The sequence below is a fragment of the Trichosurus vulpecula genome, chromosome 1 (assembly GCF_011100635.1).
Source record: "Trichosurus vulpecula isolate mTriVul1 chromosome 1, mTriVul1.pri, whole genome shotgun sequence".
Classification (NCBI taxonomy): Eukaryota; Metazoa; Chordata; class Mammalia; order Diprotodontia; family Phalangeridae; genus Trichosurus; species Trichosurus vulpecula.
This window is the reverse complement of record NC_050573.1, coordinates 556475512-556547600: the sequence shown is the minus strand read 5'-3', so window position 1 is coordinate 556547600 and position 72089 is coordinate 556475512. Positions and strand designations below refer to the sequence as shown.

Below are 72089 nucleotides of genomic sequence, written 5' to 3'. Positions count from 1 at the left end.
AAATAATATCTTAAGTATACAAAGATTTTCTTTTACATTTAACACAAGAAAGATGGCTCAAGGAAGTGAGCGACTTTCTCAGAGTCCCTCAGAGAGGAGGGAGGAGCCTCAACCACACCCAAAGAAAAATCGAAAAACAGGGATATGGGTGGTGAGGAAGAGGAGGGGGAGGGGAAGGAAGAGGAAAGAGAGAGTGGATAGTGTGGGGGAAGGCAGTTCTACCCAAGAACAGAAGAGGCTTGGGGACTGCTCACAGGGACTGAGGCTGGCTAGCAAAGGGTCATGCTGCTGGATATATATACTACCTCCCCCTTGCAGGGAGACAGGCAGCCAGGCATTAGTCCCTGAACAGAGGTAGGTTTCACAGTAAGTTAATATCATTCAGTATTGCAAGAATCTTTGGGTATGTTGGTTCTGGTTCTCAGAACCTGCTCTGCAATGGAATGCTTTGGTATAAAGGGCAGCTTGGGTGATAATGGCCCTGACCACACTCGAATTTTTCCACGTGGCCTGGGAGTCTAGACCTGTGGGGCCTTGGGGCATCCCAGTTCTGAGAGGGAGCCTGGAGCTGCTACCATAGGTTCGCATCCCGTTCAGGATCCGGTCCCAGTTTAGGACCGGTCTGGATCTGGGGCTCAAAGGCTGGAGGCTGAGGATCGGAGACAGCATCCTTGGGCCCCAGGTCCTGGAGGTCCCAGGTATAGGTGACTAGCTGGGGAAGGGACTTGGGAGGAAAGGATGGGTCGGGAAAGGAGAGGACATAAACCCTAGTGCTTGAGGTAATATTTAGGAGTCTTCCAGAAAAGAGGCCTGAGGCAGAGACCAGGACAATGGCAGTGGCTCCTGGAATTCAGCTTCATGGTCCTGGCCTTGGCCCCAGTCGACAGGCTATGACTCTCTTGGGGGTGTTGAGCAGGCTGTCACAGGGGGCTTCCTCAGACCTGGACTCCGGCCACAAGGCTGCCCGGGTGCTGGTGACAAAATGCACACTGTCATCCCAAGAGTCTTGTTCCATGGTGGCATCTGCGCTCTCCCTGTGTCCCAAAAGTCTCCAAGCTGGCAAGGATGGCCAGGGGCAAGAGGAAGGTGTTGGCAGGACACAGTGCCAGGGAAGCTGCGGGGTTAGAGGTGGTGGGGAGGGCGGAGTGGAGAGCAAAGGACTGGATTCCAGTTCTTAAAGTTTAGGACAAAGCCTGAATAGTTTCTTTTTATGGAACAATTTTAATTTGTTCAATACAAACAATTAATTTGTATACCATAATTTGTTCAACCATTCCATATTTGATGGGCATCCCTCTTAAGTTTCCAGTTCTTTGCTACAACAGAAAGTTCTCTGTGAATATTTTTGTGTATCTGGGTCCTATCTCTCTTTAATATCATCTTGGGAGTATACGTCTATTAGTGGTTTTGCTGGGTTTAAAAAATATGCATAACTTAGAAACTTTGGGATATAGTTTCAAATTGTTTTTCAGAATGGCTGGACCAATTCACTAACAGCATTGGTGTACCTGTCCTCCCACATTCCCTCCAACTGTTGTCATTTGGGGGGGGGGTCATCCTTGCCAATCTGAAGATTAGAACCTATAGATTCCTAGATATAGCTGCTTTTTTTTTTCCTTTTGTGAACTGCCTGTTCATATCATTTGACCATTTCTCTGTTGCAGAATGGCTCTTATTCTTATATAGTTGAATCAATTCTCTACAGATGTTTACATAAGACTTTTATAACAGAAACTCGCTGCACAGCACCCTCCTTCACTGTTTCCTTCTAATTTTAACAGCATTGATTTTGTCAAAAAAAAAATCTTTTCATTTTTATTTAATCAAAAATTTTCATTTTATCCACTACGATCCTGGCCTGAATGACTAAACAACAAAGATCCATAGTTACACCAAAAAAAGTTACACCTATTTATATCTATGTCCTGTATTCATTTGAAATTTATTGTGGCATATGGTGTGAGGTTTTGGTCTAAAAAATTTCTTTCAGCTTATTTCCAGAACTCCCAGGAGTTTTGTTTAATAGTGAATCCTTTCCCCAGTAAGAGGAGTTCTTAGGTTTATTGAACATTAGGGTACTATGTTCATTTGTTTCTACATGATTTCAACCTCAACTTCTTGACTTCAATTTCCAGATTAACGTTCACTGTGGGTTTAAAAGGATAAAAATGTGTAAGACCATCATAGTTAGGAAAGAAAGGGCTTGATCCAAACATTGTGAAAGTAACACTGGAACATTACATACATAATATGCATTCCTCTTTTACACACATCTATAAACACATCTGCCGCCAGTGGCTGTGGCGCTGAATGGCGGAGATGGCCGAATGCCGCAGAGAGTGAAAAGAATACACGGGCCAGGTGGAAGAGTAAAGGACAGCTCCATTTATTAAACTAAGGGACAGGGCTTATATACTTTTTTAAGCAAGCAGATCAACAAGTTCACATGCGAAAACATTTGCATTGCATGACTTCCTCCTCCTTTGTTCCCCTTTTGCCATAAACAATATTGTGTTAATAGCCCACAGGTGGTGTTTAGCACACGGTGCCATGGGAGCTTTGGAGAGAGCACGTGTGTACCAAGGAGGCTTGGAGAGCCTTCATTCTGAGCAGCACGTGTGTGCCAGGTGGGGTTTGGAGAGCCCATGTGCCAAGTTATCAGCCCAAGGGCAAGGACAGGCCTCAGGGAAAACCTGGCCTGTATCTTATCCCAGAATGGACTTTCTCAGAGCTGGCCCTCTACATACATCCATACATATACACTTCTCCTTAATCCTTTCCACCTTTGCTGCCTTCTACATGGTGCTCAAAGGCTCCTGATATGTCTCCCTGGAAGATTCTGTGAACTTTGATCACCAGGTGACAACAGCACTATGGGTCTGCAAGAACATTATCTCAAAAATGAAGCAACGTTTATGAGGTGAACAGATGCTATCTTGGTTTTTAGAAGAGTTCATCAACAAAACAGAGTGTGGTGCCAGATGAACTTCATTGCTTTTTTGGACTGGTAGATTAGGGAATGCTATAGATATACAATATGCTGTGGCTGGATTTTAGGAAGGTATTTCACACAGTTTTCCATGATAGTTTTGGGGACAAGATGATAATTAAATAGATTCAGAACTGGGGGAATGACTAGACCCAGAGAGTTGCAATTGATGAACTGACGTCAGTCTGGACAGATTCGTCCACTGTAATGACCCAGGAATCTCCCTAACACTTTTACTGTACCCAAATGAGATCCAACAACATTATCAATAACAGCACGCCCCCTGCATTAGTGTAAAGGGGATGATAACAATAGCGCCTAACACAGGGTTGTCGTGAGGGTCAGATGAGATAATACAAATAGTGTTACATAAATAGAATAATAAAGTGCTTGGACATTTTTATCAGTGACGTGGATGTGAGCGAGCTCATATCAGTGAGCATGGATGGCACACTTATCAAATTTGTAGATGCCAATAAAGAGGAATGACTGATATGGATGACAGAATGGGAACTCAAAGAGCTTGACAGACTAGACTTTAATATGAAATATAAGAGGGAGAAAAGTAGGATCAAATACACAAGCTTTGCTTTGGGGACATGTGGCAACACAAACATTCATGGGAAAAAGTCCTGGGAATTTTTGTGTACTAGTTTAACATGAATCAACACGGCAGCCAAAATGGCAATATGATCCTCCTGAGCTGCATCCATAGAAGCGCAGTGTCCAGATTAGGGAAGTGTAGTCTGTTCTTACCATACCACAGGTGGTACATCATATTCAGTTCTGGGTATCTATATTTTTAAAAGGACATTGATGAGCTGAAATAAAGCCAGAAGTAAACCAAGGATGGTAAGAAAACTGAAATTTGTGCCACAGAAAGATTATTTGAAAGAAATTGGTATGTTTAGTCTAGAGAAAAGGAGATGGGGGCGGGGCAGGGAGGAGATATGAAAAGTGAGAGAATTCAGAATCATGCTTTGATAAACAATGTAAAACAGGAAGTGAAATTAACCATACCATAAAGTGTTTAATCAGTAAGATCACTCAGTTACTATGGAATAAAATCAATGACCTTGCTGTGAGCAGCTTATAGAGTTGTGGCTTGACTAGTGGGAAATAATTATATACTTTTTTACAGAGAGGTTTGGTCCTTAAAGGATCTCTCAGTGCCCAAAAAATATTTTGCTAAGGAGATATATTCTCCTAAATTTCTTTCCAAAGGCTACAAGATGTTTTTTAGTTTTTTCTTACCTAAGAATTGATAAGACTCAGAATTTTAAAATTTCCCATTCTGGGGGGCAGGTCTTTCAATTACTCTTTACTATGGATTTCTATAACCTACCTTCATTATTATGTCGATCCTTTACCTCAGTAAGAACCTATAGTCCTACTAGAACCTGTATTAAATATTCCTTTCCTATTGAACATTCTCATATTAAAACTTCTTACCTAGTTCAGTTTAGTAAAACATTGGCCCATCACTGAACTGATGGTACGCTGAAGACTAGGGAAAGGTTTGGTTTCTAGTTGATTGAGAACTCGTGTCTAACACAGCCTAAACACGGCTGAACCCATGGGATATTTGCTTTATTTTGGTCTGCATCCCATGGTAATGTATATAATTATGCATACATATATGACATGGAGTATGCCAAAATAGGCTGGGGTTCTCTGGCAAGCCACAGATGTTGGACAACCCCTTCTACCCAGTGGTATAAGGAGAGCAACCTCTCCCGCCTTCTCCATCACATTCTTCATCTAATACTATCAAGTATGCTCTGTCAAACAAGAGGCAAATTAGCCCCTTTACTAAAGGTTCCCCAAGATTCTGATGGTTTCTTTTTCTGAAACTGACTCAGCTCAAGAAGGGAGTAATCCTGAATTAAATCTTAGTGCACCACAGTTCTCCTGACCATCTGTCTTTCAGAAAACTGACGGTTTAGGTTTGTTTAAATGCACTGACCCATATCTTCCCCAACTAGCCTAGATTTGAATCTCAGTCTCCCTTTTTATATCTCCCAATTGGAAGACAGTTATTCTTCCATTCACCTTCCATCAGCTAACCCATCCTGGGTATAGTTATCTCCCCACTCTTCATTCATCTCTTAACAGCCATGATTTTGAAGGTGTTAAAATTGGTCTTTGGCCCAGACCTAGTTCTACCTACAGTATTAGTGCCTCCTTCATTTGGGCTATTACCAGATAGATTTGCTTTCTGCACGACTGCTCTGGAAACTCAAATTTCTAATTTAGCTTTTTCTAGTTCACTGAAAGTCCCTTCTAGTAACAGCCATCAGACAATGTCTCAAGTCCATCTGTTTCTCTCTCCCTCACACTGCCCTAACAGGAACAGTGGGGCACCCCACTTTATCCTACTTGTAGAATTTTCCTTTACTGTCTGCTGTGCCAGTAGGTATTGTGGGTACCATTGGGCCTCCCCTGAAGGTGGGGAAGGGAGAGAGAAAATCCTTGCTCCTCCCTTTCTTCAACCAAGAAACCATTCCCACCATCTAGCTGACTATTCCAATCATTTTATGAAGCCGAGGAAGCTATCCTAAACTTAGGTATCAGAATGGCATAAATGGCTAACCCAGCACAAGCACGGGACATAAAGGGTAGATTTGCTTAACTTCTAAGGAGACAGCTGTTGAACACACAAAGCAAAGATATATGTCATCATCCTAGTGCTCATTCTGGTTTGTGCTCACCTCCCCTGTCTTCCCTATTCCCATGGAGTAGGGTAGCCCAGTCTGGGAAAACTGATAGGTCTGAGTACTCCTATGTCCCCTACACTGGCTGTTTTCCTGTTTGTAAGACTGCTGGCATCATGTCACTGGGACAAAACCCTGTCATACCTGAAACAATGAAGCCTGAAACCACAGCCCAGAACTCATTTTGAGGACTCTCCCTCAGAATTCCATTTGCTCCACAAGGCCTGCCTCCTTCCTTGTAATGTATACATAGGCTTACCATAGGTATACAAACCTGCACCCAAGACAGCTTACAACGTTTTTTTTGATAACATCATCATTTTTAATCACTTTGGTGATATAAAGCCCTCTTAACAATTTGGTTCAACTTATCTGTGAACTGTTTTTTGTTTTGGAGACTGGGTCTGGCTCTCTCTCCCAGGTTAAGTGCAGTGGTCATCTGCATAGAAGCGACCCCTCTTTCTTTTCTGAACCCTCTTTAGGCAGCCTAGCCCTTTGCTCCCCAGGGCTCACCATATTGGTTCTGGAATTAGTATGGACACTCAATGGACTTTAGCTCTACTGAAGCTCAGAACTCAGAGCTCAAGTGATCACCAGCCTCAGCCTCCTTCAGTAGCATGGGATGACAGATGTACAGCCGGGACATACAGCTAACTAAGCCATTTCTTATGCTTTCTTTCCTACTGGAAGGTACGAATCATTTTTCTACAGAATTGCAGAACACTGACATCACATTACTATCTTTAGCAATCAAAGTGCATGCAGTGTATTAGGCCATGTAAACTAAAGAAACTGCTTTCAGTCACAGTTTATATTCTCAAACTGGTGTGGCTATTTCACAATTGAGAGAGAACAATCTCAAAGCACTCTCAATTTGCTCACTTTCTATCCACATACAGGTGGTGTTCGTCAGAGAGCCAGGGATAAGTGCACATTAGCTAAAACAAAAACAACTTATTTGACCTGAGGTATTGCTTACAAGGGCCATAGAGTCAAGAAGTCAAACACTTTTCAGCACAGAGCATACAAAAGAATAATTGGCAGTGTTATTTATTTATAATTAGCCTGGAGGAATAGATTTCCAGAGGGCAACATTTTAATTAAGATCATGGAGCTAAGTCATTGTAAAAACCAAAAATTGACATTCCTGAAGCATCCTCTTTCATCAGTCAGACAAGAAAAGGAACAAAGAGGGAAGAGATCCTTGGCTCATCTTTCTTCAGTAACTGTCCTACCTTACTATATTAAAAAAATTCACACGTAAGCGTCATCATTTTGTCACTGTTTTTCCCTTCTTCAACTCAGAATTAGTTCTTTCGAAGTTTTAAGATAGCCTTCTATTACCATCTGGATCATGTTGAGGACAATTAATACAATCCACTTTTATTTCCTGAAAAAATGTCGTACAAATTCCCATGGAGCTCTTAAAAGCCTCCTCAGATGGTATGTTGTACACCAAGATTTGTAAGAAAAGCATACTGCAGCTGGTGGAGACAGATATTTATCTAGCCTTGATATTATAGTTTTCACAACTGAAGTATTTCCCAGTCCTCCCTAAGTGCTGATAAAGGAAAAAAATATTTTTTTTAATTTCTGATGCCTAACAAAATTAAAAAAAAAAAGAAAAATAAAAAAACAAAAAAATAAAAAATAAAAAACAAGAAAATAACAAATAAACAAAAATAACAAAAAAAATGAAAACAAAAAAAGAAAGAAAAAAACTAAACAAAAAATAAAAAAGCAAAAAAAATAATTTCCGATGCTTGCCATCATGTCTTATCAATTGGATTAATGAATTAATTTTAAAAAAATATTAATTGCCTAGTTTACTATGTGCCAGGCATTATGATAAGCACTGGGAACATAAAATTAAGCAAGCAAGATATTCTCTGCCCTCCTGGAGTTTACAATTTAACAGAGGATGACAGCACATTAAGGGGAGCCAGAGTTGGAGGAAAGGGTAATTAGGGTATCCATGCAACACCATGGTTTGTTGGCATCAAGGATTGGTAGAAATGTCTGGTCAGGGACATGGTGGTCTGGTTCTGGATAAGGTAAGGTAAAAATTTACCTAACAGAGTCAGGCTCCTGGGGGAAGGAGTCACAGTTCTGAAAGTAAAAGAAGTATGACCAGAGGGTAGGCAGCAGGGTTTAGAACTAGTTAGAAGTGGAGTGGCAGCCTGGTTCCAAGGAAGGTACAAGGAAAACTTACCAAATTTGATCCCAGGGTCTCAGGGCCAGATGGGCAAGGCTAGCACGCCATGGAAGTCGAGACACATATTCTCCTTGTAACTGGCAAAGATTGTTTCTCACATTCCCTTTAACCAATTCTTTTCAGAAATCACCAGGCACAAATCAATATTAAGTTTTCATTTAAAAATGTAGTGATAGATTATATATTTAAATTTTTAATCTCACATTTTAGCCAGTTGAGTGCTTAACCATTATCTGTCATAAAATATTTTTTTCTTGCATCTTACCCTATATCTATGGATTTTTCAATTTTTTCAAAATTTATCTGCTTCAAATTTCCCCCCTTTTTATAGTGTTACTTTCGATTAGTAGGGAAGGAACATGTTACTAGTTATATGTTAATAACATTACATAATAATATATAATATATAACATGCAATATATAATACATTATACATAACAGAATGAGATTCAAAGAAATACAATTAGCACCTTCCCCCACTTATGTCCTGTTATCAATTGCCTCCCCTTTTTTGCTTATATTTTTAAAATTAACAATCATTTATCTTCTTTCCTTCCCACCTCCAGACTCTAGTACCCCCACCCCCGACTGAAGAAAAACAAAGCCCTTGCAACAAATATACATAGTCAAATGATACAAATTCCTCCATTGGCCATTACCAAAAATTGACCTCATTCTGTATCTTGAGTCTGTTACTTCCATTTCAGGAAGTGGCCACTATGCTTCATCATTGGTGCTCCCAGAGCCAAGATAGGCCAGTCTTTCAAAGATGTCTTTCTAATGTTATTGTTATTGCATAAATTATTTGCCAGGTTTTGCACACTTCACTCTGCACTAGTTCTTAGAAGTCTGTTTTTTCTGAAGCCCTCTCTTTCATCATTTCTTACAGCACAGTAGAATTCCATTATATTTATATAGTCTAATTTGTTCATCCATTCCCCTTCTGATGGATGCCCCCTTAGTTTCCGGTTCTTTGCCACTATAAAAAGAAGTACTAATAGATACAGGCAATGGAGTATAGAAATCTATCTTGCCATACAAGTACGGGTGAAGGAGATAAGAGGGGTCAGGTGGGGTGACAGAAGGGAGGGCAGACTGGGGTAAGGGGTAATCAGAATGCATGCCATCTTGGGGTGAAGGGGAGGGTAGAGATGGGGAGAAAATTCGGAACGCAAAATCTTGAAATGAATGTTGAAAACTAAAAATAAATTAATTTAAAAAGAAAAAAGTGCTAAAAATATGTTGGTACACATGGTTCCTTTTCTTCTTCCCTTGCTTTCTCTGGGGTATAGGCTTAGTAGTTGTAGAACGGGGTCAAAGGATATGCACAATTCAGCAGCTTTGGAACCACAGTTACAAATCGCTTTTCAGACTGGCTGGACAAATTCATAATTCCAATAGTTCATTAATAGGCCTCTTTATGCATAATCCTTCCAACATGTCATTTTCCTTTTTTATAAACTTTGCAAGTCTGATGAGGTAAAACTTCAGAGCTTTAATTTGCATTTCTCTAAAAAGCATTTTTTCATCCTCGTTCTTGGTATGAAGTAATTGGGAAACAGGTGTATATTATAAATTATTGTATATTGTAAATTATATATATTGCATATTGTAAATTATAAATTTGAATTCGCTCCTTATATATATTGAAATAAGACTGTTTATCAGGGAACCTTGTTGGTAAAGATTTTTTCCCCCAATTAACTGCTTCCCTTCTAATTTTAGCTGAATTGGTTTTGTTTACGCAAAAACTTTTAAAATTTTATATAATCAAAATTGTCTATGTAGTTGTATCCACCTAGTTCCTCTGTGTACCTTGCTTGATAAGGCAGACTCTTTTGTCTTTTTGTTACTGTGAGGTTTTGTTGCAAGTAAATAAGATCATTCATGTTGATTTATTTTATATTCTGTAATTGTTGAAGTTGTTTCAATTAACTTTTTAGTTGAGTAAACTTTAGGGTAAAGCAAGCCATCATATCATCAACAGAAAGTGACCATTTCCTTTCTTCTCTGTCTATGCTTATTCTCTCAATGTCTTCTCCTTGTCTCATAGCTACATGTAGCATTTCTAGCACTGTGTCAAACGTTACGTTTGATAATAGAGATCCTTGCTCTTAATATGGAAAGACCTCTGGTCTATCTCCATTCTGTGTCATGCTGGCTCTTGGTTTCAAATAGCAACTGAATATCATATTAAGAAAACATCCATTTATTCCAATTATTTCTAGTGTTAACAGAAATGGATTTTGTCAAAATGCATTGATATAATCATGATTTTTGTTCTATGATTACTATGATCTATGATATTTAATTTTCCTAATATTGAACCACCCTTGTATTTGTCAGTTAATTTTAACGCCCACTTTGTTTCCCCTCCCCTCCTGCTTGAATAGGTTTGAATAGAATTAACTCACGTGAATCTATTAACTTGGATTCAATAGAAGTCTCATGTGTTCATGGTTCACAGGGATAACTTTGCAGGTTTAGGAAGCCTTGACAACAAAAGTCCTCGAAGGTGACCTTCCTCTAGCCTTTGACCTTCTACCATAATTGAAAATATTACATTCAATCTATTTAGCTTAACAGCTAAATGAGCAGTAAATTCATTTTATCTTTCTAGCATTTCTGCCCTTTCTCTTTAATCTTGGAGCAAGGTAGACAAAAAAAGTTATACAAGCTATAAATGACTATAATACTGCTGTTCTGTTTGAAAATTGATTGCCTCTTTCAGTAGTTCCACTATTTATTACATATTTATTTGCTATACTTTTACTAATTACGTAGCATTTAATGAGCTTTTAGCAACTGAGAGGACTACATACTTTCCTTTTTTAAAACTGCTACCTTTAAAGGGCTTAGAGTTATAAATTCAAATAACAGTTGTACATCATTTTAAAAAACACATTTAAATACTAAGATTTTAAAAGAAAAGTAAAATGATTTCTCTATATCAAAATTCATCTTTGGAATGAGATAATCTCATTTAATTCCATTCAATTCAAAAAGCATTTGTTATAGCAGCTACTAAATTTTAGGCACTGGCCTAGGCATACAAAGACAAGAATGAAAATAACCACTGCTTTCAAGTAACTTACATTCTACTGGGGGTTAACACACTCAATGTTATACATATATATTTTATAGCTAGAGATATGCAAAATATTGAATAGAAATTTAGATATATGCATGTCTAGAGATACATACATATATGTGATGTATAGATATGTATATCCATGTCTTCATATATATCAAATAAAAGGTACTTTTGACAGAGGCAGGTGGGTGGTACTAATAACTAATTGTTGTTGTTCGGTCGTTTCATTGTGTCTGACTCTTTGGGACCCCATGGACAATGGCACACCAGGCCCTTCTCTTCAAGTCTGCCCAAGTTCATCTTGAGGAAAGGTAGCACTTAAACTGATCCTGGAGAAGAGCTAGGGCTTCCAAGAGACAGAGGTAAGGAGAAAGGACATTCCAGGCATGGGGGACAGCCTCTGCAAAGGCATTTAAATGAAGAGATGGGATGTATGGAGATCAGGTCATAGAATATATAGAATACGTGAAATTATTACAGAAAGATAGGTTGGAGACAGATTGTGAAGGAGATTAAACATGAGAGAAATTTTTATCTTATTCTAGAGAAAACCTTGAGCTTATCTGTGCTTTAGGGATATTGATTTGTCAGCTGGGTAGACAAGAGAAAAGGCAGATACATGAGGCTACTGCCATAATCCAGGTAAGAGGACACAGTGAGGACTAGGATGGTGGCTGTACAAGAAGTTCTGGCTCTTACACAAAGATTGCTCACATGAATACCTACAGTCAATTATCAATTATATCCTAACAGAGAGGATTCATGGATAAACAATACAAAATATTCCCAAATAGCCCTACTGAAATTGAAGGGAAAAGAATTTAATACCAGCTCAAGCACTTTCCAATTCTGCTATAGCCATAGGGGTGCTTCTCCCACCCATTGTTTGTTTCTTTTTTGCTTACAGTTTCGGATCCACAGCTGGAATTCCTTTTCCCCAGAACCCTTAGCTTACTTCATTCAGGCAGGGGAAACTTGGGGCAAGCAGTAGGCAGTCTAGAGTTTGTTTCTACTTCTACCTAAGAACAAAAGAAGAAAGAGAAGCAGACATTGAGGAAAGATTATGGGGGGGGGGGGGGGCGTGGCAGCTGAAGGGATAGAATATAAAGGAAAAAGCAATAAAATAAAAAGTCCACCCTGATGCAATAACTATAAATATGATGAGTTTTGAGAGAGAGACATATATAGTGATGGAGACAGAGATGCAGTGAATCAATAAGCACTTAATAAGTGCTTACTATGTGCCAGGCACTGTGCTAAGTGCTTAAAGATATAAAGAAGGGCCCTAAAGGAGCTTATATTCTAATGGAGGTGACAACACATAGCCAGGTTATCAGGAGTTAAATGCCCAGGAGTTTATATTTGTTCCTGGAAAAATAAGGGAGCCACTGAAGCTCACTGAGCAGGAGGGTGGTATGGTCACATCTATATTTAACCCAAATCATGGGGAAACTATCTGGAGCCTAACCGATTAGAAATAAATGTGGTGATGCCAACTATACAAATAATTAAAGATAAAAGGAAAGTAAAACTACATTCCAGTTTTAAAGTTTGCCTAATTTATTAGTGTACTAGTAGAACTAATTTTTCTCCTTTAATATAAATTTGTTGATTTACCTGCATTTCCCAGTGACTTGTCTTTCCCCGTCTCAGAGAGCATGAGCTACACATATCTTGAAAGTCTCCTTGATGAAAATGAGAAATAGGCAGGCTTTCACAAATCATTTTCTATAGCAAACCACATATTCCTTCACAGAAATGACTAAAAGTACTATGAATACAAGATTTCACATTCATTCATAATTTTTTATAGGGTATCTGATCTAGCAGACCAAAATGTAGCCTGTGTATTTGTTGAGATCACATAAGATTCTCTGAAAGAAGCAATAACAGATAAACTTTGGGTGATTATCAGTATAAAACAAGTTATAAAAGAAAAAGTGTACTCACCAAATGTGTTTTCACGATCATGAAGGATGTCCAGTGCAGTCAAAATGGAAAAAAAAAAGGATTCCCTTTAGACAAGGTGCTCCAGATGTTCCTTCATTCTTGTGTTGACTGCATCAAGCCCCAAAACATTATGCTCTCTTTAATGATATACATGCACTCAAGAGCTTAGCTAAATGATCCACACAAGGGAAAAAAAAGATGAAGAACAGCTATTGTGTCCACACTATAATATGTACTAGCGTTAGACAGTCAACTTGTCTACCAGTATGTAGAAGTTGGATAGACACTGCAGGTAGATAGCATTCTGGGCTCAGAATTAAAAAGGAAGAAAATGACAAAATTTGATAGTTGGAGGGGCCCTCCCAAGCTGTTAATAGCTATGTAGTCTAGGGGTTATTAACCTGGGGTCCATGGAAAGATTTTAGGGGGTTTGATAACTTGAGACCTTCAATACTTTTGTAATTATTATTTCAATAAAATTGGTTTTCTTTGTAATCCCATTTTAAAAATTTTATTCATTTAAGAACATTGTTTTGAGAAGGGGTCCATAAACTTGACATAAAAAAGTCCCTGATCTAGCCCCACCTATACACAAAAAGTGTGACGTGGATTTTTGTTGGACATCTCAGTTGTTTCCAACTCTTTTTGACCCCAATTGGGATTTTCTTGGCAAAGATACTGAGGTGGTTTCCATTTCCTTCTCTAGTTCATTTTTATTTTAGCTGATGCAAACAGGGTGAAGTGATTTGCCTAAGGTCACACAGCTGCTAAGTGTCTGAGGCCTGATTTGAACTTTAGGAAGATGAGTTTTCCTGATTCCAGGCCCAGGATTCTATCCACTGCACCATTTAGCTGCTCCATGATGTGGATTACATTTAAGAAAATATGCAATATTTTTAAGGATCCCAAGGTATTACAAGAAACAAAGCCCCATCTTTTTAACACCAATATTCTTCTTTACCAGAAGTTATTACAACCATGTTAGTTGTAAATCATACAATTTCTAAAAAATCAAAACTGTAAATGACTCAAAAGATAATGAAGATGACAAATGGTGTATAAGTGGAAACGTTACTAACACTGACCTAGTGGCATAAGTTATCCATGAGATATATGTCCGGGAAAAGGAGGTGGGATGGTTATGTAGCAAATGTGAGGTATCAGCAGGCCAGTTCTATAGTGGTACCTACTCTGGTACTGTAAAAAAAAAAGATCTATAGAAAGGGCTTTAGCACATTAGATGGTCCCCTTATGGAAGGTTCATAGGAAAAGAGAGATCAGTCCCATAGGGTAGCCTCAGTGGGTTGAAATCTGCATTGCTGGAGGTAGTATCCACATCAGTGGATCCACTGAAGTACTGTACATCAATAAGTTAATTTAACTGAAGACAAATATCTGAAGTATTATCACTACACTGATATATTACTGTAAGAAGTACTACTTTTCTCTATCAATAGAACTCCTAACATTTAAAATTAGTATAATTTGCAGCCTCTGCTCAGTGGGTTTGAATCTGACTTTCAAGAGCTGTAATAAAGAAGGATTCAGACTATGTTAAATATTTTACAACCTGGTATCATGTAAAATTTTGAAGACCTAATGAAGTAGAACTTTACGCCTACTACTGAAAGGAAGCAATGTATTATAATAGTGAGTACAAAGAACATGGCGCTGCTGGATCCTGGTTTGCTTGTTAACAAGCTGAGTCTGGGGCACTTGCCACTTACTTATCATCTCTGGGTCTCAGTTTCTTTTTGGATCAGATCATCTCTCAGCTCCCTGCCAGTTCTAACCATCTTTGAACAAAATTATTTTGGGCCTTCTTAATGCCAAATGCATACAAACTCTTAGTAAATACTAAATGTAGTTTTATTAACCTGAAACTGCATGTGTGGTAAGGAAGATCTAGGAGGCACATAAAAAATAGGAAAGTGATGGAAATTTATCAAATACAGTATCTCTGTACTATATGTGTATGTATATAACTACCTTAAACTAAATTTGTAAATTCTTAAAATTCAGGCTTTGAAGCTCAATTCATTATTGTATTCTGATTTCTGATATATAATAGATGATAAATTATAATAATAGCTAATAGTGTTTCAACATTTACAAAAGTCAACTAAGTTTTAAGTACCTACTATGTGCCAGGCACTGCGCTAAACGCTGGGGATACACCATCAAAATAGTCTGAGGAGGTAAGAGCATGACATACCCCCATTTTACAGATGAGGAAACTGGGACATGCAAAGGTCGATGATACATGTCACACAAAATCACACACACAGTAAATGTCTGTGGCCAGACTGAAATCAAGTCTTTCTGACTCCATCAACTATCCATTGAGCCATCTAGCTGCCCTAAAAAGATTTTTATAGACTAACATATGGGATTTCATAGAGTTCATACTAAACTCTATATAAAACAAAAAGAAACAAATACAAACAATAATTAAAAAAGTCTCAGAGATAAGTTTTGATTGTATTCAAAATTTTATTTTTCAACAAAAAAACTAAGGACAATGATTTTAAATAATAAAACATGGTAAAGTCTACTCTACACATTTGTTGGTATCTTTAAAGATAGCTTATTAAATTCAATTTGGACTCCTGCAGTTCTGTTGTGATGCGCCCTATAGCACTTGTATTAATTCTTTCCATTTCATAATCAATCCATACTTCCTAAAGAAACTCTGTTTAAGTGAAGCTTCACTTTTGTGAGCTAGATTCCACTACTGCAAAAAGCACACACAGAGAACAGTAATCTTCCATATCTACAAAACATAAGAAGTCTGTTCAGCCTTTTTTGGTTTTGTTACATTGCCCACACTGAGATCAGCATAAAGCTAAATTTAAGCAAGGCATGGCATCAACCAAACTTCATTAAACACAAACCAAATACAAACACAAGTCAGCAAAATTAAGCTGTGAAATAGTGATGAAAAAAGAAACATTTAGTGGGTCACAACTAGACTGGTTTTCACTGTGCAACTTTCCTCAGGAAACATCACTACCTGATTCACATAAGAAATGGAACACGCATCAAAGCCTTTGTTCATGTAGAAAATGCCCTTCAAACAAATTCAGTGATATCATAAGGCAATAGAATATTAAACAAAGTAAAGCAATTTGGCCCAGAGAAATGCTTATATATAGTTTATACATAAGATACACACACCTATAGTACATTTTAAACTGTGTGTATATTCATCATTAGACAATTAAATGGATTGGCTCAGTGAGGTGAAAAAAGTATCCATTTTCTATAAATACATGTAGTTATTGCTAATATGCTACACATTACACCTTGACAAAGAAATTGTAATAACTTGAAAATTAAAGCTGCCATATTGCCATTGCTAGCCCTGCAATTAGCCAGTAGACATTCACTGTGACATGCCATCTAATTGTGAAGAAAAAGAAGCAAAAATATCACTATAAAAACAAAAGGCTTATGCACCATCCCTTAGATTTTTGCCCATAAAAAAAAAAGTCCAGTTCACCACAAGTTAACAACAGCCTGACAAGAGTCAAAGGCAAGTTTAAGGGTGTGATGGGAAGGGAAGGGGGAAGTACAGCATGCATTTACAACTTACATTAATCTAGTCTATTTAGTTATACAAAATTCAATTTCAATAAGACTAGACTAACTGTAGTAGGCACAAAAGAAAAGCTAACAGTAGACTTAGTTTGATACTGATTAAATTGAACAATAAACTCATCCTGCCCTTCTTAATACTCTACTGCAGTTTTAATTTATTGATGACTAGAATATTTGCTTACTTAAAAAAAGATATCAAATACCTGCATCATGAAATTACATTCTTATTAACAATAAGACATACTGTGTAAGAAAATAGGTCATGTGTGAAATGTTTCTGAAATGCATTTTTTTTCTCACAACTATCAAAACATTCACTCATACTAAAACAAAACCAACCCCCCTGAAAAAAGTTAAGGAAAAGTAGAATAAGGATTAGGGCTGCAGGGAAGGAAGGATTAAGCTACACTAATTACAGCACAGTGATTAACAATGGTTCAAGACAGAACCAACAAGAGTTGGCCAAAAAGATGCCTTCAATACATGGCTACCATTAAAAACCATACTCAGTCCACTTTTGGTTCATTGCAATGAGACGAAAAAAAAAAAAACTCTCATATATACATATAAATACAAGACTCCAGCTCTTTTTTTTTTAAGTTTTTTTTTTCTGGTTTGTTTTTTGCAAGGCCTAGTTACCTAATACAATTTATATTTGCTCTGCAGCAACTACAAGAGGTAGTCATAAAGCACAAAAAAGTTTCTCCACTAGTCCCTCACAGTCAGCACAAGGATATTAGATACTCCATATAGGCATAAAATTCCTATCTGGTCCTTTGCTAGCCGGTGGATCAAAGATGATTCCAGCCCATAAATTTACCAGACAAGCCTACTGCCAAATCTGAAATGTTCTCTACTGAAGGATACTGTCATAATGTTTGCTGCAGAGCAATTATATGTTCCTTTCTTTTTTTTTAAGGGTCCTGGAAGCAATTCTCTTGATTCTCTATTTATACAAAACAAGGTACCAGTTGGCCAAGATGACACATGTATTTTTTTTCCTTTTTCACAGATGCAAGTGCCATGCAAAATAAATTAAAGAACAGATACCAAAACATACAAGTAATAAAACTATTGAAGGTAGATTTTTAAAGCATTTATATAAACATAATTTATAATACTTCTTTCTCTTTTTTTTCTTTTTATTTTCTTAAATACAGTCACAAAGCTGTGGTTATACGTCAAGGATTTCCTCTGCCGTGCCTCCACAGCGTAATCTGTAGCGTCCTGTTCGCCAGCTTATAGTAGGGTCCCACAATGCCGATAGGAAAATGTATATTGTCATGGATTCTCGGATGAACCAAGCTACTGCATAATCAAGTTTTGAAAAACATAGAGCGCCACCCTAGGAATCACAAAAATTAACATTTAGTATTTCCTTTCTTTATTGCATTCCATATTAAGAATTATTTTGGAAACAAATCTGGTTTTTTCATTACAACTGTGCTTTAATGTGTAATTTAATTCTTTGTGTAATTAAAATTTTTAAATACAAATTTCTCATAATATCTAGTAATGGCTTCTCAATTAAAAAAATTAAGTACAAAACAAAATCATGGAATACTGAAGCAAATGTCATTGGTTCTTTCATCTATCAAATAGTATAATGTATTATTATATACTATATATAATGTATTTCCCACAGTCCACATTTCATTTACAAGGAACTGAAATAACTCTACATTCAACACCCCACTAACAGAAAATATTGCTCAAATCTAATGCCAAGACTCAGCAGAAAACTGATGAGTACTTCTGACTAAAGGGTAAAGAATTTGTTCAACTCCTTAAGCTTTAAAAAAACCTGTTTTCTCAACTAACTGCCAAACTTTACATGCTTACCCACATACCTGGACACCCCTGAGTTGAATATAGTCAAATATAAACCAGGCCAGGCAATGACACATGAAAAATACCATGATATCCCATCGAAATACATGGTGAGCTGCCCATCCAATAATTAAACTGGCAACAAAACATTCAGAAATTGGTTCACAAATTATTGTTGCAGGCAGCATATTGATTCGTAGTTTGGTCCACCTAAAAGAAAAAGACTTCTTTAAAAAATAAACAACAGCTCAATTTCAAGACTAATCAGTTTAATTTCTGGTCAGACCATTTTTTGGAAGACTACTCCTTTTAAAATTTCAAGATTTTTCTCTCATATTAGAGTGACAACACAAACTAAAAGCAGAAAGACTAGATTAAATGTAATGGTCCACACTCTGACAAATGATATAAATTGTAAAATCTAAATAAAGCTTTTTAATTGAACACTTTTAGGTGTTACAAAGATTATACAATCTAAATTATAACATTTATTTTTCAAAGGATACATACATACATGCATATGCATATGTATGTGTATGTGTGTGTGTGTGTATATATATATATATATATATGAGTATGTATGTGTGTGTGTATCCATCCCTCTCAATAGGCACTAAATAACATATCTGGCAAATTTTTTTTTAATTCACTAAATCACAGTGTAGAAAAATAAACACAGAAGGAACAAGGTGGTTTTATTTACCTGATCATTCTGGACTGAAACTGAGAAATTGAATAGGACCCAGAATTTTGCATTGCAACTTGAGTGGCCATTGCAAACTTCCAACCTCTGGAAATTAATATAATTATTAAATGAGAAATTACATATAACTCCCTATGTTAAAATATAATTGGTTACACATTTATCCACAATAATTTGATATCAGTTGTAGTTTGGAAATCTTCTGTAAAACTGATATTGAAGAAGACAAGACTAACAAACCAGAAAGAATAACCTAATTGACGCATAGCATATCTATAAGTTGCTTCAGTTAAACAATTTTTCTGTTTTCTATACTTAATTTAGCATGTGACATATCAACTACAGTTATGTAAGTACAGTAAGCTACACACACACACACACACACACACACACACACACACACACGCATGCCCAACAATGATCTGGACTCGTAGGACATAAAGCTAGATGAAACCTCAGAAATCACTTAGTGCTATTCCCTTCAATTTCACAAAGAAATTAAGGCCCCAGGAGGTAATCTGATTTGCCTATATGACATCACCCAGCAAGGACTCAAACCCAAGTGCTCCGATTCCAAATGCAGTGTTCTTTCCACTGTGCTGCTTCACTAGAAACTGACACGAAGTCAACAATGTAGCCTATGAATTGAGGTTTGGGGATTTGTTGTTTCTAATATACTTCTGGCACCAGGTTTGAAGAAATTTAATTAGAAAACACATTACTTTCAGGCATCTAAGTCGACACAGTGCTGTACCTAAGTTCAAATTTGGCCTAAGACAGATACTAGCTATGTTGCCCTGGGAAAGTTGTTTGTTTTCTTCATCTGTAAAATGGACATTAATAGCACGGACCCCACCCCCACCCCAGCCCCAGCATTATGGTGAGAAGAAAATGAGATATTTGTAAAGTATTTTACAAATCTTAAAATGATATATAAATGCTAGCTATTTTCAATAAGCAGTATTTTATAGCATAAAAATTTGAGGTCAGCTACATAAAAATCTTCATGTAACTTCTAAAAAATAAAAGCATCAAATAAACTATGGATCAATTCTGCAATCATACTCCATGCATTTTCATCTAAATTCTAAAAGGTCAAAACATTAATCTATCTAGAATCACAATGAAACATTTGCTCTTTTTCCAAATACAGAAATTCACATCTCTTCCAATGAAAAAAATCATTAACATATCACAACACATGCAACCCCTTTTAACGACTTCAAATCATAATTGTTAAATTTGAAAAATTTTTTGAAGCATCTAGGCATTTATTTCCTTCATTAGGCCACAGGTATGAATCATAAATAACTTTTGCTTTTGCACTGTTTATAATTCTTCTTATATGCTATGTATGATCACCAGTAAAAAAAAAGTTACAGCTAATGTTACAAATATTCTTTCAACTATAATAGTAACTAAACCTATGCTTTTTCTTAAAGAAGATAATGAAGCAAGAAAGAGTAGGGTTTAACTACCATGATGTAATATAAAAAACAGCTGAAGTCATGCATATGTTCTTTTGCAACTTTTAAGTCATGCCATGCATATTCTAGGGCTTGATGAAAAAAAAAAAACCAGAAGCTCAACTTCCACAGCAGACAAATTAATTTAGCATTTTAAATTGTTTCCCATTTTAAAAAAATAAAATGCCATCTCCTGTGGTTCCCTAATCTGAGGCAAAAAAATTTTTTTTAGAAAACCTGTTTATTTCTTCACCTCAACAATTTAAAAGATCCTTGATTTTGTTAGCCATGGACATTCCCCTCCACTAACACATCTATCCAAAGTGAATTGCCACAAATGGGAGTTCAGTCCCTGGTGGCCAACCTTGTACTGATAAGCCTCACTAAATTAAACAATGGACAATAAGCACAAAGTCCCTAACTGGAACTTTTCTCAAAGCCTTTCCAGCTTTGCTAGGCCTTGCCAGAGCTTGTGTCCTACTGGAATAGCCTTTAAGAATACAGGGATAGCATCTGAGTAAGATTCTGATGGGAAGAAATTTGTATACTCATTTATAATTGTTTTTAAATTACTTTTCTACATCATATACACATACTACTTTGTGCTGCTAATAAAAACATTGATTTAAATTAGCCACCTTACCGGTCAGCTATTGCTTTAGCCATAAAGTAATCTTCAGCAATGTATTGGGCAAAAGCTATGAGCCCTCCAGCTTGATCTAAGACATCCTTCCTCATCAAACACGACATTCCTGTCACACATTTGAACCCAGTAACATTAGCTGAGATATAGGACCTTGGATGTGAAGTTCCAAAATAAACCTGCCAAAATAGAAATCCAAATTAATGTTTTATGGTACTGAAATAGGAAGTATAAACAATTTTCCAAACGAATTATCTTTAAACATACATTCTATTATTTTTTGTAGGCAAATATTTAGGCTCAAAATGGAACACATGGGCATTTAAACATTTACTCAGTCTTACCTTCTTGATTTTTATGCAGTATCTGACACAGTTGACCAATTCTCTCCTAAACAACTTTTTTCTCTTTGGGTTTTCATGATACTCCTCCATCTTGATTCTCCTTCTATCTAGTCAAAACTTCACTGTCTCCTTTGCTGGATTATAATCCATGTCCTACCCCCTCAAACAGTGGCTGCATCCTAATGTTCTATCCTAGAAGCTTTTTTTGGGTTTCTCTCAACACCCCCTCCATGACATTACCAGATGCCACGGGTTCAATTATCATCTTTACAACAATGACTCCTAAATCTTTATGGCCTGCCCTAGTCTCTCCCCTGCACTCCAGTTACATGTTCCCAACTAGTTATTATAGCTTATGAATTTGAACATACCTGAAACAGATTTTATAATCTTTTCCCCATAATCTACCCCTCTTATAAACTTCCCTATTTCTGTTGAGGATACCACAATAATTCCAATCAAGCAAGTTCCCAACCTTGAATCACTCTTGGCTACACATTTTCCCTCACCCCACATATCCAATGAGTTTACTTCCATTTGCCACTCACATAGCCATCACCTTCATTCAGGCCTAAATAACTTCTTGCTTGGCTTATTGCAATAACTTCCTGATTAATCGCCCTGCCTCAGTTGCCTCCCTTCTCCAATTCAGCTTATACACAACTGCAAAAGTGATGTTACTAAAGCAGAAGGAAACACCCAACATTCCACGCTCTCTTTCCACAACTGCACAGGCCTATGCTTCATACACAGAATGCAATCCCTCCTGAAACCTCTTAGAACACCTAGTTTCCTTCATAACTCAGCTTAAGTACTACCTCCTACATGAGTCTCCCAAAATGCTAGCTAACGCCTCATATATTTTGTATCTACCTGTTTTGTACAAACTGATGTGTCTTCTCCTACAGTATTTAAGCTCCTTGAGAATATAAACTGGTTTATTTATATCTTTGTATCCCCAGCACCTAACACAATGTCTGAAACATAATGGGCACTTAATAAATGCTCTTGAAAGCTTGGTCCCAAAGAGGAGAAATGAGAAGACTTCTGCTCCTTTGCAGAGGTCAGGGTCCATGATGTGGATAATTGCAAGAACATCAGATTTTTTTCAATATGATGATCAGTTTTGCTAAATTTTATTCTCTTTTTATAAAAAATTATTTATTATAAGGGATTGTTCTCTGGGAGAGGAAGAGGAAAGGATGTGGGGGGGGGGGAATTGAGGCAATGTGAAAATAAAAGCTATCAATAAAATGTATTAATAAAAACTGCTCACTGACTGAGAAATACCTGCTCTAATAGACTGATCACTTATAGTTTTCTTTTACAAGAGGCTTGTAGGAAGGAAATAAAGAATACATCTTGCCCTCTGCTCAACAAGATTTATTTTTAAATTTTACATTAGTATAAATGTAATCTTTCACCAAATACAAATCCCACACATAAAATAAGATCTCTTTGAAAGAAAAAAAACGTAGGTACACACTACATACATAAATTTTCACAGAGATCTGTATGACACAGGTTTTATATAAGCTGGGTCAGGGGTAGGGAGATGATGCTCTGTATTCCGCTTGAGATAGTACTTTAATATTTAATTTAAATAAAAATAAAATAGTTAAATCACATATTTATAGATGGGATACTACCTGGCATTTTCAATGCTTCATGTTTTTCCAAAATTCACATGGTGGAAAAAAAATAAAAGTAATATGTTATGTGCATACCCTGAATGGCAATGCTTGTTTCCTCATTACAGATCCTGTCATAATCAGACACTTCCTATCTCCCATTAATCCCCAAGGAGAACTCTCTCTTACCTAATCTCCTGTCAATCAATTTTATTTTTTAAATTTATCTTTACCTTTCTCATACAAAAAATACAACATGATGCTTAACATAGACACATAGACACAACCCATCTTAGCTGGCTCCTCTCCATCTCCACAAACTGTATTACATAAGTCAGAAAACATATAGGCTGTCCAGTGAGGGTCAAGAGGGGAAATATGCAAGACAACCCCTTTGACATGGTGCATTTATTTACTCAAATGAGTAGACAACAGATTTTCTCCGAAAAGAAAACATCCCTGCATAGTTCGGGAATTTTTATAAAGGGAAATAGGATGAATTCAAACTTCCTTCCTACCCCTTATAAAACAATGAACACCAAGGTGTGGGTCTGACCTGAACTCAACTCCAAATATGTTTGACAATATTTTAAACAACTCAAGCAGCTACAAAGAGTACATTATAACCCAAGTATAATAAAAGACAATTCCCTGCGCCTGCCTAAGTTTTAATAAAGACCCATAAAAGGATCTCTGGCGACTTAGGGATAACATTCACCTCAATGTCCCCTAGAAGCCTTGTAGATCAGATGCAAAGAACCGACAGTCTTTTAAAAACAACAGAAATTTAAAGAGTCTACGTTAGAGCAATGGTAACATACGGTAGGCACATTCATTTTCTAGTTTCCAAAGCTAGGAAAATTTGCATGGTACATAAGGATGTGAAGTATCTAATTTTACAACAGTTCTCCAGGACTATTTTACTAAACAAAAACCACAATACTTTTGCTACCTGTACAATTTCTTGCTGTGGGGGAAAAAATGCTGCCATTCTATATTGTGTCACAGTCCAAATATTCCAAAATCAAAATAAAAACATGGCAGAGTAAATTTCTATCTCCATCTCCAGTCTTGGGATCCAGAAGACCCAGATTAAGTAAGTCCTGCCTCTGCCCCATGACTATGAATCCTGGGCAAGTCACTTAGTCTCTTAGTGCTCCCAGGCACTTTTAAGGCTCTAAATTGCAGAATAATTATGGCTGTGTTGGTAGAGAGATTTTTATCGCTGGAAATTTTCTACACTAATGAAATGAAACCATAAGTCTCAACTATTTTCTTAAATGTATTTTTATCCTCTCCAGTATAGTTATTTGAAGTAATTCTGAGGAATTTAACTGCTACAACATTTAAAAGAATAGCTATAATTTGAAAACTATCAAACCAAATTTACTTTCTATTTAACACTGAAATTAAAGTTTCTTAGATGAAATATTACCTATCAACTCAAAAAGATTTGACAGAGTTTCTACTTAGTAATATATGTCAGGAAAAATCAAGGAAGGCTTCCACCATGTTGGGCAGAGCTGTGGCAAACTCATGGGAAGATATGGATAAGAGTCACACAGAATGGACAGGCATGAAAAGGTTTGTTTGACTGGAAAAACTCAAAGGATGTCAAACACCAATGTTTTTTTAAGACTGTATTTCTAAGAACGTACTGTATCCTATAATCTTCCTTCTAATACCCTATTTATTCACAATACTAGAACCATTAAGCAACAAGCAAAGACAAATAAGATGCATTTATTTGACAAGAAGAATGAGGATTCACTAAAGTTTTAAAATTTAAAAAAATTAATATGATGTGAGTGGAAAAAATTGGAGAGGTGGAATTCATTTTATAATTCTACGTCATCCAAATGACAGTTTGCTAAGAGATTGTCAGCAGTTATGGGGGCACCTTTTAATTCTAGTTTTATCCCAATCCCTCAAGTAGTTTATGAAATCATCAAATCAACCAAGGAGTAAAGGACAGATTTTAGAGAGTTTTCCCAATATCAATGCCTGGGTTATCTTTAAATAGTCAGAAGGGACAATCCATAGCACTTGTTCAATGGGCTCCAAGAGAAAAGCAAGGGAGCCTAGGACTGCATGCAAATCCTAGTAACTCCTAGGGTGGAACAGCCTCATCCTTTCTCTAGCTAGATGATTCTGCTTTTTGTCAAATGTCCTTTAAGTGTATTTGCCAGACATATTAAATATCAGCGGAAGATTCAGGTTTCCTAGGCTCACCCTAATTCTAACTCATATCCCTAGAACAGCCCCAAAGTGTTTTAAAGGATTGTGGATCTGGCAACAAAATGGCACTCACAAATACCACTCACCTGTTCTAATGTTGCAGCAAAACCCTGTCTGTCTGCAACATAGGGTAGACCATGAACCAAGCCCACTTTTTCTGTCATTTGATTAACCATGTCGGTTAATGTGTCTGGAATTACTAGAAAAAAAGAATGGGAGGATTAGTTTTCTTTAATTAAAATGCCAAAGACACTAAAATTTTCTTTGTGGATCATAATATAAATATAAAATATGACTAACGTTTGGATTTAAATAAATATAAATATAACTATCAAATAACAATTCTGGGCAATATGCCAAATCCCAGAAAAGTATTAGAACTACAACAAACCTAAATATTTACAATGTGGAATTTACTAATAACAGTGGGGTAGAGTTCATGGCAACACATAATTAATGAATGCCCACTAACTGGGAAACTATACTGAGAATTATGGAAAATAGAATTAACTATGTTTTAAAGCAATAATGATAAAATTTACAGATTTGTGCACCTACTTTAAGAAAAATTGCCTATGAAAACTTATAAAACAAAGTTTTCACTCTATTAAAAAAACTCACAACACCATTTCTGAAAACAGTAAGCTTCCCAACCACATTCAAAAGGATCTGAATTTTAAATTTTAATTTATAAGCAACTTGTAAGACAGATAATTTCTACAAAATGGGAGCACACCTATATTTTTAAATTAAAAATGAACACTGAGCATAAGACTGATATTGAGAATATATTTCCCTCAAAGCCAATGCAAAATACATTATGCCCTGTTTGCAAATAGAGAAAAAAATGGGATTTAGGAAAATTTTAAAATTACTGCTGAGTTACTGTAGTTTGACCAAGTAATATGTGGACTCTTTCAACGCAATAATTGAGTTTCAAATTTCACTATTATCAGGAGGTACTTGGTTAAAATCATTTACATGTTTGTGCGTGTGTGTGTGTGTGTGTGTGTGTGTGTGTGTGGGTATGTATTCTAAGAAAAAAGACATCAACATGGCATCCTTGATAGAAAAATAGCTTGAGAGTCTAGAGGCTCTAGGTGACAAATACTGGCTGTGCAGAGTATTTGCCAATTTTTATTTGGTAAGTTTCTCACAGAGGATTCTGTACCTTAATGAAATTAAAGGTCCAGACAACTACACACACATACCCCCAAAAAAGTTCCAGTAAGCAATGTACCTATTGTTCTTAATCTCTGTGTATGCAAATTATTCTTTAAATAAAAAACAAAATGAAAGAATAAACACAGGGAAACGTAAAGAAAATCTAGACATGCAAAAGTTATTAGTCTTTTTGTATTTAAGAACACACATTAAAGACACTGATACTAAAGATATTAGATATTAAAGATAAAGAATTAGAAGGTAATTTACACATCTTTTTAAAAGGTGAACCTCCTTGTCACCTCTATGCCATCATGTAATAACAAAGTAACTTTTCCAAGTCAAGAACGAGGAGCTTGCAGTAAATTATAGTTCAATTACTTAAGAACAAATAAATTTATAAGCCAAAGGAAAAAAAAAACACCTCACCTTTAATTCCACTGTCACAAATCCATATGAGGTCATATTTTGCAACTTCATACCCTGGCATTAAATTATTAATTTTGGGATTAATCCCAACCTTTTTGCCACCTAAAAATTTAAAAATACAAAAATGACAGTTATCACATGACGCTCTCTCCACATATACACACACATACACACATACATATATACATACATACACACATATACATACATACTCACTTCTAGAGTTTATCTCATAGAGTCAATGAGAGAAAAAGATACCACCCACAACTCTACAGAGTTGTGAACTGATCTAACCATTCTGGAGAACAACTGGGAACTGGGCCCAAAAGGCTATAAAACTGCATATCCTTTGATCCAGCAATACCACTACTAAGTCTACATCCCAAAGAGATCATAACAAAGGGAAAAGGACCTACATGTACAAAAATATTTATAGCAGTTCTTTTGTGGTGGCAAAGAATTGGAAACTGAGGGGATGCCCATCAATTAGGGAATGGCATAGAACAATGTTCCATAACTTACATTCCATAAGAAATTGTGACAGGTGGACTTCAGAAAAACCTGGAAAGACTTGCATGAACTGATGCTGAGTGAAGTGAGCAGGAAAACATTGTACACAGTAACAGCAACATTGTACAATGACTGACTTTGTTAGACTTAGCTCTTCTGAGCAATGCAATGATCTAAACCATTTCCAAAAGACTGGTGAAAGAAAATGCTATCCACATCCAGAGAAAGAACTATGGAGTCTGAATGCAGATTGAAACATACTATTTTCTTTTGGTTTCATTTTTTGTTTTTTCTTTCTTGTGGTTTTTCCTTTTTGTTCTTTCTTTCACGACATGACTACTGTGGAAATGTTTAATATGACTGTACCTATAGCCTATATCAGATTGCATGCCATCATGGGCAGGGGGAAGGTGAGGGGAAGGAAGAAGGAAAAATTTAGAACTCAAAGTTGTTACAGAAGTGCATGCTGAAAACTAAAATTAAATAAACAGATTTAGGGAAGGAAATTTTATCTTATTTTCTTCAGGATAAAAAAAAAATCTAATGATATAGGAAGAAGGCCTTTTGACCTTTGTGAATTTTGTGGCATCAGGTTTCCAGTTCTAAAGTCACCGTCCTGCCTTCCTTTCATTAGGCGAATTCCTATCCATCCAGTAAAGATCAAATTAAATAACTCCTTCCTGATTATTTTATAGTATATTTATCTGTTCGATTATTCCCCTAAAGACTGAACTCTATAACAGAAGGAACCAACTCTTATTACACTGCTCCCTATGTCACAGTAGGTGCTTTAAAATTCAATTTGAATGGCTCCCTAAGTACATTAAATATTAATCCCAACTATCATAGCTATGAATTTGGGGGTTAAAGCTGGGTTTCAGAAGCTTGTCTTTCTTCCACTGAATGAAAGTGTATTCTTCCCTACTGGACTCCCAATTTAACTCCTGGTTATTCTACATCAATCAGTGAGATAGAGAAAGGTAAAAAACAAACATACAAAAAAAAACTTTCACATATAAAGATAAATTTTAAAGTGATAGGCAAATGTTTTCTTTAAATGACAAGACCATACCATGTGAGATAATCTCATGAGAGTAACTCATAGTTTAAGTTTCTTTAAGAAGTTGACACATCATAATCCAAATAACAGAGGCTGTGTACTTTAACAAGGAGCATAATGGTGGAAAATGTCAAAAGGTTTTTATTTGGAGTAACAAGCCTCCAAATCTCCTTCAGAGATTAAATAACTTGGTATCTGTAATCTAAATACAATTCATAAGACTATACTATGTTACATAAGACTATAAAACATTATAGGTATTTTACAATACAAAGAACATCCAAGCAATCATACACATGAATCAAAGCATCACTGTTACTCACCTATGAACAACCTAGCATCCACATTCGGGTATTTGCCAAGAAGCTTCTTACACACGTCAATGGCAGGATCATCGTGATCTTGTACACAAAGGAGTACTTCATACTAATCAGAGAAATTGTTGCAAGTTAACTAACAAACTTTACAAATCGAGCATGCTCTATCATTACTAACTGATCGAGACAAAAGAGAGACAACTATACACGTTAAAAGTTAAGAAACCAACACTGCTGACAGAAGGGACATATCAGGACTAATGGAACAAAAGTATAAAGATCACGCATTTCTTCAGAATTTGACTGATATCCAAGTAGAAAATGGAAATAAATGGGCAGGCAAGACCCAAAACACTTGAGGCTTGCCATTTCTATATACGCCTGGCCAGGGATCTTAAATGAAATCCCTCAATCTCCTTCATTGTCACCGAAGTTCTACTGGACAACATGATGTTAAGATTTATATTAAATAATATACAAAGTAAGCTAAACAATAAAACCTCTACCTTGTAGAAGCTTAGAATTTAAAAACTAATATTATTTATTGAGGATGAAATAATTACAAGTCCTGCTACAATTAATTTCAAGAGACTATTGATGATTTTATTGCACTAAATACTATTAAGTGACATTTGCAGAAAGTGGGGCTGGAACCTATGTTTTATGAATATTTTCACTAATGAAATTTGATGTATACAACATAAGAATAATTCATAGAAAAGTTAAGAATCTTTCCTCAGAAGAAACTAAAATCATCAAGATCCCTATAGCCAAATTAAGCTGTTCAACTACAATACTCTAAAAATTTGTAAAAATTTTCACAAACATACTGTTTAGAAAGATTCAAAAGCTACTGTGATGCCTTTGTTATTTATGCCACGTAGCTCTACAATAATAAAATAGCAAGAAAATATTTACAAAGCAGATAATTTTTTAAAAAGCTACTTTTTAATGATGGTAACATAGTGCCACTAATTTGTCTATCAAAAATACTTGAGATATAAAATACTAGGAGCACAAGGAAGGAAATTTTCCTTTTTATGTAGAAGCAAAGTTTATAACTGTTTTCATTAACTACAACTTCTCTGGCCTACTTTTGAAAGCAAAACAAATATCAATACCTTCTGACATCTCAAATTATAATTGAAATTCAGGTTGGCATGACTAATGTTAATCTTGAACATAACTCCAGTTCAATTATGTTTCTGACATTTAAAAATGATACCCAAATGAAGTTGGTCTTTCAAGGAGGTTCTAAAGAACTGGGGTTTAAACAAGCGTCTTCAGTTTTCAACTGCGATAATCACCTTTGTGTCTTTACAGTTTGACAATATTTTATTACTGTACTATAATATTTAATCACTGGCAATAAATAGGATAGTAGATCAATTAAAGCCTGGTTATGCTAGTACAAAAATTCTTCAGATACATAATTATTTACTATTAATAGAAATGCTTTAATCAGAAAAAATTTCAACTTAAAAATTTTTTTCAGACCTTTATATCATAATGCTGCAAGAAAAAAAAATCATGAAATAATTTCTCAACTGTTTTGCCTAATGGGGAATATATATATATATATATATATATATATATACACACATATATAAATATATATATATATATATATATATATATATATACACACATATATAAATATATATGTATGTATGTATATTATATGCATGGCTTTCTAAAGTTAGTCTTTTTTGTAATGGAATTTAACTTGAATTGTACTTTTACCAGAATGGCCAATAAACTCATTTAAACATCTCTATCTCCTTTTCTCTCTCCCCTTCCCACTCTCTGAGAAAGGGAGAAATGAACAATGAAATTACCAAAATGTTTAAAGTACAAGGGAGGAGGCCTTAATAATTCATGAATTTGTTTTTTTTAAAAAAATAACTTCTTGATATTTAGATTTTAGCATGAGAGTGAGGTCATATTCAAAAGAAACTCCCATTAATTCAATTCTATAGGAATTAGTAAACAGTTTTACAATAGTAAAATGGTTTTTCCATTAATAAAAAGTGAAAATCTTTTAAAAACACACTACCCAGTCACATTACATATTAAATGAGTACATTTCCACTTCTGTATAAATGTCCAATTTGTAAAAAACACATTCCATTTACATAGAAAGTATTTTGTTAAATTTGGATTTGTTCTGACTAACTTTCCAATAAAAACAGAATACGGGAAGCAGAATGAGTACAACAGTTCTACTCCTAATAAAGAGTTTAAACAAGTAATAATGAATGCATGAAGAAAAAGGTAATTTACTTGCCCCATCCTTTAGCCTAATTTTTAGAAGCTGTGAATTTCTAAATTTAATTCTTATAAGAAAACAATGTAAGTATGGAATTGTTTGAAACGTTTTAGGGCCATGGAGATTTTTTCATCTTTTAGCAAACATTGGCTGCATTTTAATATTAACTTTATATTCTTTTATACTAGATTCACTTGTCTTAATACATTTTACCTTTAACATTACGAAGGCATAATACCTCTGGCTTTCCTAACTTCACCATTTGCTCATTTCCCTACAAAACAGCTCCACCCACTCCTTTATCCCTGCATCCACTATCCCCTCCCTCAAAAAAACCCCAGCAATTTTTAGTCATGAAAACATTCATACTTCATTTTGGCACATAAAATCGTCAGGGATGATGGAATCAGAGATTTAGTGTTGGAAGGGATCTCTTAGGTCATATAATCCAATCTTCTCATTTTATAGATGAGAAAATACAGGATCAGAGCAGTCAACTGGCTTGTTCAAGGCCACACAGAAAATAAAGAATGAAGACCTGAATCCTTCAAGGTAGGACCTCTGACTCAGAATTTCAGTCTCTATTATGAGACCTGAATTCTACAAAAGGTTTGACTAGCACAGAAAATATGCTCTCAAATTCTAATTTTAATGCCATGTAGCAGAATTTCTCTAGTGTAAAAAGTAAGGCAAAGTTGCTTTAGTGGCAAATAATTTTTATAACACCAAAAACCCCATTAAGTTTGGGGGGGGGGGAGTCTTGTTTGTTTTTTACAAAATACAATGTCATCTGTCTTTTTAAAAAGTCACATATAGTTGGATTAAGTGAAGGAAATTAACACTTGCACGTAATTTTAAGACTTACAGAACACTTTTCAGATAAGTTCCACATTACAAAATACTTTCAGATAAGTTCTACATTACAGATTACAGTTCCACTGTAAGTCAAGATATAAGAAAACTTTGAGATATGAATGTCCTCTCATCATAAATTAAAAGGAAAAAATTACTTTACATTTTAGCTAATGTTTGACATTAGCCTGTTATTAAACTTGAGCCAAACCACATTGTTTTTCCTTTGCTTGTAACATATTTGTTTACTTATTGTCTATTCCATTAAATTGTGAGCTCCTTGAAGGCAAGGATTCTCTTTTGACTCTTTGTATACTCAGTGTTTAGGACAGTGCCTGGCACAAACTAGACACAAATACTTAATAAATGCTTAGCAACCTATTGAAAAGAGCAGTGCATTTTGGAGTCAGAGAACATGGGTCTGAATTCTGGCTCTGTAGTCACTAGACTTCTCTGAACCTCAATTTCATCACCTGGAGAAGAGAGGCTTGGATGATCTCTCCAAATCTAAGTATTATGAAAATAGTGATTCAATGGAGGTTTATTTTTATATTGCATTTAAGGACCCATCCAGAGACGCCCTCCCCCCAACTTTTCTAGCACCCAGGTGCTAAGTTTCATAACACATTAAAACTCTCCTTAGAGACATCCTCTTGATTTCATCTGTCAACTTAAATGATTGTCTATCAATCACCTTAACTTAATGATAAAAGCTAAATATGTTGGTCCTTGTTTTAAAAAAAATCAATATAATATCAAAGCATATAAATAAAAATTCTAAATTAACTCAAATAAAGAGATTCAAATGAATTTTTTCTTCTCATCACTCTCCTGTACTAGCACAAAAGTCTCCCGATTAGCCTTTTACTTTCTCTAGACTCTCATCCTTCCCTAATTTTTCCTTCGCACAGCTGACAAAATAATCTTCCCAAGGCACTGGACTTACAAATCAGTCACTCCACTCTCTGAAAACTTTCTGTAACTCTATGATGCTAGAAAAAAATTTATAGACCCTTTCCCCTACCTAGGATTAAAAGACCCTCTACAATTTGACTCCAACTTAACTTTCCAGCCTCATTTAACATTCCTTCCCTGTGTTTCAGCCAAACTGGTCTACCAGTTCTTCCTTAAACTCAAAATGCCATCTCCCATCTCTGTGTAATCACACAGGCCATCCCATCCCCAGAATTCATGTCATTTTCAACATGTTCAAAGCAAGACTCGTTATAACCCTCCTAAATCAACCTCTTCTACCAGCTTTCCTATTTCTATTGATAGCACTACTGTCTTCCCAGTTACCAAAGATCAAAATCACAGAAGCATCTTTGCCCATTCCCTTCTTCTTAATATACACATTCAAGCACAGTGTCAACCATTTCTCTTCTGTTCTCCCTGTTCACACTGCCAAAAACCAAATTCAACCTAGTATTTTCCTTTCATCTATTCTACTAACTAGTTTTCAAGCACTTACTCTTTCTACTCTCTAATTCGTCTTTCACAAAAAACTGCCAAAATCATCTTTCAAATGTATAATTTTCACCACATTGCCCCCATGTCTAGAATTTCCCTTTTTCTAGGTCTTTAAATTTCTCTTGCAATTCTCAAACTCAACATGTCCAAAACAGAACACATTATCTCACCCCCCAAATCCACCTCTCTTCTCAACTTCCTTATTTCTGTCAAAGGTATCACCATCCTTCTAGTCTTCCAGGTCCATTACCTTAGAGTTATCCTCAAATATTACTCCCTCACCCTACATGTTAATCAGTTGCCACAGCTTGCTATTTCTACTCCATAATCTTTTGCATCAGTCTCTGTTACCTCTATTTACAGTTATCGCCTTAGTTCAGATATTCATCAACTCTCATTTACATTATTGCAACAGACTCCTGAATGCTCTCTCAAGCCTCACAGCACTTCAGCACACTGCTGCCAAAGTAATTTTCTTTAATCAAAGATATGAACATATTATCCTCAATTCAATAAACCAAAATAACTCACTACTGTTTCTAGGATCGAATATAAACTGCTCTGTTAACTTTTCAAGACTTTCACAATGTTGTCCCAGTCTATCTTTCAAGTCTCTTTACTCCTACGCACACTCTGAGATGCAGCAAAACTGGCCTTCTCTGTTCCTCACGCAATACTACATCTCCCATCTCCATGTATTTCCTCATGTCTGTAATGCGATCGCTCCTTATCTCTGGCCTCACACAAGTTCCCTCTTCCTTTAAGATACAGCTTTAAGAAAACATCTTTTATATGAAGCTGATCCCTGCAACTTCTAGTCCCCTTCCTTTTAAACTACATCGTATTTAACTACTTTGAATTTACTGGTATTTGTTCTCTTTATATGTATTCTGTATGTACATACGCATGCCTGCCCGAATGTAAGCTTCTGTGGATAGGGATTATCTCACCCATTATATTTGCTTCTCTAGCACACAGCACAGTGCATAGCATATAACAAGTACTTAATAAATACTTGTTGACTGAATGATTGATTGATGAGCTATTGTCGTTGTTCAGTCATTTCAGTTATGCCCAGCTCCTCATGACTCCATGTGGGGTTTTCTTGGCAAAGATCCTAGTGTGGCTTGCCATTTCCTTCTCCAGTTCATTTTACAGATGAAAAAACTGAGGCAAACAGGGTTAAGTGACTTACCCAGTGTCACGCAACTAGAAAGTGTCTGAGAGGTCTTCCTGACTCCAGGCCTGGTGCTCTAACTATTACACCACCTACATGCCCCAAGAGCTATAGCTACCACTGTGATTATTATTGTCAAAGTATCCTTTCCGTGTGTTCTCCAAGGAAGGGGGAAAAAAGAAAATGTTCTATTCCCAACCTGATTTAAAAAAACTATAACAGTGTACTTACCTTGGGATAATCCAATTCAAAAAATGTTTCTAAATTGTTGATTAAGTTAGGATCGACACCTTTCAATGGTTTCAGAAGTGTAATGCCAGGGAGTTTGCTATATGGCTGTTTGTCTGTTGCCTTCTTATTGAGATGCAAACGTCTATAAAAGACAAAATATAAATATAGATGTTTAATATTCATTATATAAGTTCTATGAGACAAGTGAACGTTGAGTTATAAACAATAAAAAATGCCAAACTTGCCAATAAATTATTAAATTTGAGTTACAAGTAAATGTTTTAATGTTACTATTTGTAGAAGACAAGTTAGTCATAGAAGTTAATAGCACTTATGTTGTTTCTAGCCGCAAAAACCAGAGTTTCAATGCTTCTTCCATCCCTTATATGTCCACAAAAAGATTAATAAACAAATATATGCTAAAAAATATGGAAATTTTCCTGTTGAACTGTATATCACATAAAATCAAACAAGTATTTATTATTAAGCACTATTATTAAGCTTTTAAAAAATTATTATTATCTCCTATAAGCCACATACTGTGTTAGGCCCTGATAATGCAAAGACAAGTGTGAAAGAGTCCCTGCCCACAAGGAGTTTGCAATCTATCCAAGGGAGACACAATGTAGATACAAAATATATATGTAACATATACAAGGTGGTACAAGGGGTAAGGGAGGGAGCACTGTATAGAACAGTGGCTCTGCACTACCTGGAATAAAGAGATCACAAAAATGGGAAAAGGACCCACATGTACAAAAATATTATAGCAGCTCTTTTTGCAGTGGCCAAGAATTGGAAATTGAGGGGATCCCCATCAAATGGGGAATGGCTGAACAAGTTGTAGCATATGAATGTAATTCCATAAGAAATGATGAGCAGAGAGACTTCAGAAAACCCTGGAAGACTTACATGAACTGATGCTGAGTGAAGTGAGCAGAACCAGAACACTCATTGTACACAGTAAAAGCAACACTGTGTGACAATCAACTTTGATAGACCTGGCTCTTCTCAGCAACACAATGACAGATTGCCTACAAAGACAACTCCAAAAATTCATGATGGAAAATGCTCTCCACATCAAAAGAAAGAACTATGGAGTTTGAATGCAGATCATACTATTTTTGCCTTTTTTTTTCCTTTCTTGTGATTTTTCCCTTTTGTTCTGATTCTTCTTTCACAACATGACTAATGTGGAAATGTGTTTAATGAATGTAGATGTATAACCTATATCAGATTTTGTAATATATTGGAACCCAATATATTACAAAAATATTAATGCTGAAAACAAGAGATACTGTAAAACAGAACTAAATGACTTGGACACCAATTAGTTATACGGCATGAGAGTTGTTGATAACAGTGAGGTTGAGAATCTGGGTGACTGGAAGGATGGTAGTATGTTATAGATAATGAAGTTGAGCTATTAGAAAACAAAGTTCAACTTTACAGTCATTTCAAAATTAATGTATTATCTTTAAAAGACTGAAGTTCATTGATATTTTATTATCTGATAAACTACACTGGTTATTGACAACAGCTAACTGGAAGAATATTCTTATTAAACGCGAGGTAAGAGAGTTAATGGATGGAATGTTAAAAGCAACTGAGAAGTGTCTGGCTTGTTCCCAACTAAAAACAGAGACAGAAGTTAATATACCTGTACTCCTGAGCTATAGGGGCTGAGTGAAAATAAAGGGATGAGTTTAAGAAGATTCTTAAGTATTGTTCAACAACAGGATTAAGAAGCTGAGAAAGAATAACATAAATGAATTATAGGATCAAAACTGTTTATAAATTAAGCACTCGATCTTCTGAGTATTATTGTCAAAGTTCACCTTACTTCTTGAAACTGAAGACTATTAGCAACTAAAATGATAACTTAGCTTCAATCATATCCTAAATTTTGCCTTTAGTACTAATTAAAAGGAGTTACAGAGACTTCAAAGGTCATAAAGACCCAACCCTATTCTTTAAAAGTAAATCTCTTACCTTTTTGAATGTGAATAATTTTTATAGCATGGCATGAGGAACTAAATTATATTTAATACAAATGTTTTACTGACTTTTTATAACTTACTTTTTATAATTCTCTCACCTATTCTGAGAAATAAGCTAGAGAAATATTAGAAAGTGAGGGAAAATTTTAAAAAGGTATAGTAGTGAGAAAAGAAGACAAAAACTGCCAGTTTGCAAGATCACAGGAAAAGGTCCACCCAGTTTAGTCTCTGAGCCTTTCTACCCCATCACTGCTAGAATAAAATTGTTAGTTTGTTTTTACTGATTTTCTGAGAAACATATTAGTGTAGTACAATGTATTAGTGTAGAGAAGAAGCTTAGTATAGCTTTCTTTAGACTGAAATAAAGCTTTTCTTTATGCTACCAGTATCATCACAAGTTATGGAATTTTGGTTAAATTAAAATTCTATTCACTCAAGCTACTTCAATAAGTACAAATATTTTCACCACCCAATTACCATCACCTAAGGCAATTTCTTCATTGGCAAGATGGTAGACTGTACTTGATCTCTAAGATTCCTTTCTGTTACTATCATTTACAACACTTTCTTGAAAAACACCATGACTACTTAATAACCTCTAGTTTCGTTAAATAACTGGTGGTGCAGTAAATCAAATTTGGGAATTACTTTTTTAAAAATATCTATGTTGTAGTTGTTAAGTTTGATAGAGGGATTAAAGCTTCCTCCTCTCGCCCCCATCTTTTTTGGTGTCAAGAAAGTTGAGTCAAGGAGAGGCTGAGTACAACATAACAAATGGAGGGCATCTTTTATGAATTTTGGACCTACCCTCCAGGATCCTAGATTAACAGGGAAGAGGATTATCAAGATAGCTTTTAAAAAATTAAATATATCCTAAAAGCATAAATTATCTGAGAGTTCTGGTGCAGATAGAGAAACCTTTAGAGGAAGTAGGGGACCTATACACAGGGGACTAAAATAAAAGGAGGAGGAGACCAGTAGGGAAAGAGGCTGGCAAAATAAAACCTGTGCTAAGGCAGCATGGGTTCTAGGTTATCCTGTTTCCCCCTACCCCTCCAAAAAAATCTCCCGATGACCCTGTTAATGCCTAGAATTAATTCCTTTAGAAATGATAAAGTTTTTTAACCTATAATACAGAAATAATCTGCACAAAATTTCCCTGACCACCATCATGATCTTAATAATAAACAATACCCAAATAACCTCGTTCTGTCAGATCCAGGAGATCAGTTCAGCTTAGACCTGGTATCCAATTTGAGTCCCTTTTCTTCACTTGTATGGTAAACACTTTATATAAGCAGTTGACTTTAAAATAGCTATCTATCTCCTTTATCAACATCATCCTCATTCACACTAAAGAGCCATGAAATTTATTGTGCTTAACCGATTCAGGAACAAAAAGGAAAAAGAGAATGGGGGAGGGGAGAGGGGAACTTGAGGGTTTTAAAATTTTGATAGAATTTCTCAAAGTTCAAAGTTGCTATCCTATTAATTCTGGAAGGCTATTTCTTATTCAAAAGGAGCAGAATATTACACAATAGAGTAAGCATTGTATTTTAAGGAAAGAAATTCTGGAATCATAATACAAGCATGGAGGAGAACAGCATTTGGTGAGTATTTCTACAAAATATCTAGACAGAAGGAAACTGATGAGTCCAAGAACCAGATCCAAAGACTGGTATGGAGACATGAAGTTAACACTGCTGTTTATCAATTCTTCTTAAAGGAACTGAATCAGTAGGGCAAAGCATAGCTTTCAAGGTTCTCTTCCAACAAGATAACTCCTGTGTATGCATATATTTATATACTATTTAAAAAATTAAACAAACTAATAATTTCATGATTTGTTTTGATGACAATTTCATCCTTCAGAAAATAGAAGAAGCATTCAGGGTTATTATTCTGGATTTTCACTAGCAAGATGTAACGGGTTGCTTAAGCAAAAATGATGGCAACTTTGGAGAAAGTCACTACTGTAAAGTTTATAACAGAAGAAAGAGAGAATATAAGCATAGTTTGACAAGTACCCTAAATTCTGGGATGACAGGTTTTCAGAGGGATCAGAGAATGATTAAAGTTTCGACAAAGAGACCTTGAAAGTCAGAGGGACCTCAAGGTCTCTGAAGAACTTTGGGATCAATTGTGAGGCATGGGAGACACTGGCATAGGACTGCCCAGCATGATGTGCCTGCATCAGAGCAGAATTGCAGTAGATCAAAAGAAACATGAGATGCACAAATTTAGAGATATCTCCACTCCAAATATTCATATGGACTTTTTGTGCCTGACATGTGGTAGAGCCTTCTGAGCTCATATTGGTCTGATCAGCCATAGCTGGACCCACTGTATGTTGACCCTGACATAGTGACGTCATTTTGATCCTCTCTGAGCACCAAGGACAACGAACCAGGATTTCAACAACCTAAAATTCTGCAGGGAAAGCCAGCCCAGTAAGAATGGGAAACAAACTATACTGAGGAAATAAATGGGAGGTGTATAAAGAAACGAATTGGAATACAAAAGAAATATATCACCCTAATTTTTAAAGAACATCTATAAAAGATGAAAACTAGAGGATTTAAAGAATGATTAATGAAAAGTGACAAATTCTATAAGACTATCAGAAATAGTAAAGCCTACTGATAAACAAGGAGGATGACAGTGAATGAAAAAGACCACAAAAGACTTATTTCCTTTTTTAAAAGTTATATTTAAGAAAAAGAGAGGATGAAAAAGAGAAGTACTGCATAGGACATAGGATGATATAGATGAGAAAAGAATGAAGAATTAAGCAGGTCTTTATTTTTATAAAAGAAAGAGACTAGAGTCTGCAATAGTAAGTTCCAGGCAAAACTCTAGCATTTAAATTGGCGGTTATATATTAATCCCACTCGGGTCCCAAAAATACATACTACATAATTGTATAATAGATAAAGATCATAGATTTAGAGCAGAACGGGACCTTAGAGTTTCCTCATCTGTAAAATGAGGAGATAGGACTACATAAATCTATGACCCAATGATGCCATGAGGAAAAAAAATACGTAATCTAATCTAATTCCCTCATTTTACAAAAGAAAATGAGGACCAAAAACTTAAGTGGCTTGCCCAAAGACACACAGATAGTGAATGGCAAAGCCAGTTCTTTTGACTCCAAAATCTGTATTATTCCTATTGTACCATACTCTTGACAAATATGAAGAAAATGAACTAAGTTTGAAATATAATACTCTGTCCCCTATGTCAAGTTACCCCCCAAACCAAGCAGAGCCTACTTGCTATTTCTTCATCTTAGGTATGGTTGTAAAGGTCAAGTAAGTGAATGAGCAATAATGCAAAGCTGCACTACAATGCACTTCGAAAAGTTAATCTTTAAAGAAAAAATATCTATTTTCGAAGTTGAGACCCAAAAAACCCTCATGTATAGGGATATAAGATTTTTAGTTCATAACACTGACTCTATTAGTATTACTATTTGGGAGGGAGGTTTAATAGTATTATTCATCTGTAAAAATACTTCTCTGATACCTTTCATGATATGAAGACAGTAACCCTTGGATTCTCAAAAAGCTATAGGAAAGGAAAGCAAGTGTAGGGAAAGAATATTATTCTCACATCGGATTATATCCTAGTGTTAGATTATTTATGCTTCTGAGGACGAATCTCACTAGATACCAAGAGCTTTATGCAAGAGAAGCTAGTAACAAAAGACACAGAACGGCACTCAACATAATCTTCTCCTCCTTCCAGGGATGATCAAGAAGGGAAGAAAAGGGATGGAGGATGCTCAAAATCAGTTTTTAGACCAACTACAATATTAATTGTTTATATTCTAAATGTGATATTCTTATTTAATGCCTCAAGAAAGTGACACAATGCTAGATGAACTGAATCATATCAGTGTCGACACTCCTATAAATGAAGACAAGCAAGTTGCAGATAAATAAAAGAATGTCTTACATCCTCTCTTCAGAAGCAAATAAAAGGTGTTGATAGACTTGGCTTTACTGTTTATACAAAGGCAACAAACATTATTCCATGGAGGACTTAAATCATTTCGCCTTTTATTGCTCATAATGAGCATAATCAAAAATATCACCAAAATTACCACAGCCTAGCTGACATTTTTTTTTCAAAGGTTAAGATAAAGAAATTCTATAAAGGACTAGATGAGATATTCCAAATTAACTCAACAATATAAAAATTAATACTTAGATTATGTAGATGTAAACAAAGGCATGGAAAAAAGCATATGTTAGACAGTATGGCTTAGGATCAACAAACAAAAGATGGCAAATCTTGTAGACTACATGGAAGTCTCATGACTGTCTTGTTAGAACAAAGATTAAAAATTACCACCAAAATTGAAGACTAAAAATTAATTAAATTAAAATTAAGAGATGAATTACTTAATTTCTATAATTTAATGATCCTATGATTCTTCAGATATTAGAAAGACGGAAAGAACCTGATTAGAAAACATAAACCCGAAACACTGAGTGAATCCTCATGGAAAATTTGTGGAAGGGCATGAACAAGAGTTGCATGGGTTAAGAAGGTGTGATATACTGGTAAATGTAACATCCACACTCAGAAGGGGAAAAGTATGCCAGTGATAAGTTTAATAAGATAAGTTTAATCTTCATTATTAACATTTTGAAGTTCTTTACAATTTGGTTATAATCCCCCACAATGCCTGGCACATAGTAAGAACTTTAGTATCACATTCTGTTAATAGCATTTATGTTATCTACCATTATGGTTAGGTATTACTTAATTCTGTTGTTAAAGAACTTACTATGGAAATTTCCTAATGATTCATATTATTAGCATAATGAATTTAATACATAAAACTGGAAATTAGATAAATTAATAAATGCAATTATCTGTGATGTCAATCATTAGAGAGAGAGCTTTTAGCTGATAAACTGAGTTCACCAGGGAAAATCAGACTTCTAGGCACCTGGGTCATTTGGAATACAGCCCAAATCCAGAAATAGTTCAATTCAGCAAATATATATTAAGTACCTACTACTTGTGAAATACTAAGCTTTCAGAAAAGAAAAACACCAATCTTTGTATTCAGAATTTATAGTCTAATGGGGGTGAGAGGAGAGGTGGGGTGGAAGAAGTATGGTGTAAGGTAGAATGAGATACTAAAGTAAAGTACCATGTACTCTAAGTCATTGAACAAGGATTCATTAAGCACTTACTATGTGCCAGGCATTGTGGGGGGTTATAACCAAGTTGTAAAGAACTTTAAAATGCCAGGAGTTTGTATCTGGTCATTTATGTAAGGATTAGCCATGCAACAACAAAACTGCCTTATGAACTGAATCACTCACTTTTATCACTAGCTCTCCTCATTAGAAGCAATTATAACTTTTGCAAGCATTTAGTATGAAAAGGATTGCATGAATCTCTAGCCATAGCCTCACATACAGATAGTGTAGTAATAAATAGTCAGTGGCACTGTCTTCAAATTATGAACAGCAGAAATTAGATTCATATGACCATAAAATCCCTTAAAACATGGTGGTTATCAAAAGACCTTTGGCATTCTGCGGCATTTAACTTTTTCACATTTGTCAACCAGACCAGTCATGTCAACCATCTCTCTAGGGTTTAGAATGAGAGGTTTAAACATTTCAACAAATGTTTTCTTAACCACTTGCTGACACTTGATAAAAATTCAGATACTTTATTTTTGGACCGATTTTGGTATTATACTTGGCTGTGGTTGCACAAAATCTAAGTCATTACTTTCTGATATGTGAAACAGGATTAACTGCTATGCATTTCATGCCCTGCTAGTTCCAAGTTCATATAGAAACCAAGCCTTCACAATTAGAGTAAAACATAAAACAGGATGAAGTGCTCCCCCTCAGTCAGAAGTATAGTTCCTACCATGAGGCTAAGTGCTTCTAGTAGACCTTTAGCCTAGAAATAGATCTTGGTGAAAAACTCTAGTTTGGAGAAAAACAGTGATTCTCAAACCAAATCCTGGATAATAGCCAAATTCTCCACTTCAAACAGATCTGTTATCTACAGTTTGGTTTTCACTGTAGCTCAAGAGATCAGGTCCAGGGCTGGGAGCCAAGTTAAAGCAGGGAGGTGGGAAATGGGATGGAGTCACAGGTCATAAAGTGGTCAGCGAAGAAGGAAAAAGGAAAAAAAGTTTTGAAAGTTCGTAGATTTTAAGGACATTTGCTAGTAAATGTTTTGTTATTCCAGTAAAAATCTGCCATGGGCTAGTAGTTGGAAAACACAAATTCTAGCCCAATCCCTTTACTTTATCAATGAAGAAACTAAGTAAATCATTGGCCCAAGATCACAGGGCCAATTAGTGGCAGAGTGGAAGTAAGAGTCTAGATCTCAACCTCTTGCATGAGTTTAAATTGCCAAGTCCAGATAAATTACACTCTATAGTGCTGAAGAAACTTGAAAGTGTCACTAGTGAGGCCTTCAATTATCTCTGGCAGAAATACTACAAGACTAGAGAAAGGCAGATGATTTCCAAATTTTCAAAAAAGAGCCTGGACCTTACAGGGCATTCAGGCAGACCTTGATTCCTGGCAAAATCTGAGGATACAGGATTAATGGTATAGCTAACAAAAGAGATAGAAAAGGAAGTAATAAGCACAAAAAGCCAACACGGTTTTAATAAGAACAGATCACGCCAAATTGGTAGATCAAGACAATACATAGTTTACGTAGATTTTAGTTAAGCATTTAACAAAATCTTTTGTCATATTCTTGTCAAAAACATGTAGAGATGAAGGCTAGGTAAATTCAGAACTGATTGAAAGGCTAGTCACTAAGGGTTCAATGTCAATTTGAATGTCAATGGTGGAAAGTTTTACCATGTGCTTTTAAACACATATATATGTGTATATATACATATATACACATACATATACACATACACATATATTATCAAAGAATGGGTTAAATGTAAGATGCCATCTTTATGAAATTTACAGATAACACAAAGCTAGAAAAGGCAAGTTAAATATTAAATGATAGGCAAAAACCAGAAAGATCTTGATAGCCTGGAATACTGTCAAAGCTACAAAGGGATAAATAAATGCAAGGCCTTCCCTAAGTAAGAGATGACTAGAAAACAATTTATCCGAAAGATGGCCCAAGGGTTTTAGTGGATTTAGGGATTGCACACTCAGTATTAGTCAACAGTAAAATAAAACAACAGTTAACATGATCTTATATGACATTAAAGATCCACAAATCTGAGACTAAGGAGGAGATAGTTCTGTTGCCTTCTGCCATGGACACGCCATTATCAAGAGTGTTATGTTCAGTTTTTTGCCAAGAAAATTCCAAATGGGATCAGGCAGAGCTGGCTATGGACTGAGAAATGACCGAACAATAGTGCAGACTGAAATTGTCAAGTCTGAAGGGAACACTGAGTTCTTGTTACACGACACAAAGCAGAGAGACAAGCTGCAGGAAATCCTCATGAGGCTGAGAAGTTGTGAGAGCTTCCAACTGAGCAAACTCAAAGCGATGCAGCTGGGAAAAATTGAAGCAAACTACACTTAGAGAAACTAATCGGTTCTGAGGTTCACTTATAACTCAGGAAGGATCTGGTTCCGTGGACAGTGCTGGACTTGAAATCAGGAAGACTTCAGTCTGAATCCTACTCCATCACCAGCTATGTGAACCTAGGGGCAGTCACAAAAACCTCATTTGTAAAACAAAGATCCTTTCTCACAGGGCTGTTGTGAGAATCAGATTAAGACAACATACGTAAAATATTCTGCAAACCTTAAAGTGCCATATAAATACTAGCTATTAATATGATCTATCGGTGTCTGGACTCTTCACTAAAGATAATTAGTCCATTTGTACAAAGGTCAAAAAACCCTAACAAAATGCTGGCTACTATCAAACAGGGTAACTTTGCAGTTCAGCCACTGCACCTCAAGAAAAACATTACAGGAGTAGAAAAGGATTAAAGAAAACTAAAATGAACAAAGGGAGCATCTTCTATAGGAGAAGAAACTTCTTTATTTAAAAAAGGTTCTTTAATCTTAAAAGTCAGTAATAAAAGTCTGCATGTGTGGACAGAGTGAATAGAGACTTGGTCACCAAATCAGAGAATTCCAGAAGTAAAAGAGTCTGAAAAGGATAGCTTTTGGGGGGGGGGGGGGCGGTGCAGAGGGGAGAAGGATACTGTGCTGTTTTATGCCAGTCAATAAATCTATAAAATTCATTGGTTAAGATTATGGAACTAAACATTTATATAAGTAAGAGTAATAATTTCATTGCCTTAAATGAGTTCAAGAATCCAGAACCAGATGAATTATCTCTAAGAGAACTAAGAATTTGATGACATCTTCCAATAACTGCTGTCTATAACTTAAGGAATTGTGGAAAACAAAGATGTCATAGAATAGACACAAGAACACGGTCTTAGTTTTCCAAAAAAAAGAAAAAGAAAAAGGAAATAACAGCAAATTCCTCAAAGTGCTATAACTGATATTGTAAATCTCCATCAAATCTCTACAATGATTTATTAAACAGATAACTTGTAAGTGCTTAGAAAAGAAATCATTAGCAGGAGTCAGAATATGGGTTCACTAAGAATAAGTCATGGCATTTGTTGTTCGGTAGTTTTTCAGTAACGTCAGGGATATTTTGAAAAAGAGTTTCCTAAATTTGCTGAATAATTAGCTTGAAGACTTTTAAAATTACTTTTAACTTCTGATTCTGTGATTCATAGAAAAACCATAATTTCTTACAAAAGTTTCCTTGATGCCACTGTGAAAAGAAAAAATATTGGAATGAACAGGCATGTATGTGTATACATATATATATGTATGTGTATAATATCAGATACATATATATATATATATACATATATTACATATGTATCACACAGAATCATATATTATAGCTAAAAGATAACCCTTTTTGTATGTAAGGAAACCAAGGCCCAGAGAAATTAAGTGACTTGTCTGGGATCACACACGTAATAATAATAAGTGGCAAAGTAAGGATATAAACCCCAAGTCCTCTGCTCTTTCCCCAAGTGCTCTTTTAACCATTTCTAATGATTGAAATTCTAGGGACAGGATTCTCAAACTATAAAACAACGGGTGCACCATTGACTCACTTTAACAACTTCAATGGCACTACTAGAATTTCTGGTAAAGAGTTGTTACTGTAAATAATAACTAGGATACAGGATAATTATGTCTTTAAAATGAAGCTAGAACTAACTTTTTCAAATGGAGAGGTGTACCTGGTGTAGTAGAGAGAGATCAAAATCAGTCAGAAAGACCCGGGTCATACCTCTAAAAGACAGTGACTTTGTGATGCTGAGTAAATCAATGACCGTCTTTGTGCCCCCAGAAAAGTCTCTTAAGACTATAACCTGCAGAGAAGGTGATGACATGCAAGGGTAGCAAGAATTTCCTTAGAGGGGGGGAGGTTCCCTATTAAATTATATACTTCTAGTCCCTTTCCTTACCTCTTTTAAAATGGGGTTGTCTTTACTATAACAAATTTTAAATCATGTCCTATGTAATAGATGGCACTCACAAATTTGAAGTGGACAAGAGACCTTGCCAAGTAAAATACTCATCTTCTTGAATTGTCCATTCCCATATTTTTAAGTCTCTATGATTCTATGAAATGGCCGTCTCCTACAAGTATTTAACAGGCCACGCAGACAGAGATATAAAATACCAATTAGGGCTGGGTCACATGGTCATATTTCCAAGTAAATCCAATGAACAGTCTCATTGCTTTGTATCCACACCAAGTGTTTAAGTAGAACAAAATTGTTTACCTATCTCACTCCTTCATCACACCACTTTAAAGACACAATTGGTTAGGAAGCTTTTCCTCTATGGAGCCTAATTTCACCTTTGCAACTTCCATGCATTGTTCTCCTACCCCAGCCCACCAAAAGAAAATTCTAATGGTTCTTCCATAGGACAGCCATCATAAACTTCCTCCCAAAGCACTGCCTCCAATCTAAACATTCAGAATACCCAAAAGTGACACACACACACACACAGACTTTCAGTCCTACTCTGAGGTAAATTTTAGATGAAAGGCACAGATCCCTGAGGCACTCCACTGCAGACCCTCTTTTAAATGGATATGAAATGATTAATGATTACCCTGTAGGTGTGGCCATTTGACCGGTTCTGAATCCATCTAACTATATTATTAACATTTTACATGGGTCTACCTTTGACAAAGGTATATCAAGAAACTTTATTAAATGTTTTGTTAAATCTTGGGAAATTCTATCTATAGAAGCTCCTTGGTCTATCAGTCCAGTGACCTTGTTACAAAAAAGAGGGGAGGAGGGCTGAACTACTAGTCTAGCATGGCTTTCTGTCCTTTTCCAGGTATTACTGAAAGAATCAGTAATAAACATGTTCTAAAATTTTGCCAGGAATTGTTGTCAAGCTCACTGACTTATATTTTGAGAGTTATACTCTTTTACCCCTTTTTTAAAAACTTAGGACAACACCTTCCCTTCTCCAGACATGCAGCATGCCCCTCTTATTCTGCGCCCCACCCCCTTTTATTTTCAAAGATCCCTGACAATGGCTCAGGGGTCACACTTGCTTGTTCTTTTAGTATCCTCATATGTACTTAATGTCAGGGGACTTGAACTCAATCAAGTGTAGCTGGGTGCTCTTTTTCTCATTTTGAGTTTCAATTCATTATTAGCCATTTTTGTGGTGTCCTTGCTAGTCCTAAAGTTTTTCTACTTGGCAGAGAAAACAGAAGCAAAAGGAGTTCACTAGTATTGCCATCTCTGTTATTATCATCCCATCCACCCTGAACAGGTAGGTGCCCAAAGCCTTCAAATGCTTGAAAGACAGCTGTCACATCCCCACTAAGTCTTCTCTTCTACACAATAAACATTGCATTTCTTCTACTGATACATGAACTCAAGTCCCTTCATTATTCTGGTTGCCCTTCTTTGGACTATCTTCAGTTCATAGATGTTCTTCTTAAAATGCAACTTACAAAATTGGACCTCATTGTAGAAACCAAGTTTCCACATTTTGAAGGATGAAATTACCATTTAAGCAAGCCAGAAACAATGGAAGAAAGTGAAGAGGGAAATGCAATGAAGAGAGTTTAAGGATATCTGGAAAGGAGTTAACAGAAGACAGAGCTGAATACTGGAAAAGGTGATAACTGACATATAAATATAGAATTCCCTTCCTTCATTCCTGTTTACAGTATAGTAGTCTATCAAAGATACTGGAGAAAGTAGACTAATGGGATCCAGAAAAAGTCAACTCTAGCCCTGTGCTGAACATTACTGTTCATCAGGTGATGGGGAAGGAAAAGGCTCGCTGTATGAACACTATTCATTTTTCATATCTCTATTTATCACTACTTTCTCCTTATCACTTCACGGCTTGTGATTCCTAGCTAAATGGTACAACAGAGTGCTAAGCTTGGAGTCAGAAAGAACTGAGTTCAAATCCATCCTCAGATGCTTATTAGTAGCTAGGCAAATCACTTGGCCTCTGTCTACCTCATTTTCCTCATTTGTAAAACAGGGATAATAGCACTTACCTTCAAGGATTGTAGGGAGGCTTCAATGAGAATATCTGTAAAGTGCTTAGCAATAGTGTTTGTTTCCTTCCTTCATAGGATCACAGATTTAGAACTAGAAGAACTTCAAAGGTCATCAAGTCTAACTCCCTTATTTTACAGATGAGACATGTTCTTGCCCAAAGTCACACAGATAAAAACTGAAAGAGCTGAAATTTGAACCCAGGTCTTTTAAGCCCAAATCAACCTTTTTTTTTTTTTACTATGCCGTATTGCCTCGGTAGCATGAGAAACTCCAAAAATACAAACTACACACAAACCACCCAATTCACAGTACTTCAGAAATCATTTAGTTTTTTTTTCAACATTTATACCAACTTTGCTAATAGGTATTTTACTATTCGAGAGTCTATTACTTCATTGGTGTGGGTGTTACTTCCACCAAAGCAGATGCCATCTCCTCTATACCTTAGTAAAATTCATATAGAATTTCATAGATATCTATTTCCATATTGTGTGTATAAAATCTGGTGGCCAAGGTGGTAGTAATTATACTTGTATGAATTTAGTTAGGTTTATCTTTGGGCATACTCCAAGCCTTTCCAGTTTTGTTGAACCTAACAGTTTAAATTCTACCGGGATTTCCTTCAAGAATTGAGAATTGCCTTTATTCCATGGCAAGGAATCAGAGTAGGGCTTTTTAAGGGCTTTGTCAAGTAATACCATTTAATCTATTAATCTCTAAACCTACGATTTCATTGGCAGGTAAAATTCTTAGTGAAGAAAGTCCCTCTACTGATGCAAACTGGAAACAATTCTGCAAATGTGTGTGTGTGTGTGTGTGTGTGTGTGTGTACACAAACCTATGTCTCCTTGGAGAGTTGCTTAGGGCACTACAAAGTTAAGCAAATTCTCCAAGGTTACATGGCCAAAGTGTCAGATATGGAATTTAAATCGAGGTCTCTCTGATTCTGAGGCTGCTTCTCTATCCACTACACTATGCTGTCTCTCTCACAGGATATAAGGTCCAGATCAATCTCTAAACCAGGAGTAGAACAATATGAAAGAAAATGTTCTGGCCCCAAACTACTTTCCTAATAATCTATAATAGAGACAATTAGCATTCTTTAGGGTTTTCTCCTCACAAATAAACTCTAATTTCCTTCTATAAGTAGCCCTCTACTAGACTTCTTCCATTCTCTGGTAGCTTTACCAGGGCAGGGAAAGTGCGTTGCACTAAGTTCAAAGACTTGATTCTAACGTTGCTTCTGCTACTTGTTAGCTGTTAGCCTTTGGCCACATCATGTCTCTAGGCCTCAGTTTTTTCACTTGTAAAAAAAAATAGTAAATCTCTGCTCCTTTCAATAGGGTGAAAACATTTTGGTAATTGCAGGAAATATAAACTACTAGAAAGAAAAATCAGATTCAGTCTCGTTGTTGTCCTTAGAATTCAATAGGCATCTAAATGTATATACATCTTTAATATTAAAAACCATGCTATGAAAAAAATTAGAGGAGAAGCAGATCATCTATATTTCATAGCCATGGAGAGGAAATGTATTCTTAACCAAACAAAAGATGGAGACAATTACAAATGATAAAACAGATAACTTTGATGACATGAAACTGAAAAGCTTCTACACAAAAAAATTAATGCACCTAGGATAAGAAAGGAAGTAATCAAATGGAAAAAAATAATTGAATTTCTCTGATAAGAGTTTGGTATCCAAGATATATAAGCAATGAACAAATACGTAAAAGTAATAGCTATTCCCCAATATATGAGGGGTCAAAGGACAAAAACAAACAGTCCTCCAAAAAAAAATTGCAAAGTGTTCACAATCACATCAAAGAATGCTCCAAATCATTAATAAGAGAAAAGCAATCAAAACAACTCTGAGGTTCCACCTCACACTTGACTATTAATAAGAAGAAAGTCCCTATATATACCAAAATATTTATAGAAGTACTTTTTGTGATAGCTAAGAACTGGAAACAAGAACATCCGCTGATTGGAGAAGGGCTATACAAACTGCGGTACATAAATGCAATGTAATATTACTGTGCTTTAAGAAATTATATACGTGGTAAACACAGAGAAGCATGGAAAGATCTACAACTGCGGCACAGTGAAGTGAGCGGAGCCAAGAAAACAAAATACACAATAACGGTAACAATATAAATGAAAAGAACCACACTCAAAAAATCAAAAGTGAAGATAAAATTACACAAGCAAGACTTGAAGAGACATGAGCAGACGCCCCCAACTCAACCTTCTGTGGAAGTGCTCAGCTCACAGGTGTGAACATTGCATTCATGCAATTCACATTGCACATGCTGGACTTTTTCAATGTACTGATCAATTATTTTTTCAGATCTTTTTTCCTCTTTAAAAAATATTATTTCCTATATAGGATGACTCTTTGGTAAGGGAAGGAGAAGGGATACTGAGGATAATTATGATTTTAAAACAGGAGACATCAATAAAAATTTATTTTAAAAAAATCAACAGGTATGTATACTGTATGTGTCCAATTCAAAATTTTGGCATGAGCCAAAAAAAGTTAATCTCCTAATTAAAAGTGAATTTACCTTATATCAACAACAGAATTTTTGTTCAAAGTTAATTATTTCCTATGTCAAATACGGGTAGCAATTATGCCTTGGCACAAACATTGAAAACTTTAAAAAGTTAAGCTTTTTTTTTTCCCCACAGTGCTTTCATATCACTAAGACCTACCCTCATAGCTAAGTCCCTCTCATTTCTCACTTAAGCTCCAAGTACATCTCCATCTTCATGCTTTACTGTTCCACCTAGGTGTCCCAAACTCATCTCAAATTCAACATGTTCAAAAGAGCATTCACTATCTTTCACCCTGAACCCCTCCTTCTTAACTTTCCTATTTCTTTTAATAACACTCATTCTTCTAGGAATCCAATCCATTGCCAAGTTAATTGTTTTGTTTTCTTTTACTCCAGTTCAACTTATTTACTACCTCTGTGACTTTAGCCAAGTCACTTAACCTCTCTGAAGCCTCAGTTTCCTCTTCTTTAAAAATAGTGGGTTGGGGGCGGAGCCAAGATGGCGGCTGGTAAGCAGGGAATAGTGTGAGCTCCATACGGAGACCCTCCAAAAACTTATAAAAAATGGCTCTGAACCAATTCTAGAATGGCAGAACCCACAAAACAGCAGAGGGAAGCAGGGCTCCAGCCCAGGACAGCCTGGATGGTCTCTGGGTGAGGTCTATCCCACACGGAGCTCAGAGCTGGGAGCTGGGAACGGAGTGGAGCAGAGCCCAGCCTGAGCAGTGTGGACCATCCAGAACAGAAGCCAGGCGGAGGGGGCCCTAGCGCCCTGATTCAGTGAGCTGCGGCAGTTACCAGACCCCTCGACCCACAAACACCAAAGACTGCGGAGAAGGTTAGTGGGAAAAGCTGCGGGAGTGGAAGGAGTTTGCCGTTCGCCTTCCAGCCCCGGGGGCAGCGGAGGTGGGGCAGCTACAGCTGTTGTTGCTTCTGGCTCCAGGCCCACCTGGTGGGAGGAATTAAGTGGTGGATCAGAGCAGGGGTGCACAGCCTGCCGAAGATCTAAGCCCAGTTTGGGCTGGGGTTCTTGGGGAAGGAGCAGTGCTGGTGTGACAGAGCTGGCACCTCCCCCCCAAACGTGGAACATAGAACTCTGTAATCTACAAGCAGTCATACCCCACTGAAAAACTCAAGGGTCAAGTTAGTTGGCTGGGAATATGGTCAGGCAGCGAAAACGCACCCAGATTCAGTCTCAGACTTTGCATTCTTTCTTTGCTGACAAAGAAGACCAAAACATACAGACAGAAGAAATTAATAAAGTCAAAGAGCCTACAACAGAAACCTCCAAGAAAAACATGAACTGGTCCCAGGCCATGGAAGAGCTCAAAAAGGAGTTGGAAAAGCAAATTAGAGAAGCAGAGGAAAAATTGGGAAGAGAAATAAGAAGGATGCGAGAAAACCATGAAAAACAAGTCAATGACTTGCTAAAGGAGACCCAAAAAAATACTGAAAAATACACTGAAGAAAACAACACCTTAAAAAACAGACTAACTCAAATGGCAAAAGAGCTCCAAAAAGCCAATGAGGAGAAGAATGCCTTGAAAGGCAGAATTAGCCAAATGGAAAAGGAGGTCCAAAAGACCACTGAAGAAAATGCTACTTTAAAAATTAGATTGGAGCAAGTGGAAGCTAGTGACTTTATGAGAAATCAGGATATTATAAAACAGAACCAAAGGAATAAAAAAATAGAAGACAATGTGAAATATCTCCTCGGAAAAACCACTGACCTGGAAAATAGATCCAGGAGAGAGAATTTAAAAATTATTGGACTACCTGAAAGCCATGATCAAAAAAAGAGCCTAGATACCATCTTTCAAGAAATTATCAAGGAGAACTGCCCTGATATTCTAGAGCCACAGGGCAAAATAGAAATTGAAAGAATCCATCGATCACCTCCTCAAATAGATCCCAAAAAGAAACCTCCTAGGAATATTGTTGCCAAATTCCAGAGCTCCCAGATCAAGGAGAAAATACTGCAAGCAGCCAGAAAGAAACAATTTGACTATTGTGGAAACCCAATCAGAATAACCCAAGATCTGGCAGCTTCTACATTAAGAGATCGAAGGGCTTGGAATGCGATATTCCGGAGGTCAATGGAGCTAGGATTAAAACCTAGAATCACCTACCCAGCAAAACTGAGTATCATGTTCCAAGGCAAAATATGGACTTTCAATAAAATAGAAGACTTTCAAGCTTTCTCAGTGAAAAGACCAGAACTGAATAGAAAATTTGACTTTCAAACACAAGAATCAAGAGAAGCATGAAAAGGTAATCAAGAAATGGAAATTGCAAGGGACTTACTAAAGTTGAACTGTTTTGTTTACATTCCTACATGGAAAGATGATGTGTATGATTCATGAGACCTCAGTATTAGGGTAGTTGAAGGGAATATGCATATATATATATATATATACATATATATATGTATATGTATATATATGTTTATGTATATATATAAGTGAATGTGTATGTATGTATTTATCTATGTGTATATGTACGCATGTGTATGTATGTGTATATATATATATCTGTGTGTTTATATATATGTATATATGCATATATATATATGTATATATATATATATGTAAAAGAGAGAGAGCAGACACAGGGTGAGTTGAAGATGAAGGGAAGATATCTAAAAGAAATAAAATGAAATTAAGGGATGAGAGAGCAACATACTGAGAGAGGGAGATAGGGAGAGATAGAATGGGGTGGATTATCTTGCATAAAGGTGGCAAGAGGAAGCAGTTCCGTAGGAGGAGGGGAGAGGGCAGGTGAGGGGGGAATGAGTGAACCTTGCTCTCATCAGATTTGGCCTGAGAAGGGAATACCATACATACTCAGTTGGGTATCTTACCCCACAGGAAAGAAGAGGGAGGAAGATAAAAATAATAAAAGGGGGGGGGGAAATGATGGAGGGGAGGGCAGATGGGGTTGGAGGTAATCAAAACAAACACTTTGGAAAGGGGACAGGGTCATGGGAGAAAATTCAATAAAGCGGGATGGGTTGGGAAGGAGCAAAATGTAGTTAGCCTTTCACAACATGAGTATTGTGGAAGGGTTATACATAATGATACATGCGTGGCCTAGGTTGAAGTGCTCGACTTCTTAGGGAGGGTGGGTGGGAAGGGAAGAGGGGAGAGAATTTGGAACTCAAAGTTTTAGAAACAGATGTTCAAAAACAACAACAAAAAAAGTTTTTGCATGCAACTAAAACATAAGATACACAGGCAATGGGGCATAGAAATATATCTTGCCCTACAAGAAAGGAAGGGAAAAGGGGATGAGAGGGGAGGGGGGTGATAGAGGGCAGGGCTGACTGGGGAACAGGGCAACCAGAATATATGCCATCTTGGAGTGGGGGGGGAGGGTAGAAACGGGGAGAAAATTTGTAATTCAAACTGTTGTGAAAATCAATGCTGAAAACCAAATATGTTTAAATAAATAAATTTAAATAAAAAAAATAAAAATAGTGGGTTGGATTAGATGGATTCTGAGGTACCTTCCAGCTCTAGATGCATCATCCTATAATCCTACGAACATTTCTCACATCCATCCCAGTCACCCTAGCCCAGGCTTTTATCAACTCTGTTGTTCTCTCTATATCCAGTTCTCCTTTCCCCAATCGATGCTCCAAACAGCTGCCAAACTGATGTTCCTAAAGCATAGCTCTGAATATTACTTCCCTGCTGAAGAAAACTTCAATGGTTCTTCATTGCCCTTAGGATAGGCCTGCACAACATGAAGCCTCGAAAAATGTAGAGGATGTAAAAGAAAGTAAACATTGAACAAGTGCTTAACCCACCTTCCACTAGTCACTATTATGCCCATCATGTAACTTGGCAGGTGGCTTGCCACTGTGCGCTCTCTCCTGTTTATCATGTGACCCATGGCAACCAAACACTGTCAATTTGTTTCTAGTATGAGAGGATATCTTTTCACTGTTTTCAGTCATTACTAAATGTAAACAGTAAGAAAACCTGGAAAATATATTAAAACTTGTACCGCTTAGCAAAGTAATTCTTTAATATGATTTCATGATAAATAAAAATCTTAAGTAATAAGTGTAATTAATTGATATTCACTGAAATTTCCCTTTTTAAAAATATAGTTAATTCACAAAAGTTTAATCATTAATTATAACTTTACTTGGAAAGTGAGCCCCTAAAAGCCTATCTGCAGCCCAAAGAAGTTTATTATTAGTCCATTTTAATTTTGGCCACTGCCTACTGCCAAGTTGTACAGGTCTGCTTTAGGATAAAAGACAAACATCTCTGTGTTTAGCATTTAAAAGTTTTCACACTGTGGCTGTAGGCTTCTCTCTCTTACCAAACTGATCATACATGTCTCCTCATACACTTTAGCCATACTTGCTGCTCCTTATACAAGCCATTCCATATCTCCTATCTCTGCACAGGATATCCCTTCTCCCCCACCCCACCCCACCCCCCAATGCTGGAATATTCTCCCTACCTCCAAATCCTGAAACCTCTAGCTCCCTTCAAGATTCAGCCCAATTACCACCTCTTCTAAGAGACTTTTCCTGATACTCCCAATCTGTAGAGCCCTCCCTCACCACAAATGGCTGGGTATGTTGTATATATCCTTTATGTATATGAGAACATGCATCCTCAGAAGAGAAGCTCCTTAAGGTTGGCAAGAAAAATAAAAACCAACAAAAATGGGTCTCAGGGATTGTTTTGTATTAAGTCTGACTGGGGAAAGGGATAAACAAGGGTCAGGACTACTTCTCATCATAGATGGGACTATAATAATGGATGAGAGAACTCACAGCTGTTCACCTTCATTGTGCTTCTGTTTTCTTGGCCAAGGAGAATGATCTTTGAATTGAAAAGGATGTAACAAAAAATAGCTAATGATCAGGTAAAATTCAAGATAAGTAGGGAGATAATAAGAAAGCACCTAGTTAACTCTCAATTAGTTCAAGCTGCCAGCCCCAAAAGAAAATCATTCAAGGGTAGTCAAAGAACTAGTATATATGATGGCTACAGTTATCCTTGAAAAATCAGGCAGAATGGGAGAGCTGTTGCAGAACTGAAAAATGTTCCAGTTTCCAAAAACAGGGCAGAGAGTAGAGTTTGAAACCACAGGCCAATGAGCTTGAAAGTTCGATTTCTGGCAAAATTCTACAACATATTTTTGAAGGGATGGTTAGTGAAAATCCAAACAAGAAAGGATGATCAAAGAACAGTTCAACTAGACTACTAGCCGTATTTACCTTCTATGTACAAAGCAGAATGTAACAGAGTGCTATAGCAAATATGAGAAGGGAGAAAAAACGCTTTTATCTGGGGGAGTCAGGAAAGATTTCCTTAAAGAAAAGAATGTCCACAGAGAGAGATGTGGAAAGAGTACATTCCAGATATGGGATATTCTCAAAGTAGGGCAGGGCAGGGCCAAACCAGGGGAAAGCTGGCAGCACAGTCTGGCTAGAATAGAAAGTGAATAATAATAGTTATAACAAATTGCATTTATATAGCTCTTTATGTTTTAAAGAACTTTATTTGATCTCATTTGGTCCCTAAAACAATGTTTTCAGGTGGACACTACAGACATTATTACATCCTTTCATAGATGAGGAAACTGAGATTAAATTACTTGCTCATAGTTGAACTAGTAAGTGTCAAAACAGGATTCAAACGCAGAGCATTCCTGACTAGAAGTCTAATATTCTTGCTCCTGCCCCATGATACCTCATGTAGAATGAAATTAAGTCTAAAGGTAAAACTGAAACTACCCCATAGAGGGACTTTACTTCCAGGCTGTATTTATCATTTGAACAAAGGAAAGCTATTGAAAGCGGAGAGTGATATGATCATTATGGGTTAGGAAGACTGTTTTCACAGCTGTGTGAATGCTATACTGAAGAGGAGACAGATGCAAAAAATCCTGGGGAAGCAGAACTGGCAGGACTTGCTAACTGGATTTTGGGGATGGGAGAGAAAGTAGTCACAAAAAATGTCAATATAGTTGTCTTTAAATATTAGGATAGGTAACCCCCCCCCAAAAAAACCCACCTCACTTTACAATTCTTAGTGTTCCTAAACTGTGATACTTAGTACTCTTCACTCTAACCCTCATTACTAAAGTCAAATATGCCATGAATTATGTTGATCGTGTATTCAACCCAAGGGGGTTTAATTACTGAAAGACTTCATCAGCTGAACTTGTAAGACTCACAAATAAAACATATTTTGAATCTTGTAAGTAGAATTTCAGGCAGTCGATTTTTACAAAGTAATTTTCTAACTACCAAAATTCACAACTATTCATGACTTTTCTACATGGGTTCTACTATAATCATACATGGCATTAACTTCCATATAAGATGAAACACGGGTTTTAAAATTCAAAGATTGAATCAGCTGGGTTAAAAAAAAAGTGCTATAATCAAAAAGTTGGAAATAAAAATGAAAGGCAGAGTTGTTTGTTTCCTTTTCTTAATACCAGGAAAGAAATATTTACCTAATTAATATTATATAAGAGAAAAAACACAGAATTTGTATCTATTAATTGGGTTTTAATTCCAGCTCTACTTCTGATATGCAAGTCCACCTTGGACAAGTCACTCAGACCTTCAGCTTCCTCATCTAAGACAAATAATACTGAAACTACTTAGCTCACAGTTAAGAATTGTAATAGATAAAGTAATACAGTTACAAAAGTATTTGCAATTGGCAAACAAAAAAAAAACCAACTAAGTGATTAAAACTAGCATTAAGTATGAGGGTTCCAATACTAGAAAAGAGGAATGGACAGACAGTAGTTTTTGGAAATTCTATTTTCTCACTAAAATGGTCTTGAACACAAGAAACACAAGGATATCAAATTAGTACAGTCCCTTCAAGGAAGAAATAAAGTACTAAAAATTGTCCTAATGTAACATAATGTAATGAAGATTCATTCCTTTTCACTAACTTTGATTGTCATAGCATCAAATAGCTGTTTGTTGCAATCCAGTCCTAAAATTCTGCAGTTAACACTAGTTTTGTGATTCAAAAAAATATCAAGTAACCTAATAAAACTTATATTTCTTCTCAGCAGGATTAAAAATCTTGCATTAAATTCTCCAAATTGTCCAAAGGAAATGGTAACTTTTGTATTAAAAAAAAAAACACTTGCAAACATTTTGTCATTGGAAATATTTAACACCTAATAGCAATTTGTCTGCATATTTCCATCTTGATCATTCAAAATTTACCAAGGTTCAGAGAAGCACAAATTTAGAATTGGAGGGGACCAAAGAAAGCATTTAATCTAACACCAAACCGGCTTCACTTTACAAAAGAGAAAATCGAGGTTCAGAGCTGTGAAGGAAGTTAACCATGGTCACATAGGTTAGTAAGTAGCAAAGTGGTCTTCTGACTCCAAATTCAGAACTCTTTCCACCAGTCATAGGCCCTTGGTGAACACAAAAATAAACAATGATGACCTGTGTAGCTTGACTGTTTCAAAACTCACTCATAAAAAAGAAATGTACGGTACTCTTCTAGATAAATAAAATTCATTCATGAAAACTGATTATCAGTATTCAAGGGCTGTCATAAGTAGCACTTACTCAACAATCAACTAACATGTATCTACTACAGGCCAACCCCCAGTCCTGGGTCCTGATGATACAAAGATAAGAGTGTTAAGGTTACATTTTATGGGGGTAGGATAGGAGAGGGAGACTTACACATATAACTATATACAAAGTAAAGATGAATTTATTTTTGAGGGGAACAGTAGCAACTAAAGAGCACTGAGAAAGGCCTTATTTGTGGTTGCATTTGTACTGAGCTTTGAAAGAAGCAGAGGTGAAGAGAAGAAACATTTCTCATATGGGAGACAGACATCCCTGTGCAATATTTTCATCCTACAGATGAGTCACAAGATATGAAAAGCACTTTTTTGACTGGCAACCATATAATTCTTTGATAAGTAAAGGATTTCACTACTGTGGTATTCCATTCATTATAGTGACTCTAATCCTACACTTTTCCTCCAATGTGGTTCTTGTCTTTATTCTTTAATAATACATATAGAGTCCTTCCCAACATGGAGACTTTCTTATAATATTTTGTGGATATTTTGCTGATTTTTTTCCATCTATTTGTTCTTTTAAAATTTTTTTTTAATAAGAGGGCTGACTCTCTGGCAGGGGGAGATGGAGGGATAAAAGAGCAAGTGGTAAGTGATGTAAAAAGAAGAAAAAAGAATTTCAAAATCTACGTTTAAAAATATTTTGTAGCTATCAGTGTGACACTCATACCATCCATCTTCTATTCTTCATCTCAATAGTTGACCAGGTCACATTCTTTTCTAGTTACACACGGCATCACAGGATTGAGAGATCAAAGGGACTTTAGAGATCATTAGGTCCAATTCTTTTATTTTGCAGGAAAGTGACCATCAGAGAAGGTGCCTTAGCCAAAATTCCATGCACATGTTTCCTGATGTTTGTTACTACTTATTTTCAACTCATTTTTAGCAATATGTTGCTGTTATCCCACATATCATCCACTACTCTTTGAGTCACCTCAAATTTTGACCATTTTGAAATCATGTGGCTGTTCCATGATACACAAGTACATATGGGAGGGAAAATGGGGAGGGGAAGGAGGAAAAGGAGGAGGAGGAGGAGAAAGAAAAGAAAAAGACAAGCTTTTGTAGCAGGGAGTAGTTTTGCATCATTGAAAGTGCTACACAATTTCCCCAATAAAACCCAACCAATTTCTTCCTATTCAATTCTTAGCCCATTTCACTGTATATCTTTGGCCCTGTCACAGATTCACAGAAACTAGAATTTGAAGGTACCTGAGTAGCCTAACAGTCATAACAGTAACATAACAGTAACATAACAGGAATGAAGTCTTCACAGTAATATATCTGACAAGTGGTCATCCATACTCTGCCTAAAGATCTCCAATGAAGCAGAACCCATCATATCATTTTTTTTAATCGCTTCACTTCTTGAGGTACCTCAACTCACATTTGCACAAGTCTGATTATTATGAAGTTTGTTTGTTTTCCCCCCTCATATCAAACCTAAATTTGCTTCTTTGCAACTTCCTCTCACTTCCTGCTGTTCTGCCCTCTGGATCAAACAGAACAAGTCTACTCCATCTTTCCTGTGACAGCCTTTCAAATACTTGAAGGTATCTCTCATGTTCCCTTAGCTTTTTCTCTAGGTACAACATTCCCAGTTCTTTCAAGAGGGACTCAAGCCTTTCCCAATTCTACTTGCCTTCCTCTAGATGCTCTCCAGTTTATCAACATCCTTCTTAACTCGTGGTGTCCAAAGCTGAACACAACATTCATATGTCATCTGACTAGAACAGATTACAGACTATTACCTCTTTATTCTTGGAAGAGGTGCCTCTCTATGTGAAGCCCAAGTGCACACTAGCTTTTCCAGCTGTTCCATCACACTGTTAACTCAAACTGAGCCTGCTAAATACTACAATGTTTAGATCTTTTTCAGACAAATTGTTTTCTATTACTCCCCTAACTATATGTTTAGTATTTTGTTTGTTTTGTTTTGATAATCAAGTATAAGACTTGACAGTTACAAGTCCAAGACAGATGTCAGACTATCTTAATGGGTACATACCCATAATCCAGGCATGGCATACTCTCAATCACTTGGGTTTTCCTCTATACATTGTTAGACCAATATATTGAGTAGTCACAGAGCTAATTAAGGAAGTGTTATAGTGTTTTAGATCTTAATAATCAATACAATAAGGTACACAAACAGAAATTTCTGAAAAACATCACTGCATTAAAAAAGCCATCTCATATTTAAACTTTAGGTAGGACTTTGTCCATAATGTAGACCAACATCTTTGGCAAGCATACAATCTGCCTGGTTTAATGTTCTGTTTTATCTTGACAATCAGGAGGATGGTTATGTAAAGTTTACATTTTTCCTATAATTACATTTATCAAGGAAAATCAAATGATCTTACAAGATACATCTTTTATGTATCTTTTTTTTATTTATTTAAGAGAATCTTTAATGACAATTTTATTCCAATGCAAAGGTGTTTTTGTAATTGACAATCGGGAATTTGTTACACCTCTCAGTTAATTTACTAGGAAAACATGGCCTTCTAAAGAAAATCATTTGTAAAGGTTTATTATAGTTTCATGTTTTCATCAATAGAGACACTTTTCATAAAGCTTTTGTAGAGATGGGGTCAACATATTTTTAATTTGATTACATACTTATTATTACATTATATATTAGTGGAAAGTTGTTCATTTCCTCTCCTTTTTTTATCTGTACTACTGTCCATGATCCATTCTACTTTTTAAAAAATTCTAACCTCTGAGATATTTCAAAAATGGTTCCCCAAATGCTTTAAAAATGTGTCATCTTGGCACAGATCTTTCCTGTGTGTGTTTGATCAGGTGTGCCTGATCTTGAGGGCCATCTCCACTTTCTCACTGATTAGTGAGTCCAAATGCTGCAATTCTACTGTTATTGATGATGAGAGTAGATCTCCATAGAAATCCTGAAAATCTGTCCCATTTCATGTCTATTTGTTGTCCTCCTTCCAGTTTCACCTAAAAAGTCTCTCAGGATAAGCCAGATTAAAAGATTTGATGCCAAAATTTCTATAGATTCACTTTCCTCTCCACAGCTTTTTTATCTTTTCTGAGATGAAATTACCCATAATATTTCATCTCCTCCATAAATGTTTTACAAATGAGGTATAGGATCACAGATTTGGGTTGCATTCTAAATTAGTGTTGCCCTTGGCTGTCATATCTCTCTACTAGGCAAGGAGATCAAACTGAGACAGTTCTAGGGTTCTTTTACCTTCTTCATATCAGTGGTTATTTTATATCTGCTAAAATTCTCTTTAAAAATGGCACTAATCAGTCAATGACTGTCTTTTTTTTCTTATTCCTTTCCCATGTTTTCAGAATTAATCAACAAGCATTATTTGAATGCCTTTGTACCAAGTACTATGAACTTACATTCTGTCATAGAGACAACATGAACATGTATAAATATAGAGAGAATACAAAATAAATAAAATGTAAATTAGTTAAATACAAGCAAAAGAAAAGGACACTAGCAGTTGAGGGTAAAATCAGTAAAGGTTTTGTGTGAAAACTGATGATTCAGCTGAATTTTGAAGGAAGTGAAAGATTCTATGAAGTATAGATGAGAAGGGAATACACTCCAGGTACCAGGACAGCAACAAATTGTTTAAATAGGTCAGGTTGTCCTCAATTAATAAATGGTCAAAGGATAGGAAGTTTGTAGAGGAAGAAATTAAAAATTGAAAAAGTGCTCTCGATCACTATTGATTAGATAAATGCAAATCAATACAACTATGAGGTACCACATCACACCTATCAGATTGGCTAACATGACAAAACAGGAAAATGATAAATGTTGGAGAAGATGTGAGAAATTTGTAACACTAATGCATTGTTGGTGGAGCAGTAAACGGTTCCAACCATTCTGGAGAGCAATTTGGAACTATGCCCAAAGGGCTATAACAATGTGCATACCCTTTGACCCAGCAATACCACTTCTAGGGCCATATCCCAAAGAGATCATAAAACAGGAAAAGGACCCACATGTACAAAAATATTTACAGCAGCTCTTTTTATGGTGGCCAAGAACTGGAAATTGAGGGGATGCCCATCAATCGGGGAATGGCTGAACAAGTTGTGGTATATGAATGTAACGGAATACCATGTGCTATAAGAAATGATGAGCAAGTAGACTGCAGAAAAACCTGCAAAGACTTATATGAACTGATGTTGAGTGAAATGAGCAGAACCAGGAGAACATTGTACACTATAACAGCCACGCTGTGCTATGACTGACTTTGACAGACTGAAGCTTTTCTCAGCAATGTAAGGATCCTTGTAAGACAATTCCAAAAATGAAAAATGCTATCCACATCCACAGAAAGAACTTTGGAGTCTGAATGCAGATGGAAGCATACTTGTTCTCCTTTTGTTTTGTTTCTTCTTTCTCATGGTTCCTCCCATTAGTTCCAATTCTTCTTTACATCATGACTAATGTGAAAATATGTTTAATATGAATTTATAAGTAGAACCTATATCAGATTGCATGTCAGCTTGGGGAGGGGAAAGGAGAACAAGGGTGAGAAAATTTAAAACTCAAAATCTTACGAAAGTGAATGCTGAAAACCAAAAATAAATTATTTTTTAAAAATAAAATAAAGTCTTAGGACTGAAAAAAATCGGTCAAGTTGGCTCACAGTGCCCTTATCCTTTACTCTAATTTAGAGCTGACTTTTACCTTTTTTCTAAGCAGCTGATTATCTACATTAACTGCACACAAAGAGCTGATTCAGAAAGGATAACTATCATGGCATAGTCATTTTTGGTCAAGATAAAGTCAATTATATTTTTGGTAATATTATTCAGTTCCCACAACATCCAGTATTTTCCAACTTTCTTAAAGTGCTCATGATATACAGTTTCCTTTCTTAATCCTACACTTTGTTTTCCCTGATATTTTTCACCATCTTCCTATGTGTATAGCTGGCATATTAAAGTCATCAAGTATCAAGGCATATGTTGATTTCATTTGAAGGATCTTGTCAGGTTCTACATAGAATTTAACTTCTTCTTGTCCTACTTCCAAATTTCACCTAAAAAGTCTCTCAGGGTAAAGCCAGATTAGAAGACTCAGATGGAAGCCAAGATTTCTATAGATTCACTTTCCTCTCCACAGCTTTTCTATCTTTTCTGAGATGAAACTATTCATAATCTTTCACCTCCCCCATAAATGTTTTACCAATGAGATTCTGAAACAGCTGTTGGCATTGACTGCAGTCACCTTCACAATGCTCTGTTTGCTTGCTTGCACCATGAACACTGACTGCCAAGGTGAAATGCCCAAGTGTTCCCTGAACTATTTTCTGTGTGGTCTTTGGGTGCATGAGACAAACAAGTATACTAACTTCTTTCCTGCAGGCCATCCTTACATGTAGTTGCAACTTCACTGTATCTTCTGGCTTCGTGTGCCTATGAAGCATTCCTGCAGATCTGGGTCAGCTCCTTAGTAACATTTCAGCTTAGAGGTCACTGGACAAATTTCACATATACCGTTAAATTAATGGTTTTTAAGCAATCTAAAAACAATGCAATTCTTAGTTTCCTTTGCCCCTCTTTTCCTCCTTTTTTTATAACTGCGCAACTGTCACTGAAGAAATGTAAAGGGGTAACAGAATATTGAGAATCATTTTAAGTTAAATTTTTTCCATGGTTCATGATGGCCAAAGAATTAATTCATCACCTACTGGCCAATCTGCCTGTGATAAGCTGAGCCAGGCTTCAGAATTGCAGACACCATATATTTCTAAGACCATACTCAAAACCTTTCCAGCTTAGTAGAACCTCCCAAAGACATAGCCAAAGTGACAGCTGTTAAGGCAATGAGGCAGAACTATGTAGAGATGGGTAACAATTATTGGGGAAGCTTTTTCAACAGCAACATTAACAACAAACACATAAAACATTCAAGTTTTTATTTTTTTTTACTTTCTGATAAAATCAGAGACGACATGCATTCAGACTAGTCTGCAATTTAGAGTGCTTAAAAAAAAAAAAAAAAAGCTTGGGGCAGTTAGGTGACCCAGTGAGTAGAGCACCAGCCCTAGAGTGAAGAGGACCTGAGTTCAATTCCGGCCTCAGACACCTGACATACTTACAAGCTGTGTGACCTTGCGCAAGTCACTTAACCCCAACTGCCCTGCCTTCCCCCCTCCAAAAACAAAACAAAACAAAAGTTAAAAGAAAGGTGGGAGCATTTTATATAGCCCTGTAAATAGGCTAACATTTTGTCAATGTCGTATCAGGTCACAAATAGCATACCTAATATCAGGAAAAAAAAAAGACATGGTTTCATGTGCCATAATGATCGAAGTCACCTCTTTTTTTTTTCATATTATAGACAAAATTTCAGCCCCTATTTTTCTGTCTGGATTTAAAAGATTTTAGCAAAGTTAGTTAAATTACTAAGAGCCATTACAAACTCCTTGTTTAAAATTTATTAATGAAAAGTGACCAGTTGTTTTTAAAGGGAAGAAATCCTTAATCTTTTCGTGATTTTATGCATTTTTGAACTTTTCACCCTCCAAATATTAAAAGAATCTTAAGACTGGGTAATCAGAAAATGTCATTTATGTTACAGAAAATGGAAAGTCAGACATCTGAATAGGGACTTAATTTTTTTTTCTCGAAGAATAGAACTTAACTTTCTCAATCCCATGAATACTAACTTTCAGTGAACCTACTCTTGATTGAATACATTTAAGCTAATTAAAAATACAAACAAGGTAAAAATCTCTCAGATAATGAAATGTTCTAATAGTATGAATGTAAAGCAGTATATTCTAAGATTAAGAAAATATTAGAAATACAAAGGACTTAGAAAGCATCCTGTCCAATCCTCTGATTTTAAAAATTAAAAAAAAAAAGGCCCAGAACTTGCCCAAGGTTACAGAGGTAAAGTGAGGATTTGCAAAGAGGAGGAAAAAGGAACGCTTCTGAATCCCAGTCCAGAGCTCTAGACTATACCATAAGAAATGACACTTCATTAGTGAATAAGGAATCATGTATTAGTATACTGTTTTAACACAAAACTTTAAATTATCTGCTATCCCTTTAACTATATATGTATATATTTATACATGTGTGTTTATATGTATGTATATATCTTCCTTCTGAAAATTCTGACAATTAAATAAAAATAGTTTTTAAAAAAAGGAAGAGAAGTTCTCTGCTTAACAGCATGTCTCAAACATTCAGGAACCGTCTATTTCAGTGAAAGAGGAATCACGAACACAAAAGTGAAGCCAAATGTAACATGTTGCCCTTGTATTTTAAGTTCATATAAAACAGAATTTAAACAAAGCTTAAATTTACGTAGTGGTTACTTGCTTTACAAAAGAATTCTTCCTCACCCCCCCAAAAAAGTACTCATAATGATTTCTTTATCAATTTCCCACTATGCTTCTAAATATACATTGATTTAACATTAAAAATATAACTTTTCAAAAAACATCAATCATATACACAGGTATGACAATATAAAATTAATAAACTTAATGGGGAAGGAAGCTCTATTTAAAGTTTCTCACTTATTCACTTTTTTTTTCAAAATTTAAAGAAGCATTTCAAGTATATACCTATTTCTGTACATGTTTTCCCTGTTACGACTGTAAGTTCCTTGAGAACAAGGACTTTCATTTTTTTTTCTTTGTATACCTAGCACAATGCTTGGAATGTAATAGGCATTTAACAAACACCAGTTTGTTTGACGTAGCCTAATGGGGAATCATTAAGCAATCATGGTTTGATAACACTTAAAACCATAGGTAAGTTGATTTTAACTCTGTCAATGTTAAACTCACAGTTTTAAGGCTCATTAAAAATATGAAATGCTTTTATGTGGAAAAATTAGTGCATATAATGCATACAGTATCATTATTAACAGAACTGAGCTACAATTTGTTAGCAATACTACTCCTAAGTTTAGTTGTCATGTTATCTGCAATTCAACTAACCACTAACTCAAAAACCTAGAAGACTGACCCTCAAATTCCTTCACTGATCCTGAAAATCACCACTGCCTAGCATGGAATATACTCCTTTATGTTTTAGAAAGTATGAGGAATTGTAGCACCTTTCTGTAGTACTAACAAATATAGCAACACACTAGCAATGGACATGGTGGACGGTGACAAGTCCAATTTTATTGGTGTGGGGCCAAAAAAGTAATAGAAAAATCTGAAATTGAATAAGCTTTTTTCTTAGCTAAGCATCGGTGGACAGCAGTAAGCACTAGTAACAGCACAGGATTGTGGTGGCAGTACTAGATACCTAGTAGAAAGTTTTTTTTCTCTATACAAAGGATGAACTGGTTAAAAAAAAAAACCTTAAGCATCTTTCTTTTCTCCATAGAACTATATTTTACTATATACAGACAGCCAAGTGGCACAGTGGATAGAATGTCTATCTGGGGTCGGGAAGACTATTTTTTTCAAATCCAGCCTTAGACACTTAATAGCTGTGTGACCCTAGGCAAGTCACTTAACCTTATTATTTGCCTCAGTCTCCTGATCTGTAAAATGATCTGGGGAAGAAAACAGGAAACCACTCCAGAATCTTTGCCAAGAAAATCCAGAAGGGTCATGAAGAGTTGCATATGACTGAAACGATTGAACTATAGAGAAAGATGAAAACGAGGCTTCCAAATTAGATACAAAATTTAGCTCACCTTTGCTATCCTTATAATAAGACAACAAATATAAAACATTTTAATCTCTCTAAAATAAGTCTACTTTTTAAAAGGAGGGGAGAAGAGGCTTGATTTTTGAGAAAAGAATAATTCTCACTGGGGTTTTAAATTACTTCCACATTAAGATAACTAGGCTCAACTGAACCCAAGAAGAAGAAAACTATCAGCTGACTTGACATATCCTAGATAGCTCAGAAGACCTGTGTTGGGGCATTTTTCAAGGTAGACAGGGGCTAGGTAAACAAGGTAAACAGATCAGACTCTTCCAGGAAGAGAGAAATCAATAGGGTGACCAGCAGGTGGCTGTATGCAACTCCCAGAGGAAACCATCATCCCCTCAAAAGAAATGTGAACAATGACAAGTGGAAAAAAAATCCACCACACAACAATTTTTGTTCCAAAGAGCGCCCGGTCCCTAGCTCACAGTTGACCCTAGCTGATTCTGAGAGCCACCTACACAATAAAGCAAGCCACATTCTCCCTTTGCTCATCCCTAATGGCAGTCACCCGTGGACTTCTCATCCCCCAACCGCGGCTGGCAGGCACCCTTCGGCTCTGCACTCCACTGCAGTTGCAGTCCAGCATCCATACAAAGACAAAGCTCCTCACCCCACTAGTCATTCATTCACACATCACCCCCCCAAATTAAATAAATGAAGCCTCAATCTACTTCCCCACCCCCACTCACATACTATTTCCCCCACAGTTCCCGCTGCCTTCTCCATCCTCTGGCCCCTTTGGGGAGGGTACCCCCAATCAGTGCCACGCAGTAGGCCGCAGAGCCAATAGCTCCCCACGCCTCACATAGCGGCCCTTCCCTACGGGTACCCTCTGCTGGGGGTCGCCAGGGCAAGCCGCGCCTCCCCGCCCTCTCCCCACCTCCACCGGATCAAAGTGGATGCGAGAGCCCGACAGCACAGGCTGGGTCCGGTCCCGGGCCTCAGGCACAGCCCCCAGCGACCCTCCCTCCCCGCCCCGCACCCCTCGGCCGGCAGTCTGGACTCACGTGTAGATAATGGACATGAAATGCATAAGCCACAGCACGACGAAGAGAGTGAACCCAAAAACGGCCATTCCCTCTTGGGCCAGGTCCAACACCGCCATCACCGGGACCGCCCGGCCCGGGCCACCGTTCCGGTGCCCGTCGACTCCCCTCCTCCCCGCGTCGTCGTCGTCGCCGTCTCGGTCGCCGCAGCAGCCACAGCCTCGGCCGGCGCCTGGCGCGCGCGGGGGGCGCGGGGGAGGAGCTGGGTCCGGGAGGCTCAGGAGGGGGCGGGGACGGGCGGGCGGTCAGCCGGCCGGGGCCGGAGAGCCTGCGCGCCCCTCAGCGAGCTCGGGATGCCCGAGCTCCCGGGGCCCCGGCTGGAGCCGAACGTCTGCGGCTGCCCTCTCGGGCCCTCTCTATTCCCACCCCGCCCCCGGCCAGAGGCTGCGCGGCTCCGCTCCCGCTCCTCTTCCGCCTCCTCCGGCTATCTGCCGCCCGGCTCGGCGTCGCGCGGATCCTCTCCTGACTCTCCCTCCTCTGTCTCTCCGCACACTAACCGAAGGCGGCTGCTCGCGCCGCAGAGAACCCGGTGCGCCCCGCCTCCTCCTGCTCCCTCTCCCGCTCCCGCCCAACCCCGCATCGCGGGCCCTCCCTAGCACCGCCCTGCCAGCCCCCGCCTCCGGCCACACGACCGCGTGACGTCAGCCGTCACCGTCGAAAGGGGGCGGTGCCAAAGCCCCCGTGCCCCACCCCTCCCCCCCGCGAGGCTCCAGCCCCGGGGCCAGACTGAGCTCGCCAGCCGGGTAGCCCGAGGAAAGGAGGGCAGAGGCGCGGCGTCTGGAACCTTCATCATCCCCCTCCTGAAAAGGAGAGACGATTGAAAAAGCAAAAGTTCTCTCTTTTTATTCCACCTTCCCCACAGAAGGCTAGGCGGGGTGTGGAGCGATGAATGTGATCGTTTAGGGGAAAAAAGCAACCAGGCATATTTTCCGAAGGAACTCTCCCTCCTCTGTCTCCGCCTCCCGGCTTCCTTCCGATCCAGCTAAAATCCCACCTTCCACCGAAAGCATTTCCTACATCCTCCTTGATGCTGGTGCTTTCCTTCTGCTGATTATTTCCAATTTATCCTTTATATTTAGCTAGCCAGCTCGATATCATCTATCTACACATATGTGAAGATAGAGATAGACGTATCCACATGACGATATGCACATGTGTGTGTATTCATATATGTAAAGATACCTGTATATCTTATTTGTGAAAACACGTGGGTGTTTTCGTGTTGTCTCCCTATTAAACTATGAGCACCTTGGGAGCAAGGATTTGGCTTTTGCCTTTCATTGTGTGTCCCACACTCAGCACAGTGCCTGGCACATAGTCAGTACTTAGTGAATGCTTGCTTGATCGATGGAGGAAGAAGAGCAGAACATGGAAGAGTTGTAAAGCATTTCCACATAGTAGCAAAAGGAGTCCTGTACTTGGAGTTAGAAAACCTTGAGTTCAAATTCTATCTAAGACACTTTTCCGGTATATTCGACCCTGGGCAAGATCCTTGACCCTGCTGACCTTTCTTACTTTCCACATAGTAAAGTGAAGGGTTTGGACTATCTCCAAGATCTCTTCCAGCTCTAAATTAGATCATAATTTTAAATCTAAGCTCTTATTATTCCATAATCCTATTATCCTATCACATAAAATGGTTCCTGTAAGATACAATGATCTTCTTCTCCAGCTTAGCTTGAATTTAGCGAACCACCTGGGGATGGGGTATTGGGCACAGAATAGGCCAGGAAACAAGGAAACCTACCAGAGGAAATGGGATCTTGGGGTTGGAGGGAAGTGTGTTTCTCTAATAGAGGAGATGGGTGTTGCTAAAAACATATTACTGGGAAACTGACTTTAGGGTCGATGTTTCTCAAGGTCTGGGCTTATCAGAAACCACAGGTTGTAGCAGCTGAAGGTAACCAGAGAAGGCCAGGATTTGTCAGTTTTGTTTTGTTTTGTTTTTCGGGAGGTAGGGAGGGATATTCTTTAGAATATCTCTGGGTTCTGGAAGTTACCAAAAAAAAAAAAACTCTACTGGGGGATGCAATATGTAAACAGATAAGTAAATGCAAGATAAATTGAAGAAGAGAATGCTAATAAGTGGAGACATAATGACCATCTAGAAGGATGCCCATATATTTTTACAGTACCTACTACAATAAATATTGCCTAAGGGATTTGACAATCTGGATAAATAAAATGTGCCAGGAATATAATACAAAACTAAGAATTAAGACCCTAAATTCTATTCTCAGTCTAACTTACTATGTGACCAAATGGTCTCAGTCTTTAAAATTGGAGTGGTATTGTCATTTCTTTCATGGGAACTATTGTTTTGTTCTGGAGAAAGTTAAGGTAACAATTACACTTCTATATGCAATTAGATAGTATAAAATATTATTACTTATATGTACAATTAAATAATACTAAATTCAGATCACATGATATCACTTCACTAATGAAATACAGTCACTTTTAGAATATAAGAAGCCATCAGTTAATATTTATATCAAAAAGATATATTTTTATTAGAAATTTTACCATAGGTGGAGATGGGAACAGGGAGTGTCCCAAATTATCTCAAAATTTTATGTATGTGTATATGTAGAATGTGTTATATATGTGTGTGATATATACATATTTTTATACACATACATGCAAACTAATAGAGGGTGTAGTGAGTGAATGTAGAATTGGCCTTGAAAACAAGAAGACTTGGGTTCAAGTGTATCCTTGAGCTCAAATTCTGTATCTGACACATACTAGCCGTATGACCCTGAGCAAGTCACTTAACCCTTCAGTGCTCTAGGCAACTTTTTGAGACTCTAAGTTGTAGATCTGCTAGTTAAGGAGGTTCCCTATATCAATGAAATCATAGGTCCAGTCCCTATCCCTATTCTAACTGGCACTTTGGTCAGGAGGAAGAGTAAGAAAGAAAGCTAAAAATAGAATAGTACAATTCAAGAAAAGATTAGAAAGCATTCTGTGTGTAGACTATGCAACTAAAGTTACTGCAGGAAAAAAGTAAATTTTATTCACGTATTCTTCCCCTAGATACTGCTGATGGTGCACTAGATAGAGAGCTGGGCTTGGAATCAGTAAGACCTAAGGCTCTGACACTTACTAGCTGTGTGACTCTGAGCAAGTCACCTAATCTCTGTTTGCCTCAGTTTGCTCAAATGTAAAATGAGGATAACATCACCTACCTCACAGACTTGTTTCAGGGGACAAATGAGATATTTGCTTATTCCTTTCCCTTCTTCTTCCCATTTGAATCATACTCCAAAGTTATTTTGTGGCTTAGAAGTGACTGATGGTTTTCAAGGATTAGGTGGTGTTTATCCTTTGTTTTTGAAGAGGACCATGGCATCAGGGAAATGATGACATGACTTGCAGTTGACTTTGATTTGAGTGAGGGAGGGCTGTGCAAGGTCACTAGCCTCACTTTCTCCTCCAGAGCCATCTGGGTCCAGTGGCCTGATATTCATCAGGATGACTGGAGATGACCCTGGATGTGATGGGTGACCCTGGCCCTTTTAGGCTAAGGCCTTTTCAGGTACTCACTTAGAGTGAGGTAACACCCATTCAGTGAACAGGCCTCTTTAAGAAGTGAGTCAAGGGATGGCCCCTTTAATTATTAAAAGTAAATCCAACTGGAAGGGGAAGACCCTTAGAGTTGCTGTTCCAAAGAGAAACAATTACCATTGACATTCAC

General features: G+C 36.7%; 1 protein-coding gene across 1 annotated transcript; it reads right to left on the bottom strand.

Annotated features, from left to right (window-relative positions):
• Positions 1-15435: 15435 nt before the first annotated feature.
• UGCG (UDP-glucose ceramide glucosyltransferase) lies at positions 15436-68884 on the bottom strand. The gene is made up of 9 exons (XM_036741770.1): positions 68351-68884; positions 34897-35038; positions 28904-29006; positions 27011-27112; positions 25504-25616; positions 21205-21383; positions 19096-19182; positions 18413-18602; positions 15436-17907 (listed from the first exon to the last, which is right to left on the bottom strand). The coding sequence occupies exons 1-9, from the start codon at positions 68446-68448 to the stop codon at positions 17737-17739; spliced, it is 1185 nt and encodes a 394-aa protein (XP_036597665.1). The 5' UTR covers positions 68449-68884; the 3' UTR covers positions 15436-17736.
• Positions 68885-72089: the final 3205 nt, after the last annotated feature.

Excerpts from the sequence above, each read along its gene's own strand:
- UGCG (XM_036741770.1), bottom strand. The coding sequence starts at position 68,448 with ATGGCGGTGTTGGACCTGGCCCAAGAGGGAATGGCCGTTTTTGGGTTC. Across the intron at positions 21,384-25,503 it reads TTGCTGCAACATTAGAACAG|GTTTATTTTGGAACTTCACA; the intron begins GTGAGTGGTATT and ends CTATTTTGGCAG. Across the intron at positions 17,908-18,412 it reads TTCAACTCAGGGGTGTCCAG|GGTGGCGCTCTATGTTTTTC; the intron begins GTATGTGGGTAA and ends TGTGATTCCTAG.